Source organism: Rutilus rutilus, assembly GCF_951802725.1.
Source record: "Rutilus rutilus genome assembly, chromosome: 12".
Classification (NCBI taxonomy): domain Eukaryota; kingdom Metazoa; phylum Chordata; class Actinopteri; order Cypriniformes; family Leuciscidae; genus Rutilus; species Rutilus rutilus.
This window is the reverse complement of record NC_140217.1, coordinates 39662016-39734104: the sequence shown is the minus strand read 5'-3', so window position 1 is coordinate 39734104 and position 72089 is coordinate 39662016. Positions and strand designations below refer to the sequence as shown.

Sequence of the window (72089 nt, the reverse complement as noted above, 5' to 3'; positions counted from 1 at the left end):
AGGATTTTACGATGTGAAAGGATGGACCGATAGATATGGCTACAATTTTGCGCTACTGTAGGAAAATCTGACAAGGTAGAACAGATCGACGACAGCACAGTCGACCTTTGGACCCGGAAACAGTATTCTCGGAGAGTGGTTACGTCACGACGTTCCACAGACAGGAGTCGCTTAGCAACACCATCAAACAAACAAACAGTTAAATACGGTTTGCGCGCGTTATCGACATAACGTTACAAACAATAGGAAACATGGAAAGCATGTTATATTACACTCAAAAATTTGCCAGCGCTGCTATGTTACTCTCTGAGGGAAACGCCAGCTGCAGCCTGACAGACGCGCCTGCGCAGGACACGACGGGTAACACTAATACAAATCAAAATATCACATATTTCAATTATTATTTATTTTAATCATTATCAATCATATGCTGTGCCGAATTTCGACCATAGACCGTAAAAGCCAGATTCCTGCCAGATTCTGACTAGATATGAGCCGCCATAGATAACGTTACCTCGTAATGTTCTTCGCCGGGGTAACGTTAGTTTCCACACGTGTAACTTAATTCCCATAGTAATTCCTGTCAGAAACTCTGGATGACGTGTTTTTTTTTTTTTTTTTTTTTTAACGTCATTTAAGCCTTACAACAAACATCTACAAAATAACAACAGAAAGACAAGTTACCATTTAATGATTAATTACAGACAATTACAGACGTTACACAATCTTACATTTATTCTCACATTTGACAAAACAATGATCTACAAAGCTAATTTACAAGCTAATCTACTTTATTTTACAGTATCCTTGATACATATGTTACATGTACTTAACTTACCATAGTAATAACTGTAAATTATGCATAATTACATGCAAGTAACCCTCAACCAACCCCCCCTAACCCTATACTAAGTACATGTAGTTAATTAATATTACTCAGTACTTAAATATATAATTTTCAATATAATTATATAATCGAGTTTTGCTCAAAAACATGTGATGCAGCATCCAGGCCAGTAGTGGGCAGCATGGAGTCTGCCATATAGGCCCGTAGGTTACAGTCCAGCTTTGGTTTGATTCTGTCTCGACCATAGATATCATATAATAAAGGCTAGATGTCTCGTGCGCTGCTGGCCAATGGAGGTCGACGTCCGCACGTGGATGGCCATCTTGCCACAGACAGCTCGCTCACTCGTTTAATGGTTTAGATTAGATTAGATTCAACTTTATTGTCATTACACAAGTACAGGTACAAGGCAACGAAATGCAGTATTAATGGTGCATGTACTTTTAAATAACCATAACTTGTTCAATTTTCAAACGGTTTGGTTTGTTATAAACGTCATAGATGTAGTTATGACACTGCATACATATGAATAATTATAACATACATGTTCAAGCATTAGGAATTATAGCCACGTTAATAACGTTTGTAAGAAACCAAACCGTTTGTAAATCCGTCAAGATTGCAGCAAGATAAGAGGATTTGTGTGCGTGCTGATCACTCACCTTACATTAAGCCTACCTGTGACAAGATGGCCGAATGGTGATGCCGGAAGTGACTGCGCCATAAGACATCTAGCGTTTATATATCTATGGTCTCGACCTTCCGCCCAAAAGGACTGAATACACACCACATTAACACACGGCTTGCTGGAATACTCCATTGTTATCGGTCAGTTCCACTAAGTAGCCATGTAACAGTGCATTAACGTCCATTCAGCCAGTGTTTTCATAAATAACCCATACATTATTAGGGCCCCAAAGCCAAGCAGAAAGAATGTAGGCCTACATTATATGACATATAGTGAATGTACATTATATGACCTTGAAAGGTTAATAAAAAATACAAACATATTACATAGAGATACATCTCATACATCATTTCACGAAAGAGAAAACGGGTTGGAATCAAGGACAAAGAGATGGAGAAAGTAGCCTATTGCTTTGAGTAGAGACATTTGTAACCAACGAAGGGATATAACTCTAATATAATTATCTCAACGTGATCATATTCTCTGATGATTTCTCCTGTGTTTTCAGGCTCGTCTCTGATCATCCCTCTGGTTCTTCCGGTTCTGATCTCCGCTGGACTCTTGTTACGGTTTCTCTATAAGAAGTGTCAGTCTCGAGGTAAAACTCCTTAAATACTTTAGATGGAGAAACTCTCCATTTATTTCATTGGTCTATTATTTTAATACTATAATAGTATTGTCCCTTGCGTAGATATACTAAAATGTTTGCTGAAATGTGAGGGGTGTACTCACTTTTGTGAGAATGTTCGTTGACAACCTTTTTTTCCCTGACTAAGACGATGAGAGACGACACCCACGTCATTAAACGATAACTGTGACTATATCAACAGATGCATTATCGTTGACGAAGAAAAAAGACGAGACTGAAATGTGTTTATTTTTTTTTTAAACTTGACCAAAACCACTTGTTTGTGTCAAATAAAGGAAACGACAACACATCGACTGTTTTTACGAGCGTTCAGGCATACGGTTGCCAGATTTCAATAATTTAACCCCCCAGTCAGAGCTTTTCTGTTAAAAGAACACGTTTTCTACATGGTCTTTTAGTAGGCTATCTGGCAACCATGCGCGCGCGCTCTCTACACTGCTGAAGAAGCGCGAGCGATCTTCATTTGAGATTTTCTACTTAAATTAAAGTGTCATTCTGTCGGTCTGTGTTCTGTCACGAGCCGTGCTGTTTGTACGACTAAATCTGCGATCAAAATGCAGGCTGATATCCAGCAGTGTTTTTAATGTTGATCATATTATACGAGCAAGAATGCAATGTTTCCCGAATATCCACACGATTTCAAATGTGACATTGATTTAAAACAGTATTGTCAGTAGGCTTATTGCTCTATTTTGCAACGAAAGCCATAGCAGAACTGCTGCACACAGCGGTGATTCGTGAACGAATCTGTGGCTTTGAACGAATCGTGAGATTCAATGACCCGTTCATAAATATAGCAACTTGCTTCGTTACTGAATGAATGAATGACTCCATAAAAGTATCACTTCGTTTTTACCATCATTGCATATTTATTGAACATTGTTTAATTTAAGGCATTATTTATTTTGTACTTATAAAGGTAAAAAATGAACTGGAAGAATAGGGGGCAAATATTGTCCCTTAATGGAAAAGGTGTGACTGCAGTCTAAGTGGAAGAGAGGGGGTACCAGGGGGCAAGGGGCGTAGATTTGGTTTGAACATTGTTCAAAAAATTGTAGTTCAAAATAATTGTTCTGCATATTTTTCATGTGATCATGGTGATCTCATGGTATCTCCCCCCCAACCCCCCCACAAATTACGCCCCTGCCAGGGGGTACAGCACTCTAAAAAACACTGAACCGTTGAACTAAGGAAAAGGGGTATGTAGAAGTGCTGCTGCTGAAGAGTGCAATGTCAATACAGCCTGTTACCTTCATTTAAATTTCTTATAAGCTTAATTGAATTGGCCTAGAGAGAAAAAATTATAATGACATTTTTTTGTCTAAAGACTACATATAAATAGCTACCAAAATTAATGTCGGTAACTGCAGTTTGACTAAAAGTTGACAAAAAATGCAATGACTTTTCGCCGACTAAAACTAGACTAAAACTATGAAAGACAAAATGACTAAAATGTGACTAAGACCAATAAGCATTTTCGTCTGAAGATGAAGACTAAGACTAAATCAAAAATGGCTGCCAAAATTAACACTGATATACATGTTTTAATCAGGCCATATAACTAGCCTGGTAATACCAAACTCTGCTACTTCGCTTTGCTTCGTAGACAGAGTCTGGAAGGGCATAATTGAAAAGCGTTTTCTCTCTCGTGGGTGGGGGGTGTGGGGGGGGGGGGGGGGGGGGGTTGCGCTTGTGTGAAGTTTAAAATCATTGGTTACCCGTAAGCCAATCATACCGATATTAATATTGCTGTTATGGCCGATACCGATATTTACCAATGTCGATATCTCTGTATAGAAAACACATTTTTATGATAATCAAATAAAGAGCTCAGGGAACTACACTGTGACCAAAATGGTCGCATATGCGACCTTTTGAAATGCCATTGCGACCCTAATTTTTAATGGGTCGCAAATGTATCAGTTTTAGGCAATATGCTATGATTTACTATGAGCATTTATTAAAACAGAAATGTGTATTTTAAGAATACGTTTTATAACGTGCTCTGAGCATTCAACACATCAAGTTGGCTTCAGCCCCGCGACCGTTACTTAGATTAAAACGTACCATTGTATCAGTGCTGCGCTCTCTCTCTCTCTCTCTCTCTCTCTCTCTCTCTCTCTCTCTCTCTCTCTCTCTCTCTCACAAACACGGACGCGCGCACACACAGAAAGAGAAGATAATTGTAAAATGAAAATTGACGGTCTATAGTTTAAATTTTGTTCTTGCTTGTTTTTTTTTCTGTCAAAATGTCAGAAAGCATTTTGTATTATCCATCCGTGTTTTTAAAATTCGTTAAATGACGGACGTTTTACTTTTAACACAGCCCTCGTTATATGTCGGATTCGTCTAACTTATACTTGATATTATTTTTAGAATAAGTGATTCGTTATGCTATTATTGGACTCCTGTCTATTCATTGTCAACTGTTTTCTATAAATATGTTTGTATTGGCTAACATTTATGCAGCTAATGCGTGTCCTGTTTAAAATGTGCAATATTCAAATGCAAAGACAGCACGTCACAAATAGAAGCCCTTTTCCCTGTGCTATTTAGTATCATATTTGGATATTGGAATAATAAATTAAGTAGCCTATCTTAATTGTACACAATGTTCCCGTTTTTTTTTTTTTTTTACTGTTTTTTAGGGGTTTCTTAATTTTAGACAAGTTGACCAGCACACATTATATGCAATGCAATATAATGCATGTGTGTCCTATGTGTGACATATTTTGCACACAGGTAAAGGTGCCCAATATCAGTCATTTCTAAAGTAAAAAAAAATATTGTTTTCAATAATTGTATTGCTGACAATAATGTTTTCTATACAGAGATATCGATATCGGTATCGGCCATAACAGCAATATTAATATCGGTTATTATTGGTATCGGCCACAATTTTCACATCGGTGCATCACTACTTAAGAGTTCAGTCTGCCCATCTGTGCCAACTATAGCATGTTGAAATCCATTTTGCACTTTATTGTGTACTGTATTTTCTATTGCACTAAATCTATCCCAACCAATGTTAAAGAAAACAAAAACAAGAAGGCATGTGGTTTAAAAGATGGCAAGTAAAATAAAAAGCACATCTGTATGCAATACAGTTTCATTACTGTTCATTATTATCCAGAGCGGCTTACTATCAATAATTTGTGCGACCAAATCATGTTTTGCGCCAGTAAATGAAAAAGTTAGTAGCGCAAGTGCCACCAGTGGAAAAGGTTAGTGTAGTTCCCTGGAGCTATTTTCCAAAACAATTTTTTTTTTTTTTACTTTAGAAATGACTGATATTGGGCACCGTTACCTGTGTGCAAAATATGTCATCAGATTTTCAGAAGAAAAAAATAATATTTATATACAAATACATTTTTATAAAGGATACAAGTGTGTCCTGAATTCACACAATGAATAAGGATGAAAAGGCAATGAGTATAGGCAATGGGACGACGACACACATGCATTATCAGGGCTCGAAATTAACTTTTTTACTTGGTAGCACTGGTGCTCCCAACTTCAAAAAGTTAGGAGCACCAGCAAAAATTTAGGAGCACCCACCAAAAATTAAGGAGCACCACAACTACAAATTATATATTAATAAATTTTATTTCATCCTGTGGCCAAGATTTGAAATTTGGTCTTCTGGCTCTATATCATCTCACCCCGATGATATTGGCACATAATTTGTCATTTGACATAAATTTTGTGAAGGCAAGCTCTTCTTTGGCGATGGTGTATGCGGTGTTATATTCATAGACAGTATGGTTATATTTGACGTATCCTGCCGATTAAAAGCCTTAATAATTGAACCTGATTTGTTTGCCACACACCTGTCCCTGCATTTTTTGCTTGGCACTTGGCACTCTATTGCTATTAATATGCTGTATTAATCTTTGTTAATCTTAGTTAATAAAAATACAGCTGTTCATTGTTCATTAATGTTACTTCACAGTGCATTAACTATGTAAAAAAAAAAAAAAAAAATGCAATAATGTATAGGCTATTTGTAGCCCAAAATGTTGAAATTAACATTAACAATGGTTAACAAATTACCAAAGTGGAGTTTTTTTAATAGTACAACTGTGTTAACTAGAATTTAATAAGTGGAACATTATTGTAAAGTGGTACCGATTTGTTATACACCGATTCAGACGTCTCACATTAAAGTGAATCGGTTCAAATGAGTCATTAGTTCGCGAATCGGAGTGTCATTAGTGGAAGTGTAGCATACGGCAAGCGTTGTGTGATTATCCCGGTAGTTTATTTTTTAGCACAATTCACACTCCACGGTAATTTAGGAGAAAAAAAAAATCTCCGAATGCTCCACGTGAAACTTCGGTCTTCCGCCCTTTTTCAATCGTGTCAAATGATTTTGATTAATATGCGCGAGGGAGAGAGAGCAAGACAGCGCTCGTGTTGTTTGAAGACGTGAGAGTGCGCGCGCGCGGCCGGGGCTTTCTCTCGTCAAGCGCAGCAGTCACTCACGCACCGATCAAAGGCTTTGGCGGCCGCCAAAAAAAATCAATGCAGGAAAAACCCCGGGATTGGTTATATAACGTTGGATAGAATGACGGTCCGGCCATCGCGTATCAGCGCACATAAGGTACACACTGTGAAGTAATTTGCAAACGTTTTTTAGAGAAATGAAAACAGGTCGCACCACAACCATTATTTGCACTCGCACAAATGCTCCCAAATATATTTTTAGGTCGCACAGATTAAATTTCAGGAGCATATGCGACCAAAATGGTCGCAATTTCGAGCCTTGATTATATTGAATTGCATATAATGTGTGCTGGTCAACTTGTCTAAAATTAAGAAACCCCTTGAAAACAGTAAAAAAAAACCCAAAAAAACATAGGAACATTGTGTACAATTAAAGCAGACCTTGGTAACTTTTTTAACTTAATAAAACTGTCTAGAAATCATTTGGATGGTTAAACAACCTGTTCTGGTGATATTGGTGACTTTCCCAGCTCCCCCCAGCGTTCCCAGGCGGAAAACCAACCTTGCAACTTGGGGACTACCGTCCCGGCAAAATAGAAATTGGAAGTCTCGTGAGAAGCGAGAACGAGCGCAAAACACGAATTGCTTTACGGCAATTCGACATAAACACCCACGCATGTATGATGTATTACTAGATTACCCACCTCGGTAGACATAGCTCCACACGATACAGTTGGCTTGCTCCGATCAAAACAAACACACATGAGCAGCGGTAGAGAGGGGGAGGAGGCCGCCGCAAGGGAGTTTCTTACGACCGTGTTGTGAAATATACGCCCCACAGCTGTAGGGGGAGCTTGTGGGGAAAACATGCGACAACAAAAGGGAAAATCAGCGAAGAAGTGACTAGAGCTCGCTAGAGTTGCCGAGTTCTGCTTTAAGATAGGCTACTTAATTTATTATTCCAATATCCAAATATGATACTAAATAGCACAGGGAAAAGGGCTTCTATTTGTGACGTGCTGTCTTTGCGTTTGAACATTGCACATTTTAAACAGGACACGCATTAGCTGCATAAATGTTAGCCAATACAAACATATTTGTAGAAAACAGTTGACAATGAATAGACAGGAGTCCAATTAATAGCATAACGAATCACTTATTCTAAAAATAATATCAAGTAGTAGGCCAAAGTTAGACAAATCCGACATATGATGAGGGCTGTTAACAGTAGGCCTAAAACGTCCGTCATTTAACGAATTTTAAAAACACGGATGGATAATACAAAATGCTTTCTGACATTTTGACAGAAAAAAAACAAACTATGACCGTGTAACACATGAAGGCTACGTTTCTCACACTGATAATGAATAAATAAACACCAGTTTCTCCAGACTCGCACTTATCGGTAATCCACAAATCACACGTGCTGTCACTTTTGAGAAAAATCTAATTTGAACGGGTATCAAATATCAAGCAATGTATTCAAATATCTACTAGGCAAAAAACGATCAGTCAATATAAGTCGCACTGGACTATAAGTCGCATTTATTTAGAAATGTATTTCACAAAAAAAAACAATGCAACGGACGGGACAGTTCTCCGTTACGGATGTAAATATAGTAGAAAATATTTAATCACGACACGGAGGCGCCGGCGCGTGAACTAGAGTTCGTCTCATTAATGAACCGAAACTCAGTGATAAGGTAGCCTACTTGCCTCACAGACCTGAGACATATATAGAAAGCTTGAAATGTCTACTTTTAAACAGAACAATTCAAAACGAACGAAAACAGACTGTTCTCTGCTTATGTCATCCGTATGAAATGTGCATTTCTCTCAGGTGCGTTCACTACTGCAAAGATTGCGAGTCAGCATCGTCAACTTCATCTTCAACTTCACACGTCAAATACACAAGAATGACTATCGGCCTGTTCACATCGGCCATATTTTGACATCGGAACGATACCGATGTGTAAAAAAATGACCATATCGGCCGATATTATATCGGCGGCTGATATATCATGCACCACTAGACGTGTGTTATGCGCCGGCTCAGCTGCATCGTTCTTCCACTGTAAACACATGTATGATGCGAAAACAAAACCATCGAGCGAAATACCAGAGTGAACATGGCTGTGAACGACTTGCAGATTATGTGAAGTAAATCTACGCATCCACGGTACAATCTTAGCGTCTACGTCACGGCTCTCAGCCCGCCCTCTGTTCGTTGATTGGCCGGCTGTTTTGAGGCCGGAGGAAAACTGGGAGATAGGTCGCTATCTCAGACTGAGTACGGAAGCGAACTGAAATTGAGCGGAAGTACGAAGTCTGACGTAGTCAGGCTAATATATAACTAGGGAATCACCAAACCGTAAGAATGATTCAGATTTAATTTAATGTAAGTGGCGGTTGATAATAATGTAAAGCCTAGGCCTACCTAATGTACTGACGGTAACTGCACTGTTGAGGCTCGCGCCGCCTCTCAAGGAGAAGTCCAAACAAATAAGTGCAGCACACAAAGAAACTCCTGCGCTAAAAATTTAAATGTGGAGTGTTTTTATTTATAACATGTTACATAGTACATACGCAGTTAAGCAACATCACACGACTAAGAGTGCTGTTTTCCTGAATACCATCACGATTGAAAATGTGACTGACTTTATAACAGTTCAGTTCAATAAACAAATAGTTAAAAATTAAGTCACTTACATTTTAGATGCAATTAGACTGTTTTTGTTCTGTTTCAGCAGAAGGTCACCTGTCGCCACCTACTGGTGGGTTAGTTTTAAAGTATCATTTTTCTAAAAAAAAATTCAACCAATCTCATAATCTCTTTTAATACAGTTATAATTTGTCAGTGTAAATGATTTAATTTGATTGGTAACAGCCATATAGTGTCCTATTATTCTAATTGAATTTATTGATCAGATTTAAGAGTATGAAATGAAAGATGAAGCATACATTTAATAAAATTACGGGGAAAATGCCCTTTATAAAGGTAGAAAATGTATTCTGATAAGAGTGTTTTCCAACAGTGATGTAATGAAACATTGACAATTTAAGTTTGAAGCGAGTAAAGCCTCCGCTTAGGCTATTAAGGAAAGAAGAACTTTTATTTTAAATACATTTTAATTTTAAAGCAGCCTACTTCAGTGTGATATGGCACCATACCATCATGCTTAACACAGAGAGTTAGAATAATTGTAATGTGATGATCAGGTGCAGATATCTAAATCAGAGTATATCATAGGTTTGAGCGGTTGGCGTGTGGATGATTAATGTTTGACAGCGGATTCGGGTGATGTTAGAGCTGATCTGCACATCTCTAGCGCATGAGTCTCGTTAAAGATCAGGTTCAAGTCAATAAACAGACTTCCTTTGTTCAATTTGCACGCTGAACATGGGTTGGAGCTCTTAATTTTGAACTTTCAAAGTGCTCTAGATTAATTAATTTATCTTTAACACGTACAAAAATTGATTTAGAGGTACCACGGTCCACCAATGCAAGTACTGTGCAGAAGACAATATATGACAGCCTTCCAAAATTAGAAATCTAACTATCTTACTATTAAAATACGATCAGTAAATGATGGCCATTTTGCCACCTCCGCCTTGTCTTGAGCCAGGATAACTCTGCATGGCCTAACTTTCACTTTAAAGTGAACTACTCCTTTAAGGCCTTTTATTAGGAGAACATTATTTAAGACATTTCAAGATTACTTCAGGACCCGCCGGGCCACCTGTCATCATAACATCGTAATATAGCCTACATCATATACATAATTCACCTGTTGGATTGCTAAAAGTACCCAATTTTTCATATCAACATGCAATTTTTTGACTATTTGATCAAATAAAAAATAAGAAAATAACAGATGCATAGGTGAAAAATATTGTGAGAAAATGGATTTGAAGTGATTGAATGAGCTTCCTCGGTTCACCTGTGCTTCAGCTTTCCTCAGTCGTGGAGCTCCTCCTGTTGGAGAGGGGGATTTTGTTGCTGCTGAAATCACAGATTTTTTTTTTATCAATATTTGTTTACCATTGAGCTAGTTTCAGCCAATTTTAGCGCTCCATGTAAGTGACGTCACCGATTAACAGCACATACGTTTATGTTAAATAAATTAGCTCTCTTCCAAGCAAAAACCTTTACTATTAAACTATTAAAAACATCTCATCTAAAAATGTCATTGTTTGTTCATGTTACTTCACAGTGCATTAGGCTAATGTTAACAAATACAACTTTTGATTTGAATAATGTAGGCTTCTAGTAATTGGTGAAATTAACATTAATACAGATTAATAAATGCTGTAGAAGTGCAGTTAAATGTTAACTAATGTAGTTAACTAGAGTTTAATAAATGGAACCTTCTTGTAAAGTGTTAGCGATGTGTTATGCAGCGATTCATACGTCTTGTGAGTTCAGTGCTGGACAGATCAGTTGTTTTAACCATTCATTAAATGGTGAATCGGTTCAGTAGAGTCATTAGTTGGCGAATCGGACGTGTCATTAGCGGAAGTGTACTCGTTGTGTGATTATCCCGGCAGTTTAGGACATGATCGCACAAGATTTGTGTCAACACAGAAAACATTGAATCACTGGATAGGTTTTTTTGTTTATTGAAATTATTTTGTCATTTTGCCTCCAAGTCCCCCCGATTTCCCGCGAGCTTCTCCTCCTGTCCATACGGTAATCTCTCTACTGTGCGACAGAGAGTCGCGTGGTTATGACGCAATCGTTAGCCTATTTTTACAAAAACGGCTTCTACGAGGCCATAACGTAAGATACAAGGTAATGGAGCCTTTTATACATTTTCGTGTTTCTTTAGAAATAAATAATGGACAAATGGAGTCTTTAAATGCCTCAGATGTAAAGTTATTCGCTGTCAAAGTGACGCCAAAATGAATGGGAGTCAATGGGATGCTAACAGCAGGTGATGTTCCGCTAATCAATGGCGGCGCCCGGGGAAGCTTCAGTGTTTTCCGAAACACTGCCCCCCTGAGTAATGCCCATCTGCAATATGTTGTGCAGTTAACTGGCTGCAACAACAGCCGAAAGAGGAACCCCGAACTGGTATTTTATTCTATACCAAAAGAAAAGAGAATCATTTATTTAAAAGACTTGAAGTCTCATGTTGGTTTGTGGTTAATTATATTTCCATTATACTCTCAATGCCCAAAATTATACAGACAGATATCGACAGATAATGTTTTTTCTTCATTTTATTTGTTGGATCTGTTTAAATGTTAAAGCACTTTATCATGGTAAGTAAGTTAGTAAGATTTGGGGTTGTTTTGAACATAACTGTCTGTCTGTTAGTTAATTAAATACCAACCTAAATCTAATAAATAGTTTTCTGAAGTTCATAAAGATATTGTCTTCGTCACATGCGCTTTAGATGTTATTTTGCGTAAGTTAACGTTAGCTTTGCAGACGATGCATAATCTCAGCCTTGAAATGCATATTAAAGAACTAGTTCTCCCAAAAATTATAATTATGCCGTCATTTACTCACCTTCATGTGCAAATCCTTAAGTTTACTTTCCGTGGAAGACAGGGACATTTTTGAATATGTAATGGAGACTCTTCTTGTCGATGAGTGAAGTGAATGAGTAACGTTAGTTAGCCTACTGGGTAGCCTGACGTCGTCATACTCAGATTCTAGTCAGAATGTGAGTCTGATACTTCTCCATTGAGATTTGATTATGGGGTGTGTCTCAACCGAAGCAGGAAAAAAAAAAAACTCTGCACTCAATTGGATAGACCTACAACCAATCAGAGCAACGGAGTAAATGACGCATGTTCTTCATTCATATTTTCAACCAACAAAATGTCGCGGCTCTCTGTTCCTCTTTTAAAATGAATGCGCTGTCGATATCTTCTATAACAGACGCGATGGCGGAATCTACACATGATGTTTCATAAACAAAGTTCGGGAGGAGCACGTACAAATAATCAATCCAATATCAACTTGTCATCAAACAATACCATGTCTAACGTTACCCAATCTATCAGCATGAGGAAGCATATTCACTCTGTCAACTTACCTAACACTCCTTGACAGTTTTTCAGCATCCCTCCACCACCCCGAATCCTCACTCTTGTCTTGTTCTCTCACAACCAGGAATACGGGGGAGTATGGCTACCGAGCCCACAGCCCTCTCCTCGGACAGCACGTCATATACGCATTTATTCTATCGACTTATTTGTGTGAAATCTTATATACGCATTTATTCTATCTGACTTATTTGTAAATGTGTGAAATCTCAATTCTCCAGCAGCAGTCGTCTTTGTTGTAAACTAATTCAAATCAAGCGCTCTTTGGTGACGTGGATGATTACGTTACCGTTGCTCATCTGTCCATCATCGTATAAAGCCCGCCCTGACAATTTGATTGGTCCGAACAATTTTTGTTCGGGCATAATAGCTCCTCAACGGAGCGAGTCCAGACCGAACTTCCCAACCAAAAAATGTTGTGGGCGGGGTTCGGGCTGGCACCCAGGCTACCTACTGGGGGCTGTCACGCAAAAAATAATAATAATAAAAGACAAAAACATCACAAAAGTATCATAAAAGTGATCTAATACGACTCGTCCGTTATATTAACATCGTTATTTATTCATATGATAGGTTTATGTGACGAACAAACTGCAATTTAAGTCGTTATATTATAATCACTGATGAGCTTTACCTCTTGATAGCTTTTAATCGCAGCTGAATCGTGAGTGAATCATTCAAAAAGATTTGACTCAAAAGATTCATTCATTTCGATATTTGTGTGTATTAAACCTTCTCTATAATTGAACATCTGTTCTTTCGGACAGATGTGGCAGTCTTGTATGATGTTTGGCTGATGTCTCTGGCTGTGCTGATGCTGGTGTCTCTCTGGACTCTGCCAGTGCTGCTGTTCGGATTAGATAGATTCATTCATGCCAGCCGAACAGCTGCAGATTCATAGATTCATTCATGACATCGCCCCGACTCTCATGAACGCGTGCCATGAAGCTCTATGACCTAAGTATTTCTCACAGCATATTGATATGCATCGGTACTCTTTACCAATTGGGGCAAGTCTGGGGCAGATAATAATGGACAGAGGAAAACTGGGGGTAACAAATAAGGATCGGAGCCTAAAACTGAAACTTTCTCTCTGCATCTCTGTCTCTCTCTCTCCTTCAAATGGGCAGTTTGGGCGGCCATACCGGGCGAGTCGGTCGTAAATATGGCGGCGTTCTATTTGTAGTAACGTAGGTGGCTTCTATGAATTGCATTCACAGATAGCCTAATTCATGAAGGACACATGCTAAGCTATTTTAGAATGAGATATCTTAGAAGTGCAATGTTTCTGCTTATCTTTTGGAACTTTGTTTCACAATGGTTGCATGCTGACGCCTACAAATTCAGCTAGGCAGCTCAATAGGTTTTTAACAAAGATATAGAGTGGAATGATTGCCAAATGATGCCCATTTTAATTTTGTTGAAATGTGAATATGATGGATTCACCTCGATTTTGCTAAAGATGTTGGGTTTTGCGTCCTTTTGTTCAACTTTTAACCATTTAAGGCAAAACGTTCCATGTAATTCAGCTAAACAAGGGACTCCTACTGAAAGATGAATCTAAAGAGTAGGGCTGGGTATCGATTCAGATGTTACAATTCGATTCGATTTCGATTCGCAAGCTCTCGATTCGATTTTCGATTTCGATTCTCGATTAGATTTTTCGATTCTAAATTAGATTTCGATTCGACTCAATGAATATTTAATACAAATCCTATATTTATTAAATAAAGAAAAAGAAAAGAAAAGTGAACATAAGTTTTCAAGTGTTTAATTAATACAAATAAATTAAGAGCTACAAACCTGTATATTAAACTCTTTTTATTTTAAGTACAATTGGGTACATTAAAACAGAACCCAACTCTATATTTCAAATGCATACAATGAATAGACAGGATTTTGATGCAAATTGAAAAATTGATGCTGAAAATTGGACAAGTCAGAACAGTCGCATGTCTTTATCAAACAGGTTAACAATCCTCACATAAACCCATATAAAAACATTGCATATAATTTTTATCTGTGCCCTTTCTGTCTAACATCTAGGCCATATACAGAAATTGAATAAAGTTATCAAACAGTCTGCGCTGCATTAATTATAAATTATATATAGGCCTAGACTAATCAAAGTTACAAAAGTTCTTTAGTCAAGAGCAGTGAGTGTTTTTGTCTGTTCCCTTTGTTCTTTGATTAACTTTAACGACAGAGATAATTAGTGGCTACTGTGTACTGTCCCTTTAAGACCAGCCGCTGTTCTCAGAGACGCAGATCTCACACGCGCCTCGTTCTCTCACGAGTCATAACTCTTCACGTTCATCATAAGACTGCTCTTATGTTATGAAAATACTCAACAAAAAGACATTTTGGCATAATTGTGTGTGTTATTGTTCGTTCAAGCGCGAAAGATAACTCTATTCTGTATGGCGTTATATATGTGCCTGAATCCTGAGCGAGTAATTGTAAGTTTTGAGCACAGAGAACTATATTTTGCAAGCACATTACATTATATTTTGAACAGAAATTAACAATCGCAAAAAAAAATGTGTTTGAGCAAAGGAAAAAACGATTCCGTGCTCAATAAATGTATTTGCTTGTTTGCTATTATCCATATTAACGTGCAATAATAACCCCTCTCACGCAGTTTACTCAGGTGCTCTCTCACAAACCTATTCTCTGCGCTCCTGTCAAGTCCCTCTCTCTCAACCTCTTAATTCTGTGCGCGCTCAACTCTTGACACACACGCTCGCTCAACTCTTGACACACACGCTCGCTCAACTCACTCAACTTGCAACAGCGTTACAAGTGTGCCACAAAATCAACCAATCGGAAAATTAAAGGTCAATTGTGATTGGCTGTTGGTCTCCAATCAAATCGCTAGTAGAACCAAAGCCCGTCCTGTAGAACTATCCATAGATATCCATATCCATATATAATCCTTTATTATATGATATCTGGAACTATCTACAGCATCCCGGAAGCTTATTAAAAAAAAAATCGAAAAAAATAACTGACTACAGCGAGACTAATGGATTAAAACACATTTTGGTAAGTATTTTTTTTTATTATTAACTTAAAAGTGCCTTGTTAGTTTTGTGTATTATAATGCTGTTGTGTTGTTTAACTTACAATATTATATCTCTATTGTGACTAAAGTTAGTTTGACTTATCCTTTTCAAGCATTCTACAGGCATGAAAACTCCTCACCTTTCGGCGAAATTCGCCGTTTTAAAACCAAAATGGGTCACTCTACGTGATTTGTGCAGATCCGATGAGAAAATATTTATGGGGGGTGGGGGTGGGGGTCGTATAGTTACCGTAAACTTTGCAGCTTTAAAAAACAATCATCATTCCTAATGCCGAAATCTGACAGCTAATCCGAGTCAGAGTAGGGCAGAATTGTTTTCAAAGTCTTTTACACCGCGAGTCTGACAACTGGACAAAACAAAGAACTGCACGTCGGAAAGCAAGCCTGAGGTAAGTTAGCTTACAATTTTAACGGTCCTGTCAGATACAGACAGCGATGATAGATGACAGAACAGATATCGCGAACGGGCGCGGGCGCCGTGATCACGAGCGCTGAGCGAGCAGGAACGAGTAGTGAGTTGTCGTCGAAAAAGATGGATAACGCAAAAAAGCTGACTCAAAAGAAACCCTCCTATATTTCCTTTTGTAACACTGATCTCACAGTATACTTTGAAACCCTTTCAAACATGAGATCACAAAACAAAAAGTTTTTGAAAATTTCTATAGCTGCCTTGATATTATAAACTTTTATTTTTGTATTTATTTGTATTATGTTAATTTTATACTTCAGTTGTTATTTTTATTCTCTGGTTTACACATTTTGAGCTGTATTTACAATGCCTTGTATTCATCTTGTTTTTTTTATTGCATTATGCTTGCAATGTCTGTACGTGAACTAAATAATAAAATAAAAAAATCATTAAAAAACAAATTAAATTATTATTTTAAAGATAAAAATGTCTCCTGACACTATTAAAGTCATACTAGTTTTGTACTTTCATTTAAAGTACATACAAACTATAATAATTGTACAGCAAATGTTTTTGCTGTATAAAGGCATACATATATATATTGATAAAACACTCACCATATAATTATAAAATGAATTAAAAACGGTTTAATAAACTTCTTTTAAGTGACATTAATCAATTAAGCAAAACAAACACCATTTTATCCAAAAAACATTTATTCAGTTGTCATTTGTACAATACATTTTTTTAAATGTCAATTGAATTTGTCATCAAAGGCTTGTGTTCTAAGTCAAAACTCATTCCTTCACTGATTCATACTATAGTAGCAGTCCATAGAACAGAAGCCATAAAACTCTCTCTCTGAATAGAACGCGGTGAAGACCCCCTTCTTTCCACTGCCACAATATCCAGTGGTGTTTTTGTAGAGGAATCCACAGGCATCACATCTGGTGAGCTTAAACTCCACCCTATATTCCTCCCTCACATCCGGATTGACTGACTTCCAGTCAATGATACCTACAAGATAAAAGATAAAATGAATTTTTAATACAAAAAAATGAATTTAATATATTAGCTTAACTTGTTCATGTGGCAATCAAAGATGATCAAATCTATAAGAATCATAAACATCAAACACAATTTAAAATAGGAAAATTCATATATAAAGCAAAACATGTTTTTCATAAGTTTCCAATCATGATATGTAACATCACCGTTCACGTTATTATCTATAACCTTAACAAGTTATCTGTAAGGTAACAGGCATGCATATCACAGCTGAGCTCATACTTACGTTCATGGCCAACCGCGCGAAGTCTGTGGCTTTGCAAATGACTGTATCTTGTGATATTCACAAGGTCTAAAAACACTGAGAGCACAGAACGGACATCGATATAAATTGCTGACTCTGATGTCTTCGATGCAAATGCAGTCATTAATTCGTCTCACTGTAACGTGTCTGTCAACAACAATTCAATAATTACCAAAGCTGAAAGATGTAAAGCAAAGAGAACAACAAATTATATCGCATATGAATTACCTCCGCCATCATCTTTCCGTCTAAAGGAAATTACGATTTTTTTTTAGCTAAAGGAAATGACGTATAACTATGGTTACTGCTGATTGGCCAACGCAGTTGGCAGGGGGAAACTCCTTTGACCAATGAGAAACTTCTTGCCACGCCCCTACCTCTTGCCACGCCCATTACTCCAAGCTGCAGCTACCCCTGTCTCGAGTGAGGCGAGGCGAGCTCATTATCAAAAGAACCAATCACAACCATTCAACGGCTCTGGACCCAATCAGGACTAGTCACGTGTGTTATGCTGTTGTTTGAATTTAAACAAGTACAAACTTTTTTAAACATCTTTGGAAAATGTATCTACGATGCATTTCAAATAATATGATGTTAAAATCCTTGTGGGAATTTCAGTAGTACAAACGTATCATGTAATGGACAATGTCTTTTAAGTAGCCTTTTACAAGTAGCCTGCAAACAAGTAAAAGTGAATAACATTAATTTTAGGTATGCTTATTGCAATGCTTAATAATAGTTGACAAATGTTTCTAATACATTATAAGTTGTTCAAAATATTAAAATGATGAATACATAAATATTTTGAATATATTGCAGTAGGCCTAAGTGTTAATAAGGTACATATATTTTAAACACACTAAAAGCTAATCATTTTGCTACGTTCATACACAAAGTACTCATGAAATGTACTTTAAGTAAGAGCAACATAAGTATGTTTTCTTTAAATACTCTAAAACTTCACTAAAAGTATGCTTGTTTTTAGCATATTTCTTAAAAGTGTGACTAAGCGTATATTGCCAATGTACTTCTAGTGCACTTGTTAGAAATATGTTAAAAGTATGCTTGTGTTTAGCATACCGGACCTCCCATAAGCATCAAGGGACCCCCATAAGGACCAAAAAAATGACCTTGGGGGTCTTTCAAGCACAAGCGTTTTGCGAATCCTGCATTGAACTCCGAGATTTGAGAAGCAGTCGTCAGTGAAATAAAGGGAACACAGCAAAAGTTTAGGATTATACTGCTGTGATACCGTGGTAAAGATGAAATTTAACCTCTGATTCTTCACATGCTCGTCCTTGGGCGGTGAAAAGAAACTGGCTTTACCTTCACATTGTAGAGCACAGCGCCGTCTTCTCCACATGATGCTGTCTAGTGTCCACTTCAACCCTACGCGCGCAATAAGTGGACGGGTAATATGCTAATGTTTCGTCTTGACGTCACAACGAAAGCGCTTAGGATTCGTTTTTAAAAACGATTCATTTAACTGAATCAGAGTCGACTCTTACTTTTGAAAGACGTGATTTTCTAGGTGTGATTTTCTTTCTTGAGAGAAATTAACATGTATCTACTGTACCTAATACGGATCCAATCTGAATCAAGATCGGAATAAAACCACAAGAATTTAATTGAAATTGTAAAATTTGTATCAAGCATATACCAACTATTGCAAAGAAACAAACTTTGTTGTAATATTTTCATGTTATCAATGTGAAGCTGCTTTGATACAATCTGTATTGTAAAAAGCGCTATATAAATAAAGGTGACTTGACTTGACTTGCACCATGCTGTCACTCAATAAAATAGTGTTTAGTTTGGCTACCAAATGTTCTGACAATCACAATAGCCTACACTTATTGTTTGTGAGTTTCTAGTTAATACCACTCTTATTCATGTCCGTTTCAGCCTGATGTTTCTGATGTTAGTTTTAATTTTTCCTTAGGCTACATGCAGTTTGAAGGAATGGATAGCAGCAGTGCTCAACCATTGACCAGCGCTGATGCGTTATCACAGGAGTCTCCACAAACATCTCAAACATCGACCAGCGCCGCTGCGTTATCACAGGAGTCTCCACAAACATCCGAAGAAGAGCCGACTCCAGCCACAGATGCGCTTGAGCCAGTGGTGGATTGCGCTCAACCATCGACCAGCGCTGATGCGTTATCACAGGAGTCTCCACAAACATCCGAAGAAGAGCCGACTCCAGCCACCAATGCGCTTGAGCCAGTGGTGGATTGCGCTCAACCATCGACCAGCGCTGATGCGTTATCACAGGAGTCTCCACAAACATCCAAAGAAGAGCTGACTCCAGCGTCCGATGCGCTTGAGCCAGTGGTGGATTGCGCTCAACCATCGACCAGCACTGATGCGTTATCACAGGAGTCTCCACAAACATCCGAAGAAGAGCCGACTCCAGCCACCGATGCGCTTGAGCCAGTGGTGGATTGCGCTCAACCATCGACAAGCGCTGATGCGTTATCACAGGAGTCTCCACAAACATCCGAAGAAGAGCCGACTCCAGCCACCGATGCGCTTGAGCCAACGGTGGATTGCGCTCAACCATCGACCAGCGCCGCTGTGTTATCTGAGATCAAGCCGACAGGTAACTGTCTGAGGACTTTAATACTAACCCTAACTCACATGTATGCAGAAATAACAGTGGGACACGATTACTGGGGGACTTCTCACTCAACTCAAACTTGGTAACAGTGTGAATGAACGTAAGAATGCAGATTTGTTATTTTAACTGAAATTAGGACTGGTGTTGAAATTAGGACATTGTCGGTCAGTGTTTCTGTGAAAAATACAACTAACAATAATACTGATAAGATAATAATACTACTACGAATTCTGCTACTAATAAGAATATAAACCGCACTCATGGTGCGTTCACACCAGACGCGAATAGCGCGCCAGGTGCGAGTGATTTCAATGTTAAGTCAATGCAAAGACGCATTACGCGCGTAAAAATTAAATTAGGCGAATTGAGCGTCTGGCGCGTTAAGCGCGTTACGCGCGAATGATTTTATTAGTGCTTTTTGTGCATTCACGCGTTTGACGGGAATTCGCGTCTGCCGCCCGAGTTGAAAAATCTGAACTTCTGCGTCAATTCGCGCCGCGTTAACCAATCAGGAGCCTGCTTGCTGCTGTCACCTGGTGAAGTGACAGTTTATAATGTTATTTTATGTTTGGCCTCAATAAATTATTTTGTAATATAAAATGCACAACAAAGCAAATCTTTCACATAAAAACTCGATTTCAATATATGAGAGATACTCATTAAGTTGGCTTGAGAAAGCCAACTTACTGAAATCCTATTTAAACTTATTAAGTTGGCTTGGGAAAGCCAACTTACTGAAATCCTATTTAAACTTATTATTAAGTTGGCTTGAGAAAGCCAACTTACTGAAATCCTATTTAAACTTATTAAGTTGGCTTGGGAAAGCCAACTTACTGAAATCCTATTTAAACTTATTAAGTTGGCTTGAGAAAGCCAACTTACTGAAATCCTATTTAAACTTATTATTAAGTTGGCTTGAGAGAGCCAACTTACTGAAATCCTATTTAAACTTATTATTATTCTTCTGACCCAAAAAATTTAGACACTAACTCGCCCTAGAGCTTTAACTCTACAAACTCCAAACTCGGGTCAGACCTTCAGACTGTTCTGACTCGAGTTGCTATATCTTTTCAGACTGATTTGACTTTCAGTTTTCTTAAAAAATAATATTAAATATCATAAAAATCCCATTGACTTTCATTGCAGAGTGCTCAAATTGAGCCAAGGCTACGGTGGCCCATTAGTGTACAAGCCAAAAACTCAAATCTAAACTCTCTGAAGTCCTAGACTCAATTAAACTACTATTCAATGTACTAATAAATCTATCTATCTATCTATCTATCTATCTATCTATCTATCTATCTATCTATCTATCTATCTATCTATCTATCTATCTTTATAACTAACTAACTTATCTATCTTTCTTTCTAACTAATCTATCTATCTTTCTAACTAACTTATCTATCTTTCTTTCTTACTAATCTATCTTTCTAACTAACTTATCTTTCTTTCTTTCTTACTAATCTATCTTTCTAACTAACTTATCTATCTTTCTTTCTTTCTAACTAATCTATCTATCTTTATAGCTAACTTATCTATCTTTATAACTAACTTATCTATCTTTCTTACTAATCTATCTATCTTTATAACTAACTTATCTTTCTTTCTTTCTTTCTTTCTAACTAATCTAACTAACTTATCTATCTTTCTTTCTAACTAATCTATCTATCTTTATAACTAACTTATCTATCTTTCTTTCTTACTAATCTATCTTTCTAACTAACTTATCTTTCTTTCTTTCTTACTAATCTATCTTTCTAACTAACTTATCTATCTTTCTTTCTTTCTAACTAATCTATCTATCTTTATAGCTAACTTATCTATCTTTATAACTAACTTATCTATCTTTCTTACTAATCTATCTATCTTTATAACTAACTTATCTTTCTTTCTTTCTTTCTTTCTTTCTAACTAATCTATCTATCTTTCTAACTAACTTATCTATCTTTCTTTCTTTCTTACTAATCTATCTATCTTTCTAACTAACTTATCTTTCTTTCTTTCTAACTAATCTATCTATCTGTCTAACTTATCTATCTTTTTTCTTTTTAACTAATCTATCTATCTTTCTAACTAACTTATCTATCTTTCTTTCTTTATAACTAATCTATCTATCTGTCTAACTTATCTATCTTTTTTCTTTTTAACTAATCTATCTATCTTTCTAACTAACTAACTTATCTTTCTTTCTTTCTTTCTTACTAATCTATCTATATTTCTAACTAATCGATCTCTTTCTTTCTAACTAATCAATCTATCTTTCTAACTAACTTATCTATCTTTCTTTCTTTCTTTTTAACTAATCTATCTATCTTTCTAACCAACTTATCTATCTATCTTTCTAACCAACTTATCTTTCTTTCTTTCTTTCTTTCTTTCTTTCTTTCTTTCTTTCTTTCTTTTTAACTAATCTATCTATCTTTCTAACTAACTTATCTATCATCTTTCTTTCTAACTAATCTATCTATCTTTTTAACTAAGTTGTCTGTCTATCTTTCTTTCATTTTAACTAATCTATCTATCTTTATAACTAACTAACTTATCTATCTTTCTTTCTTACTAATCTGTCAATCTTTCTAACTAACTTAACAATCTTTCTTTCTTTCTTTCTTTCTTTCTTTCTAACTAATATTTCTTTCTTTCTAACTAATCTATCTATCATTCTAACTAATCTTTTCTTTTTCCTAACTAATTCTTCTTTCTTTCTTTCTTTCTTTCTTTCTTTTTTTTCTTTCTTTCTTTCTTTCTTTTTTCTTTCTTTCTAACTAATCAATCTTTCTTTCTTTCTTTCTTTCTTTCTTTCTTTCTAACTAATTTTTCTTTCTTCCTTTCTAATGAATCTTACTTTATTTCTAACCTTTCTTTCTTTCTTTCTTACTAATCCATCTTTCTTTCTTTCTAACTAATCCATCTTTCTTACTAATATATCTTTCTTTCTTTAATTCTTACTAATCTATCTATCTTTCTTTCTAACAAATATATCTTTCTATCTAATCCATCTTTCTAACTAATATATCTTTCTTTCGTTCTTTCTTTCTTTCTTTCTTTCTTTCTTTCTAACTAATCCATCTTTCTTTCTTTCTTTCTTTCTTTCTATCTATCTTTTTTTCTAACTAATCTTTCTTTCTCTTTCTTTCTTTCTTTCTTTCTTTCTTTCTTTCTTTCTTTCTAACTAATCCATCTTTCTTTCTTTCTATCTATCTTTTTTTCTAACTAATCTTTCTTTCTCTTTCTTTCTTTCTTTCTTTCTTTCTTTCTTTCTAACAAATCTTTCTTTCTAACTAATTTTTCTTTCTTTCTTACTAATCCTACTTTCTTGCTTCCTTCCTTTCTAACTAATCTTTCTTTCTTTCTAACTAATTTTTCTTTCTTCCTTTCTAATGAATCTTACTTTATTTCTAACCTTTCTTTCTTTCTTTCTTTCTTTCTTTCTAACAATCCATCTTTCTTTCTTTCTTTCTTTCTTTCTTTCTTTCTTTCTTTCTTTCTTTCTTTCTTTCTAACTAATCAATCAATCTTTCTTTCTTTCTTTCTTTCTTTCTTTCTTTCTTTCTTTCTAACTAATCTATCTTTCTTTCTAACTAATCTTTCTTTCTTTCTAACTAATCTATCTTTCTAAATAATCTCTTTTTCTTTCTAGTCTTTCTTTCTACCTACTCTTTCCTTCTTATTTCTTTCTTTCTGTCTATCCTTTCTTTCTTTTTGTCTTTCTTTCTTTCTTTCTTTCTTTCTTCCTTTCAAACTAATCTTTTTCTTTCTTTCTTTCTTTCTAACAAATCTTTCTCTCACTTATCGTTCTTTCTAACTAATCATACTTTCTTTCTTTTCTGCCTTCGTCAGCGTACTCACCGTTAGGTCTACCAAACCTAGCTCCTGGAGCAAACTGTGAAACCCCTGAAACCCTCCGGAGGGTCTGGTGGACCCGAGTACAGCGACGATGTCCCTTACGCAGCTGTTTCTGCTCTCCAGAGCGTATACAAGCGGTGACTCTCGATTAATGCTAATGCTCGATAACCATCTAAAAAAGATGGCCACCAACGGGTTTCGAAACTTTCGAATCCTAATTTCGCCTCTGACGCGCGTAAATTTCTCTTCAAACTTTTGTTTTACACGCGTCAATTTTGCTCTTGACGCGCGAATGAACACAAAGTGGTCACGCGTATAACTAGACGCGGCAGGCGCGAATTTGACGCGCTATTCGCGTCCGGTGTGAACGCACAGTCAGGATTGATGAACTGCCGGGTTCATGAATATTAATCACTGCGTTTCGCTAAACTTAACATGCTGTCACTAAACTTAATGAGATAGTGTTTAGTTTGGTTACCAAATGTTTTAACAATCACAGTAGCCTACACTTATTGTTTGAGATGCCCAAGCCCCCCACCCCCCCCACCCCCCCAAATGGACATAAATACATACATTTAAAAGATAATGTCAGCATATCAGGACTGGTAATCTCTCTAGTGTTCTTGGAGATTGGCTGAGCTGGAACATGAACTTACATGCAAAACCTGCTAATTATTCATTTTTGTCAATGTCAGCCTGTGTCCTGATTTTATGTGTAATCCTCACACTGGTTGGTTCCTCGCCTGATCTACACAGGTGTGATTAGTCATAAGCAGTTCAGTCTCATGCTGTTGTGTTTTCCAGGATCCTTTGACTCTCTTTTTGAAGTGGGAAAGAAACTGTCATCGGGATCCCATGGCATTGTCTATGAAGGAATTCGAAGATCAGATGGCACACAAGTATGTAGCTCTTTCTGGATACAGCAAACTTTTTGCCTCTTGTTTCCTTCTGTCTTTTTTATTCAAAACATGTTTTAAAAAAGATTGTAGATTATCATGTAAACAACAAAAATGAGTCAGTTCACTTTGCAAATATTTTATTTAATTTTTTAGGTGATCATCAAATTTGTTAAGAAGTTCCAGTTGGATTTCCAGGTAAGTTGACACGATTTTGTTCTTTGTGAAGATTGATAATTCTGTATGTAGACAGCATAAGATGTGAAATAGACAATCAAAGAAGCATCAGTTGTAAAGTACATGTAAAGTTCATTGTTTTCTTATTGAAATTCCCTCACTTTTTAGTAAGGAGGTTTGAGGTTAGGAGTCAACTAACCTTTTGTCAATTTCTTCTTTCAGATTGGGGATTCCAAACCTTGTTTTCGAGAAGCAGCTTTAATGCGGATAATGGGTCATAGCGACCATGTCGTAAAGTTATATGATTGGTTTGACATGAAAGATCACGACATCTTAATTATGGAACATCCAGGTGTCAGCATAACCTTGTTTGATTTCTTCAAAACATACAAACTGACTGAAGCAGAAGCAAAAGACATCATGCAGAAACTCATCGCTGCATTACGGCACTGCAGTGAAAAGGGTGTTTATTATAAAGACATCAGACTGAGAGAAGTACTCATCAACCCATTCACCATGCAGATCAAGTTAGCTGGCTTTAACAGAGCACTGTCCATCAAAGAAACAAGTGAGCTTGCTTTCTGAGCACAAGTCACTGATTTATTATGCACAGGATATGGAAATAAGGGCGTTTTACTGAAAACTGAAAACTTACTGCTTACAGGAATAGGCGATAGTAAATCAATAGCAGAGAGGAGAATTCACGCTTTAATGGCAATAAACAAAGGATTATTCAGAGCGCTGAAGAGGATGATCGGAGGAAAAGGTCTTATGAAACTTATTCGGGAAAATAAACCGTTGTACAAAGGTGAGACCAAAAACAAGAACGAAATGGAAATAGCATTGCTTGAAAACATGTAAAGTGACAGTAAAATTACCTTGATGACAAATAAGCAAAGTGTAAAACACAGCGGATTGACAGTGAATGTTTAGCCATGAATAAATGTTCTTGGGCATCCAGAGAATGCCATAGTAACAGCAACATTACCTCACATAAACTACATTTCTCAAAATCAAACAGCACGACACAGCTTTCATCTGGGCAGTTTTATTGACTGCCTGGATCTACTTCAGAAACTTCGTGACAGAGAGTCAGGGATCACCTTACAGAACATTTTAGATCATGACTGGTTTAAAGAAACACCAGACATAGATGCAGTCGCATCCGAGCCGGAAGAAGGTGAGTCTCTAGTTATTATCTCTCTGATTCATGTCCCCTTCAGCCTGATGTTTCTGATGTTAGGCAACATGCAGAAAGTAAACATCATGCATGCAACTTTCCTCGAAGGAATGGATCGCAGCAGCTCAACAGATGATTCGTTCACAATAATTCCTTTGTTAATAATTCGTTACACAGAACTTTATTATATTAAATATTAATCAAAAATGATTCACACCTTCACAAAATCCAAACATTCAGTGTAAGTGTAAAAAAATGACATAACATAAGTTTATTTGATTCACAGCTTATGTGGTGTTTTGACCTTGACAACCCATCTGCATTTTACCGCAAACTTGCAACTAGTTATCTTTCTAAAGAAGGCGTAATCGCTTGTTTGCTAAGGGGCCAAAATTCTTGTTTTTCCTGGATCAAAACTGGTCTTCGGCCGACGGACTCTCGTTCTTTCTTGCCCTATTTCTTTTTTAGCTGTGATTTTACCACTGGATTTCATAGCTTTGTAAGATAAAAATCCTTCTTTGTTAGATCTAATAATTATTTTGGTATATAATCATATCAGTTTCAAAAATAGAATAAAAAAGTAGCATTAAAAAGTTTCTTTTAACTAATAGTCAAATTTTCTACAATATACAATTAGCAGTTAGCTAACAACAACTTGTTTTGCACTTTTTTTTTTCTAGTTTCGCCTCACTCCAGTCGAAGTTTCTTTCTTTCTTTCTAACTAATCCATTTTTCTTTTTCTAACTAATCCATCTTTCTTTCTTTCTAACTAATCTATCTTTCTAACTAACTTATCTTTCTTTCTTTCTTTCTTTCTTTCTAACTAATCCATCTTTCTTTTTCTTTCTTTCTAACTAATCTATCTATATTTCTAACTAACTTATCTATGTTTCTTTCTTTCTTTCTTTCTTTCTAACTAATCTATCTTTCTTTCTATCGATCTAACTAACCCATCTTCCTTCCTTCCTTCCTTTCTAACTAATCTTTTTCTTTCTTTCTTTCTTTCTTTCTTTCTTTCTTTCTTTCTTTCTTTCTTTCTTTCTAACCCATCTTTCTGTCTTTCTTTCTTTCTAACTAATCTATATATCTTTCTAATTAACTTTATCTATCTATCTATCTATCTTTTTAACTAATCTATCTATCTTTCTAACTAACTTATCTATCTTTCTTTCTTTATAACTAATCAATCTAGCTTTCTAACTAATAACTAACTTATCTATCTTTCTTTCTTACGAATCTATCTATCTTTCTAACTAACTTATCTATCTTTCTTTCATTATAACTAATCTATATTTCTAACTAACTTATCTATCTTTCTTTCTTACTGTGCGTTCACACCGGACGCGAAAATGCGTCAAAATTCGCGCCTGCCGCGTCTAGTTATACGCTTGACCACTTTGTGTGCATTCGCGTGTCAAGAGCGAAATTGACGCGCGTAAAATCAAAAGTTTGAATCGATATTTACGCGCGTCAGAGGCGAAAGTTTCGAAACCTGTTGGCGGCCATCTTTTTTTAGATGTTTATCGAGCATTAGCATTAGCATTAATCGAGAGAGTCACCGCTCGTATATGCTCTGGAGAGCAGAAACAGCAGCGTAGTGGACATCGTCGCTGTTCTCGGGTCCACCAAACCCTCCGGAGGGTTTCAGGGGTTTCACAATTTGCTCCAGGAGGTAGGTTTGATGGACCTAACGGTGAGGACGCTGACGAGAAAAGCGTAGGCCGAATAAGCCTCGGCCTCGAGTGGTGGTCGCTGCCTGACGAGCCCGCGCTGTACAGCCCGGTGCGAGGTTCACCCTCGCCCGCACCTAATCTGTGATTTATTTTTGTTTTGATAATAAATGGAGCTGCAGCCTTCAAAAATGAAACCTGTCCTGTGATTTTTTTTTTATACACTAAATTGTGTTTGTTGTCTTTACATTAGATTAATAATGTTTCATATAATCTAGAATAGATATGGAATAAATAGCATTCAATACAAAATGAGTATCTCTCATATATTGAAATCGAGTTTTATGTTTTTATTTGCTTTATTGTGCATTTTTAGTCATATTACAAAATAATTTATTGAGGCCAAACATAAAATAACATTATAAACTGTCACTTCACCACGTGACAGCAGCATGCAAGCAGGCTCCTGATTGGTTAACGCGGCGCGAATTGACGCAGAAGTTCAGATTTTTCAACTCGGGCGGCAGACGCGAATTCGCGTCAAACGCGTGAATGCACAAATAGCACTAATAAAATCATTCGCGCGTAACGCGCTTAACGCGCCAGACGCTCAATTCGCGTCATTCGCGCGAACTTGACGCGCGAATGAGGCGAATTCGCGTCTACCGCGCCGCGCTAAACGCCTCATTCGCGCCGCAGGAATTTTTTACGCGCGTAACGCGTCTTTGCATTGACTTAACATTGAAATGACTCGCGCCTGACGCGCTAAACGCGTCCGGTGTGAACGCACCATTACTAATCTATCTTTCTTTCTAACTAATCTTTCTTTATAACTAATCTATCTATCTCTCTTTCTAACTAATCTATCTTTCTTTCTAACTAATCTTTCTTTATAACTAATCCATCTAATACAACTAATCTTTAAACTTTAAACTACTTTAAGAACTACTTTAAACTTCTCCAAACTCTTTGGTCCGGCTTTCTCAAGCCAACTTAAAGTTTGTCTCAACAAACTTTTTTTTCTAGTTAAGTTGGCTTGAGAAAGCCAACTTACTGAAATCCTATTTAAACTTATTAAGTTGGCTTGGGAAAGCCAACTTACTGAAATCCTATTTAAACTTCTTCTTCTTCTTCTTCTTCTTCTTCTTCTTATTTTTCTGACCGCAAATTTTTGGACACTAACTCCTCCTAGACCGTTCAAGCTACATACTCCAAACTCGGGTCAGACCTTCATACTGTTCTGACTTAGTGTGCTATATCTTTTCAGACTGGTTTGAGTTATGGTTTTCTTAAAAATTAATATTAAAAATCATAAAAATCCCATAGACTTTCATTGACCAAAAGTCCATGTCTGTTTGAACTATGTTTAATGTAAACTGCTAGAAGCCATTGATACTCAATTAAGCTTTAAGCTATCTATGTTCTTTCTAACTAATAACTAATCTATCTATCTATCTATCTATCTATCTATCTATCTATCTATCTATCTATCTTCAAACCTTTATCTATCTATCTATCTATCTATCTATCTATCTATCTTCAAACCTTATCTATCTATCTATCTATCTATCTTCAAACCTTATCTATCTTCAAACCTTATCTATCTATCTATCTATCTTCAAACCTTATCTATCTATCTATCTATCTATCTATCTATCCTTTATAACTAACGAATCTTTCTTTCTTTCTAACTAATCCATCCATCCATCTTTCTTTCTTTCTTTTTTCTTCTTTCTTTCTAACTAATCAATCTTTCTTTCTTTCTAACTAATCTTTCTTTATTTCTTTCTAACTAATCTTTCTTTCTTTCTTTCTTTCTAACTAATCTTTCTTCTTTCTAATCTTTCTTTCTAACTTATCTTTCTATCTAATCTTTCTAACTAATCTTTCTAACTAATCTTTCTTTCTATCTAATCTTTCTAACTAATCTTTCTTTTTTCTTTCTTTCTAAGTAATCTTTCTTTTTTCTTTCTTTCTTTCTCGCCAATCTTTCTTCTTTCTTTCTAGCTAATCTTTCTTTTTTATTTTTCTTTCTTTCTAACTAATCTTTCTTTTCTTTCTTGCTTACTTTTCTTTCTTTCTTTCTTTCTTTCTAACTAATCTTTCTTTTTTCTTTCTTTCTTTCTTTTCTTTCTTTCTAACTAATCTTTCTTTTTTCTTTCTTCTTTCGTTCTAACTAATCTTTCTTTCTTTTTTCTTTTTTACTTTTCTTTCTTTCTTAGTAATCTATCTATCTTTCTAACTAATCTATCCATCTTTCTAACAAACTTATCTATCTGTCTTTCTTTTTAACTAATCTATCTTTCTAACTAACTTATCTTTCTTTCTTTCTTTCTTTCTTTCTTTTTAACTAATCTATCTATCTTTAACTAACCTATCTATCTTTCTTTATTTCTTACTAATCTATCTTTCTAACTAACTAACTTATCTATCTTTCTTTCTTGATAACTAATCTATCTTTCTAACTAACTTATCTATCTTTCTTTCTTTCTAACTAATCTATCTTTCTAACTATCTTATCTATCTTTCTTTCTTACTAATCTATCTATCTTTCTAACTATCTATCTTTCTTTCTTCCTTACTAATCTATCTTTCTAACTTAACAATCTTTCTTTCTCTCTTTCTTTCTAATCTATCTATCTGTCTAACTAACTTATCTATCTTTCTTCCTTACTAATCTATCTATCTTTCTTTATTTCTAACTAATCTATCTATCTTTCTAACTAATCTATCTCTCTTTCTTCAATCTTTCTTTCCCTCTTTCTTTCCATCTAACTAATCTATCTATCTTTCTAACTAACTTATCTATCTTTTTCTTTCTTTCTTTTTAACTAATCTATCTTTCTAACTAACGTATCTATCTATCTATCTTTCTTTCTTTCTTACTTATCTATCTTTCTAACTAACGTATCTATCTTTCTTTCTTTCTTTCTAACTATATAGCTTTCTAATGAACTTATCTATGTTTCTTTCTTTCTTTTTAACTAATCTATCTATCTTTCTAACTAACTTATTTATCGTTCTTTCTTACTCATCTATCTATCGTTCTTTCTAACTAACTTATCTTTCTTTCTTTCTAACTAAACTATCTTTCTAACTAACTTATCTCTTTCTTTCTTTTTTATTTTTAACTAATCTATCTATCTTTCTAACTAATTTATCTATCTTTCTTTCTTTTTAACTAATCTATCTATCTTTCTAACTAACTTATCTTTCTTTCTTTCTTTCTTTTTAACTAATCTATCTATGTTTCTAACTAACCTATCTATCTTTCTTTATTTCTTACTAATCTATCTTTCTAACTAACTTATCTTTCTTTCTTGATAACTAATCTATTTATCTTTCTAACTAACTTATCTATCTTTCTTTCTTTCTTTTTAACTAATCTAGTTATCTTTCTAACTATCTATCTTTCTTTCTTCCTTACTAATCTATATCTTTCTAACTTAACAATCTTTCTTTCTTTCTTTCTTTCTTTCTTTCTTTCTTTCTTTCTTTCTAACTAATCTATCAATCTCTCTAACTAACTTATCTGTCTTTCTTCCTTACTAATCTATCTATCTTTCTTTATTTCTAACTAATCTATCTATCTTTCTAACTAATCTATCTCTTTCTTTCTAACTAATCAATCTTTCTTTCTCTTTCTTTCCATCTAACTAATATTTCTTTCTTTTTAACTAATCAATCTTTCTTTCTTTCTTTCTTTCTAACTAATCTTTCTTTTTTCTAACTAATCTTTTTTTCTTTTTTCCTAACTAATCTTTCTTTCTAACTTATCTTTCTTTCTTTCTAACTAATTTTCTTTCTTTCTTTCTAACTAATCCTTTCTTCCTTTCTTTGTTTCTAACTAATCTTTCTTTCTTTCTTTCTTTCTAACAAATTTTTCTTTCTTTCAAACGAATCTTACTTTCTTTCTAACCTTTCTTTATTTTTTCTTTATTTTTAACTAATCAATCTTTCTTTCTGTCTTTCTTTCTTTTCTCTTTCTTTCTAACTATTTTTTCTTACTTCCTTTCTCTTAAATTTCTAACCTTTCTTTCTTTCTTTTTTCTTTCTTTCTTTCTAACTAATCAATCTTTCTTTCTTTCTTTCTTTCTAACTAGTTTTTCTTTCTTCCTTTCTATTACATTTCTAACCAATCTTTCTTTCTTTATTTCTTTCTAATTTTTCTTTCTTCCTTTCTCTTAAATTTCTAACCAATCTTTCTTTCTTTCTTTCTAACAAATTTTTCTTTCTTCCTTTCTAACTAATCTTTCTTTATTTCTAACTAATCAATCTTTCTTTCTTCCTTTCTCTTAAATTTCTAACCAATCTTTCTTTTTCATTCTTTCTTTCTTTTTTTCTTTCTAACAATTTTTTTTCTTCCTTTCTCTTAAATTTCTAACCAATCTTTCTTTCTTTCTTTCTTTCTTTCTTTCTTTCTTTCTTTCTTTCTTTCTTTCTTTCTATCAAATTTTTCTTTATTCCTTTCTATTAAATTTCTAACCTTTCTTTCTTTTCCTTTCTTTCTTTTTTCTTTCTTTCTAACTAATCAATCTTTCTTTCTGTCTTTCTTTCTTTCTTTCTTTCTTTCTAACAATTTTTTTTCTTCCTTTCTCTTAAATTTCTAACCAATCTTTCTTTCTTTCTTTCTTTTTTCTAACTAATTTTCCTTTCTTCCTTTCTCTTAAATTTCTAACCTTTCTCTTTCTTTCTTTCTTTCTTTCTTTCTTTCTTTCTTTCTAACTAATTTTTCTTCCTTTCAAACGAATCTTCCTTTCTTTCTAACTGATCTTTCTTTCTAACTAATCAATCTTTCTTTCTTTCTTTCTAACAAATTTTTCTTTCTTCCTTTCTCTTAAATTTCTAACCAACCAATCTTTCTTTCTTTCTTTCTTTCTTTCTTTCTTTCTTTCTTTCTTTCTTTCTTTCTAACTAATCTTTGTTTCTTTCTTTCATTCTTTCTTTCTGACTAATCTTTTTTCTTTCTTTCTAACCAATCTATCTTTCTTTCTAACTAAACCATCTTTCTTTCTTTCTAACCAATCTATCTTTCTTTCTTTCTAACTAATCTTCCACTTTCCTTCTAACTAATTTTTGTTTCTTTCTTTCTAACTAATCTTCCTTTCTTACATTATAACTAATCTTTCTTTCTAAGTAATCTATTTCTTTCTAACTAATCTTTCTTTCTTTCTAACTAACCTTTTTTCTTTATTTCTAACTAATCTTTCTTTCTAACTAATCTTTTTCTTTCTTTCTTTCTTTCTAACTATTCTTACTTTATAACTAATCTATCTATTAAACTTTAAACTACTTTAAACTTCTTCAAACTCTCTGGTTCGGCTTTCTCAAGCCAACTTAAAGTTTGTCGCAACAAACTTTTTTTTTCTAGTTTCTAGTTATTATTCTTTTTCTGTCCCAAAATGTTTCAACTGTAACTCCTAGAGATTTAACTCTACAAACTCCAAACTAAGGTCAGACCTTCAGACTATTTTGACTCGAGTTGCTATATCTTTTCAGACTGATTTGACTTTTAGTTTTCTTAAAAATTAATATTAAAAACCATAAAAATCCCATTGACTTTCATTGCAGAATGCTCAAATTGAGCCAAGACTACGGTGGCCCATTAGTGCACAAACACAAAAACTAAAATCTAAACTCCCTGACAAACTTCAAACTTTTTTTTCTTGTTGTTTAATAAAATTATATGCCTTTTATTTTTAGTTTATTAACCCTCTGGGGTCTAAGCTGTTTTTGGGGCCCTTGGGATGTTTTGACATGCCCTGACATTTGTGTTTTTTTTCAGTTATTTATAAACTTGATAATGGCAAAGGTGTAAATTCACTCTATATAGCACAAACAGGGCTACCATAATATGTGAGCAACAGGAATGTAGATGTTTGTATTTTTAAGAGAATATTGTTTTATGCGTGGTTATTGGAAAAAATAAAAATGAAAGTTGCTGAAATAAGACCACAAAACTCATACTAAATATGTGTCAATAAGACTTTTGACTAATGGATGTTGTCGCTTCGAGTTCTGGCTTCAAAATTATGTGAAAATAGTCTTGCTTTATCATTCACATAAAACAATACATTGATTTAAATTGTGTAAAACAGGTTTTGCTTGGAAAGCCAATATGCGAGGGGGGCGTAAAGGGGGAGTAGTTTACACCTGAGAATACAATGTCCCACCCACTCTGCATAATTAGCCATTCATTCAGGTGTGACACTGACTGAGCCACAATGCAAGGACAAAAGATATATTTAGAAGAAGACTTATATTGACCATTTAAGATTTTGCTTACATCTATCTTGTAAATTTGTTTTGCTGTTTTATTAAAAAGGTTACAATTACAACAATAATTACAATTTCAACAATATTTCAAGTGTACTCTTTCTTTGTAAAAAAATGATTATAGGCCTACATTTTATCATATGTATTCATTAGTTTGAATATAGCCAACATTGGAACAGCTAACATCTTAGTTGATGACTTTATTTTTGACAAAAATAGTTATATATATATATATATATATATATATATATATATATATATAACATATGAGCAGAAATTGCTAAACAAAAGCTTATTTGATGTGGCAGTATATTCTACAGTAAAAACTGTACCCAAATCTAGTCAACAAAATGTTGTCTTTCATATTTCGCCTGACTGTAACGTTGTTTTTATGAAATATTAGGGCATATAAATGTTAATTTGCAGTTTAATACGTTGCTTATACAAATAGCCTACATTTTATTGTGTTTGTGTTTGCTTGTGTTATACATCAATCGATCCTGTCAAGTTTGTATTATTTTTGTGTATACTCACAATAAAAACAAAGTGTTGTGCTTTTCGCCAAATAAAGAAAAATAAACATGATGCGAGTTCTGCCTCCTCTCTGTCAGTGTAGTCCATTCTGAAACGCGTCCGAAAATGAACCATAACTCAGCGAATACACAGTCAAACAGACATACAGACACACAGGCATGAAGCTTGAATTCTCTTCTTTTAAATGAAGTAATTTTTATTATAAAAAATATTCTCTGTTTATGTAATCTTTATGAAAAGAGAGAGATTTCAGTCGTTCTCATCTCAGCTAATTACGTTTTAATCTGCCCCGCCCACGGAGAGCGCACGCTATTCAAACGCAAATGAATGAGGCAATCCATGCAAACCTGTGAACGCCCCCATATCAGCTCGAGAAAACACATCAAGTTTATTCAGATCATGGTACTTGTTTACACTGTCTCGCAGCGCTGTGAGGAATAATAATAATGGAAAATGTAACTCAGAAGTGCTGGTATTTCGAGGAGCAACGGATGGAATACTGTAGTAAGTTTTTTTCATTCTCAAGTAAATCGCGTTTCTGTGTGTGAATGAATGAACGGCAGAGATGCGCTGTTTACCACAGCTCGCAAAAAGACGGTTTAAATTTGAATTGCGTTTCTGTTTGTGAATGAATGTTTCGCTTTTAGCAAACTATATTGCTATACTGAGTAAAAATCGACTGAAATATGTTGAAATAAAATGTATTTGTATAAGCAACGTATTAAACTGCAAATTAACATTTATATTCCTTATAATAAAAACGAAAGACCTATGTTACAGACATATGAAAGACAACATTTCGTTGACTAGTTTTGGATAGATTACAAATTTTTACTGTAAAATATCTGCCACCTCAAATAAGCTTTTGTTTGCCAATTTTTGCTAATATGTTAAATATAGTATGTTTTGTCAATGTAGGCTATAATCAAAGTAATGAATCCTTAACTTTGAAATATGTATGATAAAATGTATACTTTAGTTTTTACAAAGAAAGATTACACTTGAATTGTTGTTGTAAATGTAAACTTTTTAATAAAAAAATATATTTACAAGGTAGATGTAAACCAATTTTAAAAGGTAAATATAAGCCTTTTCTTTAAATAATTTTTATTGTGTTTTATTATTGACAAATTTGGGGAGAGGATACATATTCCAAAACTGAAAATACAGTATGAGAATTAACTGCACAATTACTAGACATGTTTTCCTTGGATATTATACAATTTGCAAGCACAATTTGTGAAAAAAAAAAAAAAAAAAATTGAGATGCTTCCAACTGTGAACCAATTTGGTAGAATATATATATATTGCTCTTGCATTCTTTCTTGTGGCTATAGGTGACACACCTGAATGAATGGCTCATTAAGTATGCGGGCCCCATTGTCTCCTCAGGTGTGAATCACTAAATATGCATGATGGTGTTGGATTGTTGACGCCCCTTGCGCATATTGCCTTTACAAACAAAAAGTGTTTTACAAGATTTAAATCAATGTATTGTGTTATGTGAATGATTAGGCAGGATGATTTTCACATCATTTTGAAGAAAAAACTCTAGGCAACGACATCCATTAGTCAAAAGTCTTATTGGCACATATTTAGTATGTGTTTTGTGGCCTTATTTCAGAAACTTTAGTTTTTTGTTTTTTCAAAAACTATGCATAAACATTATTCTCTCAAAAATACAAACATGTACATGCAAGTTGTTCACATATTATGGTAGCCCTGTTTGTGCTAAATAGAGTGAATTTACACCTTTTCCATTAATATGTTTATAAGCAACTGAAAAAAGCACAAATGTCAGGGCATGTCAGAACATCTCAAGGACCCCAAAAACCCCTCAGACCCCAGAGGGTTAACTGACAGAGAGAAGGCAGAACTCGCATCATCTTTATTTTTCTTTATTTGGCAAAAAGCACAACACTTTGTTTTTATTGTGAGTAGACACAAAAATAATACACATTTAACAGAATCGATTGATGTATGAAACTTGTTTGTAATATCAAAGTCAACAGAGCAAAATTAATCTCTTTTGAACTGATAAAAAAAAAAAGCGAGCTGGTATCGCCGGCGATACCGCCGACCCCAGGGGGTTAACAGCAACAACAACAACACATACTTCTCTGCATATCTTCAGACGAAATAAAGATATCTGACGAAACAAGGAAGATATTTTACAAACCAACTGCCAGGGACGTAGAGATAGTTCCTCAGAGCCAGGCGCTGGGGCTCAAAAGTACAAATCCATCACTATAATTAATTTATATAATTCAAATTCAAAATATAAATGCACAATATCAGTTTCTGAAGACAAGAGTTCTGGTGCAAGCATACCGATGCGTTTCTTGTTGAATTTAAATGAAAACAAGCTGCTTTGCGTTTCATATTAGCTAGCTACCGTCTGTGTCTGTCTCATTGAGCTTGCTTGAAAAGCTTGCGTGCCAACGTCATTCATTTCATTGGATCACTTGCTGGTGACGATGCAGCCTGTGGGCAGGCTTAAGAGTCCACACGTGGGGTAGAAGCCGCTGATTGGCTGAGGAGCTTTCGCTCAAAGCTTTCCTCGGCTGCTTAGTGGATGAACGGCTAGAATGAAAATCACTCACTACTCACTATAGGCCTGGGTCAAAATGGACGGGCTTGGACCTAAAATGGGCGGGCCCAGTGGTAGCGCCGTGGCTGCCCATAAGCATCAAGGGACCCCCATAAGGACCAAAAAAATTACCTTGGGGGTCTTTCAAGCACAAGCGTTTTGCGAATCCTGCATTGAACTCCGAGATTTGTGAAATAAAGGGAACACAGCAAAAGTTTAGGATTATACTGCTGTGATACCGTGGTAAAGATGAACTTTAACCTCTGATTCTTCACATGCTTGTCCTTGGGCGGTGAAAAGAAACTGGCTTTACCTTCACATTGTAGAGCACAGTGCTGTCTTCTCCACATGATGCTGTCCAGTGTCCACTTCAAGTTCTCCCTGGTGTCTCTGCGCGCACAATAAGTGGACGGGTAATATGCTAATGTTTCGTCTTGACGTCACAACGAAAGCGCTTAGGATTCGTTTTTAAAAACGATTCATTTAACTGAATCAGAGTCGACTCTTACTTTTGAAAGACGTGATTTTCTAGGTGTGATTTTCTTTCTTGAGAGAAATTAACATGTATCTACTGTACCTAATACGGATCCAATCTGAATCAAGATCGGAATAAAACCACAAGAATTTAATTGAAATTGTAAAATTTGTATCAAGCATATACCAACTATTGCAAAGAAACAAACTTTGTTGTAATATTTTCATGTTATCAATGTGAAGCTGCTTTGATACAATCTGTATTGTAAAAAGCACTATATAAATAAAGGTGACTTGACTTGACTTGCACCATGCTGTCACCAAACTCAATAAAATAGTGTTTAGTTTGGCTACCAAATGTTCTGGTAGCCAAACTAACCCCCCCACCCCCCCAAATGGACATAAATACAGAAATTTTAAAGATAATGTCAGCATATCAGGACTGGTAATCTCTCTAGTGTTCTTGGAGATTGGCTGAGCAGGAACATGAACTTACATGCGAAACCTGCTTATTATTCATTTGTGTCAATGTCAGCCTGTGTCCTGATTTTATGTGTAATCCTCACACTGGTTGGTTCCTCGCCTGATCTGCACAGGTGTGATTAGTCATAAGCAGTTCAGTCTCATGCTGTTGTGTGTTTTCCAGGATCCGTTAAATCTCTTTTTGAATTCGGAAAGAAACTGTCATCGGGATCCCATGGCATTGTCTATGAAGGAATTCGAAAATCAGATGGCACACAAGTATGTAGCTCTTTCTGGATACAGCAAACTTTTTGCCTCTTGTTTCCTTCTGTCTTTTTTATTCAAAACATGTTTTAAAAAAGATTGTGGATTATCATGTAAACAACAAAAATGAGTCAGTTCACTTACGTTTGCAAATATTTGCTTTATTTTTTTAGGTGATCATCAAATTTGTTGACAAGACCCAGTTGGATTTCCAGGTAAGTTGACACGATTTTGTTCTTCGTGAAAATTACTATTAAGAATTATTTATTAAATTCTTATTCAGTAATTGATAATTCTGTATGTAGACAGCATAAGATGTTAAATAGACAATCAAAGAAGCATCAGTTGTAAAGTACATGAAGTTCAATGTTTTCTTCTTAAAATTCCCTCACTTTTTAGTAAGGAGGTTTGAGGTTAGGAGTCAACTAACCTTTTGTCAATCTCTTCTTTCAGATTGGGGATTCCAAAGCTTGGTGTCGAGAGGGAATTCTAATGCGGCTAATGGCTCATAGCGACCATGTCGTAAAGTTATATGATTGGTTTGACACGGAATATCACGAGGTCTTAATTATGGAACATCCAGGTGTCAGCATAACCTTGTTTGATCTCATCAAAGTATACAGAGGTAGTCTGACTGAAGCAGAAGCAAAAGACATCATGCAGAAACTCATCGCTGCATTACGGCAGTGCAGTGAAAAGGGTGTTTATTATAAAGACATCAGACTGAGAGAAGTACTCATCAACCCATTCACCATGCAGATCAAGTTAACTGGCTTTAACAGAGCACTGTCCATCAAAGAAAGACGTGAGCTTGCTTTCTGAGCACAAGTCACTGATTTTGTTATGCACAGGATATGGAAATAAGGGCGTTTTACTGAAAACTGAAAACTTACTGCTTACAGGAAGAGGCTGTAAATCAATAGTAGAGAGGGCAATTCACTCTTTCATGGAAACAAATGAAGGCTTATACAGAGTGCTGAAGGGGATGGTCGGAGGAAAAGGTCTTGTGAAACTTCGTAGGAAAAATAAACCGTTGTGCAAAGGTGAGACCAAAAACAAAAACGAAATGGAAATAGCATTGCTTGAAAACATGTAAAGCTCTTACACAAGTGACAGTAAAATTACCTTGATGACAAAAAAGCAAAGTGTGAAACACAGCAGATTGACAGTGAATGTTTAGCCATGAATAAATGTTCTTGGGCATCCAGAGAATGCCATAGTAACAGCAACATTACCTCACATAAGGACTAATCAGCTCTCTTCTGAAAACTTTTACAGAATGCCTGGATCTACTTCGGAAACTTCGTGACAGAGAGTCAGAGATCAACTTATTTAACATTTTAGATCATGACTGGTTTAAAGAAACACCAGACACAGATGAAATCGCGTCCGAGTCGACAGACGGTGAGTCTCTAGATATTACCTCTCTGATTCATGTCCCCTTCAGCCTGATGTTTCTGATGTTAGGCAACATGCAGAAAGTAAACATCATGTATGCAACTTTCCCCGAAGGAATGGATCGCAGCAGCAGGGACGTGTTCGAATATGGGTATATCCCAGAAGGAATGGATCGCAGCAGCTCAATAGATGCATCTTGCGCAGTAACATTAATACAAATCAATACTCACCTGTATGAAATAACAGTGGGACACATGGGGGTGTGCGATATCACAATATTCGATCGTGAACGATTAAAATGTCTCCACGATCTGCTTTTGAAGAAATGTTGTAGTATTGTGTTACTGCACACATTCTATCAGCTGCGGTTCTGTTACATTCACATCACATGCTCTATATACACTCATGGGACACAGCCATTCACAAAAGCTGCCGGTTAAACGTTTCATTCGCAAAGCCTGTCAAACAGTGCCTGGATACTGGACTAAGATATCTTTCTAGTCTTATTGTGCTAATACTGTCAAATACACACAAGCTTCACATAAACACAGTTGGTTATGTCTAAAGTGAAAGCAAATATTTGAGAGAAAATCGAGTGCGTGTCATATGCATGTATATTAGACGCGTACCGGTCTTAAAGTGACAGTAGCCCAATACTAAACATGCTGCCGCTTGTCCTTAAAGGGCCCCTATAATGCTACTTTAAAGGACACAGTTTTAGGTAATAGTGGCCCACAGCTGATTAGCAGAATATTTCAGTAAGAATAATAACGTGAGTTAGCCAGTTAACAGGAGACCTACACAATATAAAACTCAAAACAAAGTATTTTGAACACCGGTAGAAAATATATACATCAACAGGATTAGTCCTACTTACAGGTTGCCCTGGTGAAAAAAAAGAAAAGAAGCTAAGTATACTTGCAACCAGACTAATGATCAGTATACTCAAGTGTGTTAATGATTAGTTAACTTGAAGTGTGCTTTTTTTAAAACAACTAATTTTGTACTAAGTATATTTTAGTAGTAATTCAATTGTAGTAAAGCATAACTTTAAGTTTATTCAGTGTACTTTTGTTTACTAAATTGGAACAACTATATTAGTATACTTAGTATACTTTAGGTATATGCCTATGTAGGGACTAATTACATGCTTGATTAGTGATATTAAAGTGTACTTTATATGTGTTACAACAAGTACATTACAAATTCATTATGAGTGTCTTCGAAACATACAAGAAATATACCCAGGTGAAAAAGAAATATATTTAAAGGTGTGGTTGATTTTGATTTTACTATTTTTCTTTAGTTAGTGTGTAATGTTGCTGTTTGTGCATAAACAAAATCTATTATTTTTGGGGTATTTTGAGCTAAAACTTCACATGCACACTCTGGGGATAATCTGGTCTGATTATAATTTAACCAACAGTAATTCTGGATTGCGTCCACCAACAAGTAAATAGGAAATAAGCGAATCAGAACACTGCGCGCCAAACCAGCAGCGTGAACCACTAGTGTTTCTGTCTCACTCTGGATCTGCCACTGCATCACATTTCTCTCTGCGTGGCGTGGAGTGTCCGTTTTTATGTCGGCTCTCATGTTAACTGGTTAGAGCTTGTGTTAGAGCACAATGCTTGCGTGACACACACACTTCTCGAGCCGCGCCGAAACCGCGTGCTAGAAATAGAACCTCAACCGACGCCTATTTTTCACGCGACACGCAAGAGTGTTGGAAGTTTTCAGACAAAATAGAAGGCGCAAATACATATTAATAAATTACATTTTGATGCTTGAAAGTCTCTCGGTTTTGACAAATGCATATATAATTGTAATTAAAAAAATAGGCCTAATTATCGATTTTCAAATATTGCCCCTGTCAATAGGCCTACAGAACGAAACATTCTGTAGCCTATTTTGCCGTCAATACTGCCGACGTTGTCTTTGCTGTATCAGGCTATATATATTATGTTTAACATCCAAATGTAGATGGTCTGTCGGCGCACAGAGCCACGCAGTCGCAGACAGCACGTGAAGTTCGTGAATTCCCTTTTCTTTCTTATCTATTTGTGTTTGAACAGACATGTGCACGAAAAAATAAGCCAGTGTCCGTCTCAACGAGTTTCCCCGTAAACGCAGTCAAAATAAAACGGATGCGTGTCATTACCGGTATTAGATACGTGCATTCGTCTTAAAGGGACAGCACCCAATATACCTGCAGCTGTTTGTGTCACCAAAGTTAATCAAACAACAAAAGAGAAAGAGAAAAATCACGTTTTGTCAAAAGATAAACTGTATTAATACTTAATACAGTTAATTTACCTGAAAAACATAAAGCACTGCTTTATTTCTCGTGTATTTGTGTTTTATTGTATTTATATTTGTATTTTGTTTATTAGTTTCTATGCAGATGCACTAGGCCTACCCTACACAATTACCCCAATCATCCTAGAATTATTAATTCTTTACAAAAAGAGCTATTCAAATCATCAGGTGAAATTGTTTTCAGGAAGTAGCAGTAAAGCAAGAAGAAGAAGTGCAAGATAGTTTTTCTAAATTTCATTTGACTCTATGTGCCTATAGGGGTGGGTTGGGGATGGTGGCAATGTAGTATCTGGATATTTGCCGTGGGATGAGGGCTTCGATTACCTCTCTCTTTTTTGACCATACATGTGTTTGCACCCCTGTACTATACTAAGTGTGTATTAAATCTGCAAAGATTTGTATGTATAATGCTGGGTACACACCAAAAGATAATCGGGGCTGATTTTGGGCCGATTTCCCCCCTTCTGACAATCGTAGTTGTGTCCCGATTATCTTGATGGTTCTATAGATTATTTTATCAGATTTTCCCTTGGTGTGAGGTGTGTTAAGAGCATCTGAACCTGATCGGAAGAACGTTGGAACCGCCCTGATCTCGAATCGTAAATATTCAGCATGTTTAATATTTACGATCAGAAATCATGATGTGTAGGGGGAATCCCGAGAACAAACGCGCGCACGCTCTGGAGATTATCACGTGAAACGAAACAATATCCAATCAGAAAGCGAGATGATGGAAGACGGAAGCATAACAAATGCAGTCATGGCGCAGCACAAAGTGAAATTGATGTGGACAGCAGAGATGGAGGATCAGCTTGTTGATTTGTGGCAACAGCACGAATGTTTATACAGCGTGTTCTGTGAAAATCATTCCAAACACTATCATCGCAATTTCTTCCTGCATATCGTCCGCCATGCTTATTCTGAGGTCTCGCAAGATTTATTGAGATTTCCTGTGTTCACAGACGAGACTCTGGTTTAACATCTGTTCGTCTGTGATGTCTTTGTCACATCATGGCACACCACACATTATAGGAGCAAAACGCTTAAATCTAGGATTTTTTGTCCTCATGTTTGTGGTCTATCACATTTTGTAAAAAATCTTTTGGTGTACCCAGCATTACATGTATTATTTTGAAACCACATCAAGTATATTAAGTGTATTTCAAGATATTTGAATATATTTTAAGCTATTTGCACTATATTTAGTTAAACTGTGCTAAAATGGAACCACTTCAAGTACATTTAGTGAATTTAAGTGTATTTCTTTACAGTTCATTACAAATATACTTTCATATGTCTTAAACTAGTTATAATATATTTGAAGCTTAATTGTAATTTTCCTCAAGAACACTTAAATAGCATTTCAGCTCATTAAAAAATGTATTATCTTTACACTAATAGTTTATTATAAAGTTTTATTCAGTATTCAAAATGATATATTAAAAGTGCAAAAATAAATCCAAATGTTAAGACACACAGACTTTGAAATCAAGAAAACTTTAATATAGTATCTTGTTTAAGTTGCAAAATAAATCAGGAGAACATTAAAAAAGCATATATAATCTCTTGAACAAAATACTTAACAAAGATCAGTGAAATGCTATGGCAGAGCTATATTTATACTTTTTGCAGAACATTTCAGTTATACCTGTATTACTGAAAAGTACACTGAATATTACATCACTAAATAAATTAGCATCACAATGCAATTTTCTGAAAAAAAACAAACAAAAAAACAAAGTTACGGAAAAACAATGTGCAGAAGTGAATAATGCATTATGTACAAACTCAGGCCTACAAACGGCTGAACCAAAGAAACAGAGGAGTTAGAGTGTCACATCTCCATCTTCAAGTGGACGATCACTTCTCTGAGTTCGACTCATTTTCCACAACTGAGGACTTGTGGCTCAGACTAGGGGTGTAAATCGGACAGTTCATCACGATACGATACAATATCGATTCTCTCAGCCAGCGATACGATATATGTTTAGGGTTCAGTCAGTCTTGTCAGGCGTCTATTTCAGATGAGGAGATTAACGTTATAAAGACACACCGGCAGACAGTATGGTTGGTGAGTAAACGAAAATGTGCGCTTTGGCGGAAGTATGTTACGTGAGAATGTGGAGAGTGTCAAAATAAAGGTGTATATCGATATTTTAAGTGTGGAATCGATGCATCGTATCGTTAGTAGGGATGCTCGATTATGGAAAAAATCATAATCACGATTATTTTGGTCAGTATTGAAATCACGATTATGTAACACGATTATTTCACATGACTTTGGGAACGTGTTGCATTTATTAAAGCTGTAGTCTACGATGTTGAAAATCGGTCGAGAAAGCCTGAGACGGTTGGGAAGTTTTAAAAAACTCATCCCGCCCCTCCACACACACACCCCTCCCTTCTGTGCTACCTGATCCCTCCCACCGGGAAACGACCTGAACAACGTCACTCAGTCAAGCTGTGATCACCGGTAGTAAACATCGGAACAGCGCATCTTGTTCAAATTCCGATCGGCTCAAACAGAAACCCGCTTTTTTTTATCTCTGCTCTTTCCTCTACAGACTTTCTCTTTCTTCCAACCTGTCGGTTTGTTTTTTCTCCATTGCTGAGCTGATGCTACTTTGCTAGCTACCATAGGCTGTCAGCTGCTTGCCCGCGAAATTTCATGTCGCAGGAGGGGGGCGGGGTGGAGACGCGAGCGCCAGGTGGAGTTTCAAGTGGAGCGGGGGATTGGATGAGAGCAGTTGACCAATGTAAGCTGTCCGGCCGGACAGCTTACATTGGTCAACTTCTCTGCAGCTGTACACCCAATAGAGTGAATGGATTTTTTTCATTCTTTTTTCTCTTCATATTGTTAGGATTGTACTGTAGAACCATAACCAGCATCTAAACGAGGTTATTAATAATGAACAATCTTTGAAATCGTAGACCATAGCTTTAAAAAGACACGGTAACACTTTACAATAAGGTTAATTAGTTAACATTAGTTAATGTATTAACTAACAATGAGGAATACATTTGTTACAGTATTTATTAATATTTTTTAATGTTAGTTAATAAAAATACAGCTGTTCATTGTTTGTTCATGTTAGTTCACAGTGCATTAACTAATGTTAACAAATACAACCTTTCATTTTAATAACGTATTAGTAAATGGTGAAATTAATATTAACTAAGATTAATAAATGCTGTAGAAGTATTGTTCATTATTAGTTAATGTTAACTATGGTAGTTAACTAATGCTAATTAATGAACCTTATTGTAAAGTGTTACCAAAGACACCTTTCAACAATTCTTAAAAAAATCTAAATTTTAACATTGATTGTACTTTTTGAACTATTAAAATAAATAATATAACAGATAATACTTCAATGAGTATTTTAATAATTCCTGCAGGTCTACCACTTATAATGCGGGAAATTCCCCCACAAACATTGATTCACTTTAGCATGTAGATTGTATGAGTAGCCTAAATGAATCCACACAGATTATAAAATCAAATCAATAATTTTAAAACTTTCTCCAAGACGCAATTTCACAAACCGTGTGAATGTTCAGCGGTGCTGCGTCTTCCTCTCTGTCTCTCGAAATGGGTTGGACAAGGCAAGCGTCGAAACTACACTTTCGCGTTTAGGAGTCGGGACATGACGGAATTGTCACAATTGTCACAATTGGGCCAGCATTGCATTGTAACTAAAGTTTATCATTTTCACTTCTTTTTAAGTCTTATCAGTTTAAACATTCAAGCTGAGAGAGTGTATGGCATCGGGAGGGGCGGATGTGCTCGTGCGCGCGTCATTCAGAACACATGAAAAAAATAGAGCGTTCTTTCAAAACAGAACATGGCAAAATAATAGGTTTTACTCGATTGTACTATTTTGGTGATTGTTGGGAGCCAAGATCGAAATCGAAATTCAATTAATTGCGCAGCCCTAATCGTTAGACGTTATATCGATGCATATCGATGTATCGTTACACCCCTAGCTCAGACACTGTAGTGTTTGAAGTGTTCAACTTCACAATGCAATGCAAGTGAACGCGGCGCATCGGAGCCTCCATGTCACGGTTATTGTCTCCTATATTTGCTTTTTATTTATTAAATACATGCAATTGGTTGATGAAACATTTATTAAAATTAAGATACAATTTGTACATAACGAAATTCGCTTTAAAGAAAGGCTTTCTGCAAAGCAAAACTTAATGAAGTGGTAAAAATAATGTCTGATGATTTACAAAGCAAAACTTCATTACGTGGTAAAAACCATGTCTCCCGATTGCAAATGTTCATTGCTAATGTTTATTATTGCAAATGTTTTTCATTTGTTTAATAAATCTCATAATGATGTCACATCACTATATCATAGCTTTTATTTCTATCTATCTATTTTATTTTCTATATCAAATGATCGGTCGGTCAAGGGGTAGGCCTACTTGGCAAAGAAAAGAATCAAATACAGTTGGAAACGACGTAGACCATTAATAACACAGACGGTTAACAATTGTTTTTAATTAGTATTTAAACATTCTCTATGATAAAAAATGTTTGTAAAAAAATATTTTAATAACACGGTTTTGGCGGTTATAGAGTTGTAATGACGGTGTTCAACTATAACCGTCGGTCTCACGGTTATATACTAACCGTCACACCCCTATTGTATACCAGGACTAGGACAAGTGACTTGCAGCTTTACCAAAAAAAAACAATTGATTTTAACATGAATGACCCAAAGGCAGCACACATTAGACACCTGAAATGGACACGTTGCTAACATTTTCCTAACTGTCAATCACATTTCAATAGGCCTCAAAAATCTCTATACCAGAGGTGATATGAGATTAAACCAGACTTACTACTCTCTTCTTGACTCGTCTCTGCACTCAGACTTCAGTTTTTCCTTCTATAGCAGTGGGGCTGAAAAACAGCAAATGTGAAAAAAGAGAAATTGTATATACACATATAAGGCAGGCAAGTTATGACAAATGATTTGTTTTCTTTTTAAGAATGACAGCACGCTGAGTACAATGTACTTGGTGGGTGATATAATCTAAACCCTTCAGACTCAGCAGTTTCAGATGTATACTCTCTTATAAGCATCCCTTTTAACAATGTAATCTGGAAAGTAATCAAAAAGGCAATAAGGTTGTCAAGCTTGAACAGATATAAACACCAATCAGCACACACTATATTTAACAATATAACAATATAATGACATTCCAAATGTCACACGCCATGCAAACCTGAAGAAGCTGGGTAAAATTAAAAATTAAAAAAATAAATTAAAAAAAATAATAATAATTATATTAAAATCTGTCATTATTTGCTCTAATGTTGTTCCAGACCTGTATTCATTTCTTTCTTGTGCTGAACACAAAATAAGATGTTTTGAGTAATGTGGCGATCCAAACAGTTGCTGGTCTTCTGGGAAAAACTATACTATGGAAGTCACCGGTGACCAGCAACTGTTTGGTTACCCACATTCTTCAACATAACTTTTATTTTCAATAATCACTGCCAACTTTGTTTGCTTGTGTTATTGCTCTTGTTTTCTGACCTGATATTAAGGATGAAAACACATCAAAATAACATTAAGCGCGTGACTACTTGTATCGTGTGGCAGAGCAGTGTAGCGAAAGGATAATCATATTATCCTTACTTGTAGTAACATACAAAAATAGAAAAAGGGAAAACCGCGCTCAGACGGGAACCGGTTCTCACCGTTCTTTTAAAGCAGTTGCTCATTGAGTCGAACGACACGCAGCACTACTGTTTCGGTGACGGTGTTTCATTTACTGTTAGTTACTAGGTTACCAATACCACGTCGTCCGCTCAAACAGCCTGATGGAAACGCACCTAATTCACATTTTTTGTTTGAAAAAGATTTGCTTCACGTTTGGATGGAAACCCAGCTACTGAAAATGTTTTTTTTTTTTTTTATAATTTACATGAAGTCTATAACCGATGCTTCTAGGCTTTGGCTGTGTAATTCAGTTATATCTCATACTATCTACATACCCAATTTAACAAATCAATTCTTACTAGAGAATTTCATGAAGAATAAAGTCTTGTCAACTTACCTTTCTTGCCAAACGTCTCTCCCATCTTTTTTCTTTGACACTATAATCAGAGACACTATCATCATCTCCCTGTTTCACCTAAGGACACAGCGTTTGGATGCCACTCTTTACAGCAGCCAAACAAGAACGGCCTTCCCTCCCTTGTGTGTGTTTTTCTGAAAGCAAAGAATATTGATTAGAAACATCTTTTTTATTAGCACAGGTTACAGCTGAATGATTAACGTAAAACTGTCCTGCAGGTTTAGCATTGAAGTTCACGTGACTAGAAGAGGCACAGAGCTGATGCTGGGCTGCACAAAAGCCACAGTAATCGAGTCCCTAGCGGTGGGCCATATGGCAAAAATATCATATCACCATTTTTATCTAGAAAATCATGATTCACGATTTAATCACAATTCTATTTTGCATGTTGGTTTTATTATTTTGCCAGTGACTGAGCACAACAGCCAAACTAATGTCCCTATTTTAAAAACAGAGTCTTAAAAGGTAACAACTTATAAAATAAAAAAAGAATGGCAGACATTTGGCCCAAAGTAGCAAAGATAGTAACTTTTGTCGTTCTTTTTTTTTTGTTATTAAAAAATATAAACAAAGATTTCAGATCACTGATGACTGGTGATGTTTTACTAAACACTGGAAATGTCTTGCTTGCAGGAATTGAAAACACAAAGGATTTGAACTGCGAAAACAGCGCTCTAGACAAGGCCTTGGTAAGATTGATTACAAGACCGAAGTGGAAATAACATTGCTTGGAAAACATATAAAGCTGTGACACATAAAGTGACAGTAAAATGATAAGTGTCAAACCTTGATGACGAATGAGCAAAGTGTAAAACACAGGGGACTGATAATGAATGTTAGCAGTGATTAAATGTTCATTTGACACAACAAATGCTTTGTATGTCATGGTAACATTCACCTTACGTATAGCCTACTACAGAAAGGTCAAAGGTTATTAATCCGCTCTCTTCACAGAAATATTCACAGAACATCGGCTTGATGCAAAAGACTACTTGACTTCAGAGAACCTGTTAGATCATCCCTGAGAATGAAGAAGAAAGAAGCCAAAAAAGTAAGAAAAATAAATGTTTTTTTTGTTTTTTTATCAATTCAGGCCTTTAAATCAAAAAGACATTATTTGAGATAAAACAGACTCAGACCTGCCAACCTGTACGTATTTTGAGCTCAAAGTACGCTGGTATGATTTGTCATTCTAAACTACGCAAAAACCTGGTGCACGCACTGTACTCGAATCAGTTAGACCGATCATAGCGCTGGTTCATTCCCCAAATAGCAAGCCAGGATGATTGACAAATGCGTAAGGCTCATGACTGAAAAGAGACAGCAATACAGAATCCGGCTCGATCCCCCTTCCACCCCCGCCGTCGGGTGGATTTCTGAAGCGAGGACAGGACAGTAGTCTCGGTGCTTCTGACTCCTTATGGTAAACAGGCTGGGGGAGAATTGTTGAAATATAGAATTGAGTTTACTTAATCCTCTGCGTGATCGCATGGATTGACTCTAAATTACGCTCTGTCATTCATAGTCACTTTGAACAATATAATCTAAATAAACTTGAAATTGCTATGGCTTTATGACAGTGCTCTGACTTGTGGATGACCGACAACTGTGAGTCTGGAGAAACAAGCATTTATTTGTTCATTCTCAGTGTTGAGAAATGTAGCATGAATGTGTAATGTCATTGTGTTAAAAATAACTAAAGTACCTAATTTCTTTACATATTCATTTAGTATGAAAACTAGCGTGGGTCACAGAGAGTGATGAAGCAGACAGGGTGAATATATAGTAACTGAAGTTTATTATGAACAGAAGCACGGAAACCAGCAGATGTAAATGATGAGTTGAACACAATGAAGATAGTTGAATGGAACTTAGCTGATGAATAACAGTATTGTCCTTCACAGGTAGAGAACGGAACAAGGCTGATGGCAGACGTGGATGAGAGTCACTGACGATGATAGCAGGTTCGTGGATCGGACGACGAGGATGACAGGTAAGTATGACAGGTAAGTGGAACAGGTAAGTCAATGGAAAGACGAGATCAGACAATGAAGAGTGGTGCAAGTGAGTGTATATAGTGAACAGGTGACGAGGTACTTAGTAATCAGGGGAGAGTGAACAAGTGGGTGGAGTCTGTAGATCTGGTGGAGCCGTGACAGCGTGTTAATTACTTATGGATTTAAAAGTGCCATTGTCTCAGTGCTGTGCAAGCTCTCTCTCTCACAAACGCGCACACAGAAAGAGAAGACGGGCAACTGGAAGTCTAAATTTTGTTCTTGCTTGTGTTTTTTTTCTGTCAAAATATTAGAAAGCATTTTGTATTATCCATCATCCATCATTATCCATTTTAAAAAATCGTTAAAATACTGTTAACAGAATCCCTCATTATATAGGCCTACTAGATATTCTTTTTAGAATAAGTGATTAGTTTTGCTACTATTGGTCCTGTCTATTCATTGTCGACAGTTTTCTATAAATATGCAACCCTCAACAAACCACCTGTCTGGTCTTAATTTTCACCGTTTCCGCGTAGCCACGCGAACTGGAATTATCCCTACAATGTTTTATCTGTAGAGAGGTAAAGGGAAGAAGGCCTTCTCAGGGGAGAGACTAGTGACACTTCAGGACTGCGCTGTCGTCACCTCCAGGCGCAGGTCCTTCATCAGATCTGGATTGTGGTAAACCTCGGGATAAACAGAGAGACTAAAATTAGCGTAGATGCCATTCTTCTTATGATGTAACGAGTACATCAGGATTTGTGGAAAGTGTTCCCGGTTCCGGCTGACCTGATCTATGCAGCCTAACATTGAACTATAGAAGTCTGTAATGTGTTATGTGTATGCTAGCTCAAAGAGATGTGTTTTTAGTCTAGCTTTGAACTGACAGAGTGTGTCTGCTTCCCGGACAATGTTAGGAAGACTGTTCCAGAGTTTTGGTGCTAAATAAGAAAAGGATCTACCGCCAGCAGTCGATTTTGGTATTCTAGGTATTATCAACTGGCCGGAAGGTAAATTGGCCTAGGCAATACCAGCTTTTAGAAAGAAATGATATCTGCGAGGATTTCCAGTCTCAGGATTTAGACCGTACCATAGTACTGAGACTGCTCTCATTAGAGTTACAAATGATTTGCTCTAATCATCCGATCGTGGTTGTATCTCTCTATTAGTGTTACTCGATCTTAGTGCTGCATTTCATACTATTGACCACAACATTCTTTTAAATAGACTCGAAAATTATGTTGGCATTAGTGGAATCACATTAGCATGGTTTAAATCATACTTATCTGACCGTTATCAGTTTGTAGCAGTAAATAAAGAGATGTCTTATCGATTGCAAGTTCAGTATGGCGTACCACAAGGCTCAGTACTAGGACCGCTGCTGTTCACTCTGTACATGCTACCCTTGGGAGATATCATTAGGAAGCATGGAATTAGCTTTCACTGTTATGCTGACGATACTCGGCTCTATATTTCTTCACGCCCTGACGAAACTTACCAATTCCCTACAAACCAAGCCTTAAAAAAAGACTTGTCTGGCCTTAACATTTTGATACAGAATTATATCACTTCGGGGTAGATAAGCGAACCGAATTTTCCCGACAATGCTTTATCTGTAGAGTGGTGAAGGGATCCTCCATAAGGAGAAACTAGTTGGCATTTTAGCAACCCGCTATGACATCAGGTCCAGGCGCAGGTCCTTCATCAGATCTGGATATGGCCTGGATCCGGCAGGCTGCGGGAAAACCTCGAGATAAACAAAGACACTAAAATTAGCGTAGATGCCATTCTTCTTATGATGTAACGAGTACATCAGGATTTGTGGAAAGTGTTCCCGGTTCCGGCTGACCTGATCTATGCAGCCTAACATTGAACTATAGAAGTCTGTAATGTGTTATGTGTATGCTAGCTCAAAGAGATGTGTTTTTAGTCTAGCTTTGAACTGACAGAGTGTGTCTGCTTCCCGGACAATGTTAGGAAGACTGTTCCAGAGTTTTGGTGCTAAATAGGAAAAGGATCTACCGCCAGCAGTCGATTTTAGTATTCTAGGTATTATCAACTGGCCGGAAGGTAAATTGGCCTAGGCAATACCAGCTTTAGAAAGAAATGATATCTGCGAGGATTTCCACTCTCTGGATTTAGACCGTACCATAGTACTGAGACTGCTCTCATTAGAGTTACAAATGATTTGCTCTTATCATCCGATCGTGGTTGTATCTCTCTATTAGTGTTACTCGATCTTAGTGCTGCATTTCATACTATTGACCACAACATTCTTTTAAATAGACTCGAAAATTATGTTGGCATTAGTGGAATCGCATTAGCATGGTTTAAATCATACTTATCTGACCGTTATCAGTTTGTAGCAGTAAATGAAGAGATGTCTTATCGATTGCAAGTTCAGTATGGCGTACCACAAGGCTCAGTACTAGAACCGCTGCTGTTCACTCTGTACATGCTACCCTTGGGAGATATCATTAGGAAGCATGGCATTAGCTTTCACTGTTATGCTGACGATACTCGGCTCTATATTTCTTCACGCCCTGACGAAACTTACCAGTTCACAAAATTAACGGAATGTATAGCCGATATAAAAAATTGGATGACTAGTAATTTCCTACTACTTAATTCTGAAAAAAATGAGATTCTAATTATTGGACAAAAAACTTCCTCAAGTAATAATCCAGAATACTGTATAACACTTGATGGCTGCTCTGTCAAGTCTTCGTCGTCGGTTAGGAACCTGGGTGTGCTCTTTGATGCCAGTCTTTCATTTGAAAGTCACATGTCTAGTATCTGTAAAATCTATAAAAAAAAAAAAAGGCCCTTAAGAGAGCAGCCAGAAAAATGGAGTGCAAACTGGAAGAAAACAAAACTAGAGGTATTTCGCATTTCATGGAAAGAGAGCTCGACTGCATACAGAGAGGCCTTAAAAGCTGCTAGATCTGCTTATATTTCAACCCTATTAGAAGAAAATAAACAAAAGCCTAGGTATTTATTTGAAACAGTGGCTAAACTAAAAATGAAAAGTAAAGCTTCAAGCCTAGAAGTTTCCAAGCAGCACAGCAGTAATGACTTTATGAACTTCTTCACTTATAAGATTGATAATATCAGGGACAAAATTATAACTATGCGACCGTCTACTACAGTATCGCATCAGGCAGAGCATTGTAGTGTCCCTAAGGAAAAATTCGATTCATTCATTGCTACAGGAGAGGAAGAATTCGTCAAACTCGTTAAGCCATCTAAATCGACAACATGTATGTTAGACCCTATACCGACTAAGCTACTGAAAGAGATGCTTCCAGAGGTCATAGATCCTCTTCTCAATATCATTAATTCATCTTTGTCATTAGGATACGTACCAAAAACGTATTTAGCTGGCTATGATTAAACCGTTTGTTAAAAAACGCAATTTGATCGTACAGAATTAGTCAATTACAGGCCGATCTCGAATCTTCCTTTTCTGTCAAAGATACTAGACAAGGCGGTATCCTCACAACTATGTTCCTTTTCAGTCCAGTCAAGTCAAGTCATCTTCATTTATATAGCGCTTTTAACAATGTAGATTGTTCCAAAGCGGCTTTACAGAGATACAAGGATAGTTTAAAGTAACAGAGATTGTTTTGGCTTTATAGCAGTTCTTGAATAAAGTTATTTTCCAGCTAAAGTTAATTTGATTGATTCACTTCGGTCGCAACGATCATTAGTTATTAACTTGGGGGGGCGCTAACACGACACCGTTTTAACAGGTAACTCTACACAGACTTTAAACGCGAAACCTGTGAGAACGCTGATGGCGTGCACATGCGTATTACGTGTTCAGTCTATTGGTATGCGCGTTTGAATATATGTGCGCAGGTTTGTAATTCCCTACAAACCAAGCCTTAAAAAACTAATTGTCTGGCCTTAACATTGTGATACAGAATTATATCACTTCAGGGTAGATAAGCGAACCGAATTTTCCCGACAACGCTTTATCTGTAGACTGGTAAAGGGATCCTCCATAAGGAGAAACTAGTTGCCACTTTAGCACCCCGCTATGACATCGGGTCCAGGCGCAGGTCCTTCATCAGATCTGGATACGGCCTGGATCCGGCAGGCTGCGGGAAAACCTCGAGATAAACAAAGACACTAAAATTAGCGTAGATGCCATTCTTCTTATGATGTAACGAGTACATCAGGATTTGTGAAAAGTGTTCCCGGTTCCGGCTGACCTGATCTATGCAGCCTAACATTGAACTATAGAAGTCTGTAATGTGTTATGTGTATGCTAGCTCAAAGAGATGTGTTTTTAGTCTAGCTTTGAACTGACAGAGTGTGTCTGCTTCCCGGACAATGTTAGGAAGACTGTTCCAGAGTTTTGGTGCTAAATAAGAAAAGGATCTACCGCCAGCAGTCGATTTTGGTATTCTAGGTATTATCAACTGGCCGGAAGGTAAATTGGCCTAGGCAATACCAGCTTTTAGAAAGAAATGATATCTGCGAGGATTTCCAGTCTCAGGATTTAGACCGTACCATAGTACTGAGACTGCTCTCATTAGAGTTACAAATGATTTGCTCTAATCATCCGATCGTGGTTGTATCTCTCTATTAGTGTTACTCGATCTTAGTGCTGCATTTCATACTATTGACCACAACATTCTTTTAAATAGACTCGAAAATTATGTTGGCATTAGTGGAATCACATTAGCATGGTTTAAATCATACTTATCTGACCGTTATCAGTTTGTAGCAGTAAATAAAGAGATGTCTTATCGATTGCAAGTTCAGTATGGCGTACCACAAGGCTCAGTACTAGGACCGCTGCTGTTCACTCTGTACATTCTACCCTTGGGAGATATCATTAGGAAGCATGGAATTAGCTTTCACTGTTATGCTGACGATACTCGGCTCTATATTTCTTCACGCCCTGACGAAACTTACCAATTCCCTACAAACCAAGCCTTAAAAAAAGACTTGTCTGGCCTTAACATTTTGACTTTATGACTAAAATTAGCGTAGATGCCATTCTTCTTATGATGTAACGAGTACATCAGGATTTGTGGAAAGTGTACAAACCGGGAACCGGGAACACTTTCCACAAATCCTGATGTACTCGTTACATCATAAGAAGAATGGCATCTACGCTAATTTTAGTGTCTTTGTTTATCTCGAGGTTTTCCCGCAGCCTGCCGGATCCAGGCCATATCCAGATCTGATGAAGGACCTGCGCCTGGACCTGATGTCATAGCGGGGTGCTAAAGTGCCAACTAGTTTCTCCTTATGGAGGATCCCTTCACCACTCTACAGATAAAGTATTGTCGGGAAACTATCCTTATATCTCTGTAAAGCCGCTTTGGAACAATCTACATTGTTAAAAGCGCTATATAAATGAAGATGACTTGACTTGACTGGACTGAAAAGGAACATAGTTGTGAGGATACCGCCTTGTCTAGTATCTTTGACAGAAAAGGAAGATTCGAGATCGGCCTGTAATTGACTAATTCTGTACGATCAAATTGCGTTTTTTAACAAACGGTTTAATCATAGCCAGCTAAATAAGATTTTGGTACGTATCCTAATGACAAAGATGAATTAATGATATTGAGAAGAGGATCTATGACCTCTGGAAGCATCTCTTTCAGTAGCTTAGTCGGTATAGGGTCTAACATACATGTTGTCGATTTAGATGATTTAACGAGTTTGACGAATTCTTCCTCTCCTGTAGCAAATGAATGAATCAAATTTTTCCTTAGGGACACTACAATGCTCTGCCTGATGCGATACTGTAGTAGACGGTCGCATAGTTATAATTTTGTCCCTGATATTATCAATCTTATAAGTGAAGAAGTTCATAAAGTCATTACTGCTGTGCTGCTTGGAAACTTCTGGGCTTGAAGCTTTATTTTTCGTTTTTAGTTTAGCCACTGTTTCAAATAAATACCTAGGCTTTTGTTTATTTTCTTCTAATAGGGTTGAAAAATAAGCAGATCTAGCAGCTTTTAAGGCCTCTCTGTATGCAGTCGAGCTCTCTTTCAATGAAATGCGAAATACCTCTAGGTTTGTTTTCTTTCAGTTTGCGCTCCATTTTTCTGGCTGCTCTCTTAAGGGCCTTGTTTTTTTTGAATTTTTTTTTTTTGATTTTACAGATACTAGACATGTGACTTTCAAATGAAAGACTGGTATCAAAGAGCACACCCAGGTTCCTAACCGACGACGAAGACTTGACAGAGCAGACATCAAGTGTTATACAGTATTCAGGATTACTACTTGAGGAAGTTTTTTGTCCAATAATTAGAATTTCTTTTTTTTCAGAATTAAGTAGTAGGAAATTACTAGTCATCCAATTTTTTATATCAGCTATACATTTCGTTAATTTTGTGACTTTTCGTCAGGGCGTGAAGAAATATAGAGCAGAGTATCGTCAGCATAACAGTGAAAGCTAATTCCATGCTTCCTAATGATATCTCCCAAGGGTAGCATGTACAGAGTGAACAGCAGCGGTCCTAGTACTGAGCCTCGTGGTACGCCATACTGAACTTGCAATCGATAAGACATCTCTTCATTTACTGCTACAAACTGATAACGGTCAGATAAGTATGATTTAAACCATGCTAATGCGATTCCACTAATGCCAACATAATTTTCGAGTCTATTTAAAAGAATGTTGTGGTCAATAGTATGAAATGCAGCACTAAGATCGAGTAACACTAATAGAGAGATACAACCACGATCGGATGATAAGAGCAAATCATTTGTAACTCTAATGAGAGCAGTCTCAGTACTATGGTACGGTCTAAATCCTGAGACTGGAAATCCTCGCAGATATCATTTCTTTCTAAAAGCTGGTATTGCCTAGGCCAATTTACCTTCCAGCCAGTTGATAATACCTAGAATACCAAAATCGACTGCTGGCGGTAGATCCTTTTCCTATTTAGCACCAAAACTCTGGAACAGTCTTCCTAACATTGTCCGGGAAGTAGACACAATCTGTCAGTTCAAAGCTAGACTTAAAAACACATCTCTTTGAGCTAGCATACACATAACACATTACAGACTTCTATAGTTCAATGTTAGGCTGCATAGATCAGGTCAGCCGGAACCGGGAACACTTTCCACAAATCCTGATGTACTCGTTACATCATAAGAAGAATGGCATCTACGCTAATTTTAGTGTCTTTGTTTATCTCGAGGTTTTCCCGCAGCCTGCCGGATCCAGGCCATATCCAGATCTGATGAAGGACCTGCGCCTGGACCTGATGTCATAGCGGGGTGCTAAAGTGCCAACTAGTTTCTCCTTATGGAGGATCCCTTATGGAGGTTCCCGGAACCGGGAACACTTTCCACAAATCCTGATGTACTCGTTACATCATAAGAAGAATGGCATCTACGCTAATTTTAGTGTCTTTGTTTATCTCGAGGTTTTCCCGCAGCCTGCCGGATCCAGGCCATATCCAGATCTGATGAAGGACCTGCGCCTGGACCTGATGTCATAGCGGGGTGCTAAAGTGCCAACATTCTTTTAAATAGACTCGAAAATTATGTTGGCATTAGTGGAATCACATTAGCATGGTTTAAATCATACTTATCTGACCGTTATCAGTTTGTAGCAGTAAATAAAGAGATGTCTTATCGATTGCAAGTTCAGTATGGCGTACCACAAGGCTCAGTACTAGGACCGCTGCTGTTCACTCTGTACATGCTACCCTTGGGAGATATCATTAGGAAGCATGGAATTAGCTTTCACTGTTATGCTGACGATACTCGGCTCTATATTTCTTCACGCCCTGACGAAACTTTCCAATTCCCTACAAACCAAGCCTTAAAAAAAGACTTGTCTGGCCTTAACATTTTGATACAGAATTATATCACTTCGGGGTAGATAAGCGAACCGAATTGTCCCGACAATGCTTTATCTGTAGAGTGGTGAAGGGATCCTCCATAAGGAGAAACTAGTTGGCACTTTAGCACCCCGCTATGACATCAGGTCCAGGCGCAGGTCCTTCATCAGATCTGGATATGGCCTGGATCCGGCAGGCTGCGGGAAAACCTCGAGATAAACAAAGACACTAAAATTAGCGTAGATGCCATTCTTCTTATGATGTAACGAGTACATCAGGATTTGTGGAAAGTGTTCCCGGTTCCGGCTGACCTGATCTATGCAGCCTAACATTGAACTATAGAAGTCTGTAATGTGTTATGTGTATGCTAGCTCAAAGAGATGTGTTTTTAAGTCTAGCTTTGAACTGACAGAGTGTGTCTACTTCCCGGACAATGTTAGCAAGACTGTTCCAGAGTTTTGGTGCTAAATAGGAAAAGGATCTACCGCCAGCAGTCGATTTTGGTATTCTAGGTATTATCAACTGGCCGGAAGGTAAATTGGCCTAGGCAATACCATTTTTTAGAAAGAAATGATATTTGCGAGGATTTCCAGTCTCAGGATTTAGACTGTACCATAGTACTGAGACTGCTCTCATTAGAGTTACAAATGATTTGCTCTTATCATCCGATCGTGGTTGTATCTCTCTATTAGTGTTACTCGATCTTAGTGCTGCATTTCATACTATTGACCACAACATTCTTTTAAATAGACTCGAAAATTATGTTGGCATTAGTGGAATCACATTAGCATGGTTTAAATCATACTTATCTGACCGTTATCAGTTTGTAGCAGTAAATGAAGAGATGTCTTATCGATTGCAAGTTCAGTATGGCGTACCACAAGGCTCAGTACTAGGACCGCTGCTGTTCACTCTGTACATGCTACCCTTGGGAGATATCATTAGGAAGCATGGAATTAGCTTTCACTGTTATGCTGACGATACTCGGCTCTATATTTCTTCACGCCCTGACGAAACTTACCAAGTCACAAAATTAACGGAATGTATAGCTGATATAAAAAATTGGATGACTAGTAATTTCCTACTACTTAATTCTGAAAAAAACTAAATTCTAATTATTGGACAAAAAACTTCCTCAAGTAGTAATCCTGAATACTGTATAACACTTGATGTCTGCTCTGTCAAGTCTTCGTCGTCGGTCAGGAACCTGGGTGTGCTCTTTGATACCAGTCTTTCATTTGAAAGTCACATGTCTAGTATCTGTAAAATCAAAAAAAATAATAATAATAAAAAAAAAGGCCCTTAAGAGAGCAGCCAGAAAAATGGAGCGCAAACTGAAAGAAAACAAACCTAGAGGTATTTCGCATTTCATTGAAAGAGAGCTCGACTGCATACAGAGAGGCCTTAAAAGCTGCTAGATCTGCTTATTTTTCAACCCTATTAGAAGAAAATAAACAAAAGCCTAGGTATTTATTTGAAACAGTGGCTAAACTAAAAACGAAAAATAAAGCTTCAAGCCCAGAAGTTTCCAAGCAGCACAGCAGTAATGACTTTATGACCTTCTTCACTTATAAGATTGATAATATCAGGGACAAAATTATAACTATGCGACCGTCTACTACAGTATCGCATCAGGCAGAGCATTGTAGTGTCCCTAAGGAAAAATTTGATTCATTCATTTGCTACAGGAGAGGAAGAATTCGTCAAACTCGTTAAATCATCTAAATCGACAACATGTATGTTAGACCCTATACCGACTAAGCTACTGAAAGAGATGCTTCCAGAGGTCATAGATCCTCTTCTCAATATCATTAATTCATCTTTGTCATTAGGATACGTACCAAAATCTTATTTAGCTGGCTATGATTAAACCGTTTGTTAAAAAACGCAATTTGATCGTACAGAATTAGTCAATTACAAGCCGATCTCGAATCTTCCTTTTCTGTCAAAGATACTAGACAAGGCGGTATCCTCACAACTATGTTCCTTTTCAGTCCAGTCAAGTCAAGTCATCTTCATTTATATAGCGCTTTTAACAATGTAGATTGTTCCAAAGCGGCTTTACAGAGATACAAGGATAGTTTAAAGTAACAGAGATTGTTTTGGCTTTATAGCAGTTCTTGAATAGAGTTATTTTCCAGCTAAAGTTAATTTGATTGATTCACTTCGGTCGCAACGATCATTAGTTATTAACTTGGGGGGCCGCTAACACAACATCGTTTTAACAGGTAACTCTACACAGACTTTAAACGCGAAACCTGTGAGAACGCTGATGGCGTGCACATGCGTATTACGTGTTCAGTCTATTGGTATGCGCGTTTGAATATATGTGCGCAGGTTTGTAATTCCCTACAAACCAAGCCTTAAAAAACTACTTGTCTGGCCTTAACATTGTGATACAGAATTATATCACTTCGGGGTAGATAAGCGAATCGAATTTTCCCGACAACGGTTTATCTGTAGACTGGTAAAGGGATCCTCCATAAGGAGAAACTAGTTGCCACTTTAGCACCCCGCTATGACATCGGGTCCAGGTGCAGGTCCTTCATCAGATCTGGATACGGCCTGGATCCGGCAGGCTGCGGGAAAACCTCGAGATAAACAAAGACACTAAAATTAGCGTAGATGCCATTCTTCTTATGATGTAACGAGTACATCAGGATTTGTGGAAAGTGTTCCCGGTTCCGGCTGACCTGATCTATGCAGCCTAACATTGAACTATAGAAGTCTGTAATGTGTTATGTGTATGCTAGCTCAAAGAGATGTGTTTTTAGTCTAGCTTTGAACTGACAGAGTGTGTCTGCTTCCCGGACAATGTTAGGAAGACTGTTCCAGAGTTTTGGTGCTAAATAGGAAAAGGATCTACCGCCAGCAGTCGATTTTGGTATTCTAGGTATTATCAACTGGCCGGAAGGTAAATTGGCCTAGGCAATACCAGCTTTTAGAAAGAAATGATATCTGCGAGGATTTCCAGTCTCAGGATTTAGACCGTACCATAGTACTGAGACTGCTCTCATTAGAGTTACAAATGATTTGCTCTTATCATCCGATCGTGGTTGTATCTCTCTATTAGTGTTACTCGATCTTAGTGCTGCATTTCATACTATTGACCACAACATTCTTTTAAATAGACTCGAAAATTATGTTGGCATTAGTGGAATTACATTAGCATGGTTTAAATCATACTTATCTGACCGTTATCATTTTGTAGCAGTAAATGAAGAGATGTCTTATCGATTGCAAGTTCAGTATGGCGTACCACAAGGCTCAGTACTAGGACCGCTGCTGTTCACTCTGTACAAGCTACCCTTGGGAGATATCATTAGGAAGCATGGAATTAGCTTTCACTGTTATGGTGACGATACTCGGCTCTATATTTCTTCACGCCCTGACGAAACTTACCAATTCACAAAATTAACGGAATGTATAGCTGATGTAAAAAATTGGATGACTAGTAATTTCCTACTACTTAATTCTGAAAAAAACGAGATTATAATTATTGGACAAAAAACTTCCTCAAGTAGTAATCCTGAATACTGTATAACACTTGATGTCTGCTCTGTCAAGTCTTCGTCGTCGGTTAGGAACCTGGGTGTGCTCTTTGATACCAGTCTTTCATTTGAAAGTCACATGTCTAGTATCTGTAAAATAAATAAAAAAATAATAATAAAAAAAGGCCCTTAAGAGAGCAGCCAGAAAAATGGAGCGCAAACTGGAAGAAAACAAACCTAGAGGTATTTCGCATTTCATGGAAAGAGAGCTCGACTGCATACAGAGAGGCCTTAAAAGCTGCTAGATATGCTTATTTTTCAACCCTATTAGAAGAAAATAAACAAAAGCCTAGGTATTTATTTGAAACAGTGGCTAAACTAAAAACGAAAAATAAAGCTTCAAGCCCAGAAGTTTCCAAGCAGTACAGCAGTAATGACTTTATGAATTTCTTCACTTATAAGATTGATAATATCAGGGATAAAATTATAACTATGCGACCGTCTACTACAGTATCGCATCAGGCAGAGCATTGTAGTGTCCCTAAGGAAAAATTTGATTCATTCATTTGCTACAGGAGAGGAAGAATTCATCAAACTCGTTAAATCATCTAAATCGACAACATGTATGTTAGACCCTATACCGACTAAGCTACTGAAAGAGATGCTTCCAGAGGTCATAGATCCTCTTCTCAATATCATTAATTCATCTTTGTCATTAGGATACGTACCAAAAACTTATTTAGCTGGCTATGATTAAACCGTTTGTTAAAAAACGCAATTTGATCGTACAGAATTAGTCATTTACAGGCTGATCTCGAATCTTACTTTTCTGTCAAAGATACTAGACAAGGCGGTATCCTCACAACTATGTTCCTTTTCAGTCCAGTCAAGTCAAGTCATCTTCATTTATATAGCGCTTTTAACAATGTAGATTGTTCCAAAGCGGCTTTACAGAGATATAAGGATAGTTTAAAGTAGCAGAGATTGTTTTGGCTTTATAGCAGTTCTTGAATAAAGTTATTTTCCAGCTAAAGTTAATTTGATTGATTCACTTCGGTCGCAACGATCATTAGTTATTAACTTGGGGGCCGCTAACACGACACCGTTTTAACAGGAAACTCTACACAGAAACCTGTGAGAACGCTGATGGCGTGCACATGCGTATTACGTGTTCAGTCTATTGGTATTTGCGTTTGAATATATGTGCGCAGGTTTGTAATTCCCTACAAACCAAGCCTTAAAAAACTACTTGTCTGGCCTTAACATTTTGATACAGAATTATATCACTTCGGGGTAGATAAGCGAACCGAATTTTCCCGACAGCGCTTTATCTGTAGAGTGGTAAAGGGATCCTCCATAAGGAGAAACTAGTTGGCACTTTAGCACCCCGCTATGACATCGGGTCCAGGCGCAGGTCCTTCATCAGATCTGGATACGGCCTGGATCCGGCAGGCTACGGGAAAACCTCAAGATAAAGAAAGACACTAAAATTAGCGTAGATGCCATTCTTTTTATGATGTAATGAGTACATCAGGATTTGTGGAAAGTGTTCCCGGTTCCGGCTGACCTGATCTATGCAGCCTAACAGGGTTGTGTTTGGAGCTCCGTCGGGTTGTGTTTGGAGCTCCGTCGAATTAATTCAGAAACCTTGATTTTCTTCTTTACACTCTTTTACAAACGAACATTTTCATCTTTATAGCGTGTGAACATATCTGGAATACTATTCTCTTTAAAAAACAATTGGATTGCTTTGATATCGCTACTTATATCCAATTTTCAGAACTTCCGATACTAGCCTTAGCCCCCTAGCATTTCACGCGTGGTCGCGCCTATCGATCGTCTTATTTACACCCGTATCACTGAAAGCTATAATTCGCCATTATAGCACATCTGCTATAATGGCGAATATAACGGATGTGTGTCTAACGTTACCTTTGAGTGCAGGTGAGGACACCTTTGAGCTGCATTCGGTGCAGTTAGAGCTTGAGTCCGTCGAGAAGCAGATCCGCGACCTACTAGAGAGACAGGCCGAGCTGCGAGATCGGCGATCCGCGCTTGAAACATCACGCGCCGATGCTCACAAGTCAGTGGTTAGTAACCTTTTGACTCCGACCTCGTCTACTCCGTGTGTTTCTCTGCACAGGACCCGAGCAGCCAGGACGCGATCATCCCTGGTTTCGTTCACTCCGGAACCGACACAACACCATGGACCCTGGGTGATTCCACAGCGGAAGACGCGAGCCAGGACCAGAGCAAGGACCTCTCCGCCAGGCACGTGCACAGGTAGGGCTCAACCTGTGCAGAGCACATGCCCTTTTTGCCCTTACACTCCGAAGTGCCCTTTTTTGGGTGGGTTTTTTTTTTTTTTTTTTTATCAATGCTATTGGTTACCATTTACGTCTGTCTGTCTGTTTTACAAATATTTAGCCAATGAAAGTTCTTAAAATGAACTTGTGTAAATCGTATTCGATCCTCAAGCTGTCAGTATGCTGATAACTCCGCCCCCTCTATATTCACTGAATCCTGAAGTTCCACAGCAGCCGCACAGTAGACAGCAGCTGAACGAAGTTTTACGAAGGGTAAATAAATATCTTGTTGTTTGAATAAGTAGGCTACTACTAAACTCTATGTCTATAAAGGCTAGTATTTTATTTATTTGATGTCTGACTCACTGAGACATGTGGGACGTCGCCTGAGACTGAGAGGTACGGCTAGCATTTGCCATCTAGTCATAGCCAATACACTTAAATAGACACTTAAATAGCCTGTGCATACAGTAGCATTTCATCTTTTATAAAATGCGATTTTGGCCAAATTTATTTTACAGCAGGAAAAACTGAGCGCCCATATAGGTACAACAAACTAGTTTGTAACCTGTTGATGAAAATGTAATGTGATACCGCCGGCGCCGTTTTAATGACGGACAAAAAATGCACATTTGCACACATTCGCTGGTCAAAAACTATATACTGATTATAAGTAATACAACAACATATCATTTGTTTTTACCATCGGAAAAATAACAGGTGCGCCCCCGCGCTGTTTCGTACTGGAACTTACACAAAGCTACGAGTGATCCTCGTCACCTAGGTAACATATATTTCTAAGACGTAAGACATTTCTTCTTTGATTTATGATTGCTGATACACTTAATTTATTAACATGTAGACTAATCGTGTTATGGTTAATTCAAGGCTGTTAATATGCACGTATTATCTAGCTAATTTTTTAATCTATAGCCTATTCTATACTCTCCGCTCGTCCTCACATGGTTTTACTACAGTAATATTGTAGTAGTGACTTAAAAAAAAACATTACAGAAGATCACTGTGAAATCTTTATATTGTATCATGCACAATGTAATTCATGATTTAATTCATTCCAAGGCTTCATTTATTTGATCCAAAATACAGCAAAAACAGTAATATTGTGAAATATTTTTACAATTTAAAATAACTGTTTTCTATTTTAATATATTTTAAAATGTAATTTATTTCTGTGATCAAAGCTGCATTTTCAGCATCATTACTCCAGTTCAGTACTCTTCAGTGTCACGTGATCCTTCAGAAATGCTTTTCACTGCAACTGTAGGCCTACTTTTCACACAATTTTTTATTTTATTTTTTTATTGCTGGCATATTTTAGATAAAGTGTAGTGAATAAGAGACCTTCAAGAGACCAACATCCCTGGCTCACAGAAGGTTGCTGTTAGGTTTAAAGAAGCCCTTAAAACATGTTTATCTATATTATCTATATTATTATTATTATGGTTGTTATTAATCGTGAATAAATCTAAAGCTTTTGAGACTATTATTTTGTGTTATTGAAAATGGGAGGTGGGGCGCCCTTTTTTTTGTTTCAGCACATGCCCCTCAAAAGGTCTGTGCACGGCCCTGCTCTCCGCCCCTCCCGGCCTACGAGATATCCACCCGGAACCGCTTCTCCCCTCTACGTGAGACGGAACGCGACTAGGACATGAAAGGTTCAGTAGATTATTTGCTCTAAATGAATGGTTAATGTCATGGTGTAATGAACAGAGACTGCTCTTTGTAATTAATTGGAATCTGTTCTGGGAGCGACTTAGGCTCTTCCGTGCTGATGGCCTGCACCCCAGCAGAATCGGAGCGGCTCTTCTGTCAGACAACATCTCCAAAGCGTTGCACACCATATGACTAGTAAGTCAAAGTCCAAATCACACTCTTTGCTGTCCAAACTTAATTGATATAAGTACCAATGTAGAACATTATATTGAAACTGTGTCTATTCCTCGTTTAGTGAGGTCAAACCTTAAATCTACTGTAGGATCTAGGAAAAATCTAATTGTGATTAAACCAGAAAATCTCAGTATTAGTGAACAAAAACAATTTATAAAGCTAGGTCTTCTTAACATTAGATCGCTCGCTCCTAAGGCGGTTATTGTAAATGAAATGGTCACAGATAATAGTTTTGATGTACTTTGCCTTACTGAAACCTGGCTTAAACCAAATGATTATTTCGGTCTTAATGAGTCTACTCCTCCTGGATACTGTTATAAGCATGAGCCCCGTCTGATTGGTCGTGGCGGCGGTGTTGCAACAATCTATAGAAATATTCTTAATGTTACTCAGAAAACAGGTCACAGGTTTAATTCGTTTGAAGTACTTGTGCTAAATGTTACTCTCTTAGATGTAAGAAAGAAATCCCTAATATCTCTAGCCTTGGCTACTGTATATAGACCTCCAGGGCCCTATACTGATTTCCTAAAAGAGTTTGCAGACTTTCTCTCAGATCTATTGGTCAATGTCGATAAGGCATTAATTGTTGGAGATTTTAACATACACGTAGATAACACAAATGATGCGTTAGGGGCTGCGTTTATAGATCTATTAACCCTCTGGGGTCTGCGCTGTTTTCTGGGCCCTGGAGGTGTTCTGACATGCTCTGACATTTGTGGTTATTTCTGTTACTTGTGACATTTTCATGGCTAAAGTCTAATTACACTGTATTCAGCACAAACTCTGCTACAATAATCTATCAGCAGCATGTGTGTAAAAGTTTGTAGTTTTGAGATAATGACATTTATGCGTGGTTTGTGAAAATACAAAAAAAAATTCTCACTGAAATAAGGTCATGAAACCCATACTGATTATTTCTTCACAAGACTTTTGAAAATTGTATGACGTAGCCTAGAATATTTGCTCTAAAACTATGTGAAAATCACCCTGACTGCTCATTCAGATAAGACAATATATTGATTTAAAAATTTTACGTGTTTTGTGTGACAAAGCTTTATGCGGGAGCTCATTAATATGTAAGCTTTTCACACCTGAGAAAGACAAAGACACTCCCTAACGGCCCTATTAGGAGCTATCAGGCCCTGTCATTCTCAGCAACCTTACACAAAGAATGAGGAGATTTAAAAAAGAATGGCTTTTAGATTGTTTGGATTTATTTACAACACAACATAATCCAAAAATACACAACAAATGACAAAAAAGCACTCATTGAAAACAATGATCCAAAGACAGAGACCTTTGTGCCATTCCTAAAAACATTGTACATACCTTTCATTTCCAAGGTGTTTGATTTTCACTTTACCATGTTCATGTACAGAGACTCATGTGAATGTTGAAGTCAGCAGGACTCAGTGGCGTCTGGGCCCTGAAAGAACTGGTTTGTTGTGCCTTGTAGGCATAGGCTATGCGCAGTGCTGCATAAAGTAAAATAATAATAACAATAACCTATAGCAGCCTGTAAATCTTCCAAAAGATTTCAGTAACAACTAAGCTAGAGAAAAATATATTGATTATCATGTTACTTCAAATGTTTCCATTCGTTATGATGATATGAAATGAGATAATAGTAAAAACATGAAGCCGTTTGGTGCGTTTTGCTTGTCAAACGCGATCGCGATCCAAAATATGAAACAATTCAAACGCGATCGCGCTCAAATATAAAACATTATGGTTACCATATACATATCTACGTTTGAGCAGATATCCACAAACACAGTAACAGTAAACACGGGTCTAAATATTATAATATTCACCATATATCTAGCAACAGTTCAACTGCAATGTGAAATTTATGCAACAATAACAAACTAATATGTAAGAATTTCTTACCTTACATCTTTCTTGTCTTCAAATCGCGTTCTTCTTCTTCTGAGGTAAATCAATGTAAGCTCACGGCACGTCTTTCAAACTCGACGAAAAGCAGAGACTTGTGAAGTGTTTTGGTGTTTTGTTTTTGAGGTAATGAGCGCGTTCGCGTTCCATGTGGAGATTTGCATGTCAATCTCTTTTGCGCGTGTGGGCGTGGTCGAATTAAAAATAATTAGGAAGCGTTTGAGAAGCTTGACATCTTGTTGGTTTTATACAAATTACTTAAACAGAGAATATTTGTTTTCAGTTTGAATCCGATCATTTAAAAGTACACACTTAAATGTTATATGGCTCATAAATGTGTGACAAGTATTCGCTGAGTTTTGTTTCAGTTTATAGACGTGCTCAAGAAAAAAAAGTTCACCGCGACGGAGAGGCAGAACGCACACCCTGTTTATTTTCTTTATTTTACAGAAGCACAATGTTTTGATTTGATTGTAAGTGGACACATACAAAAGTAGAAATATCACAGATTCTTTTTTTATATTTCGTTTTTCTGTATGACCATAAATGACGGAGTAGTTTAAGTTTATAGTTCTACAATGTGAAGAAAATCCAGCAAAACGCACCGGCGAGAGAGAAACTCATAATATAGAGCGTAAATGGAAACAAACTAATTTAGAGGTCTTTAGAATCGCGTGGAAAGACGGTATGTCACATTATAAAAAGGCCCTAAAAGCTACCAGGGCTGAGCATCTCCGCAAACTAATAGAAAATAACCAAAATAAGGTTTTTATTTAACACCGTGGCTAGACTAACAAATAAACAGACATCACCTGAGCAAAATATTCCGTTACAGTGTAGTAGTAATGATTTTATGAATTTCTTCACTGTGAAAATAGAAAGCATCAGAAACACAATTGTAAATGTACAATCTTTAATGGTGTCTTATGATTCAGCCTCAATTATCGCCCCTCAAGAACAACTACACCGCTTTACAACTATAGGACAGGAAGAGCTAAATAAACTTATCATTGCATCTAAACCAACAACATGTTTATTAGATCCAATACCCACTAAACTACTGAAAGAAGTGTTACCTGTAGTGGAAGAGCCTCTTCTCAATATTATTAACTCGTCTTTATCTTTAGGTCATGTTCCAAGAATACTCAAGATGGCAGTTATAAAACCTCTTATTAAGAAACCACAATTAGATCATAATAACCTAGCAAATTACAGACCCATTTCAAATCTTCCATTTATGTCTAAAATACTAGAAAAAGTGGTGTCCGCTCAATTGTGCTCTTTCTTGCAAGAAAATGATATCTATGAAAAATTTCAGTCAGGATTCAGACCGCATCATAGCCCAGAAACTGCGCTCGTTAAAATTACAAATGATTTACTTCTAGCTTCTGACCAAGGCTGTATCTCAATACTAGTTTTACTCGATCTTAGTGCTGCGTTCGACACTATAGATCACAAAATACTCTTAGATCGACTATACACTGGTGTTCATGGACAGGCATTAAGCTGGTTTAGATCGTACTTATCTGACCGCTACCATTTTGTCTGTTTAAATGGGGAAAAATCGAAGATAACGTCAGTAAACTATGGAGTGCCACAAGGATCTGTGTTAGGCCCTCTGCTATTCTCAATATATATGCTGCCACTTGGTAATATTATAAGAAAACATGGAATTAATTTCCACTGTTATGCTGATGACACTTAATTATATATTTCATCACGACCAGATGAAAACAATAAATTATCTAAATTGACAGAGTGTGTTAAAGATATAAAATACTGGATGACGTGTCATTTTCTGCTATTAAATTCAGATAAAACGGAGGTATTACTTATTGGTCAAAAAAACTGCCCACAAAACCTCTTACAATACAACTTTAATTTAGAAGGATGTCCTGTTACTTTATCCACTACAGTAAAAGACCTGGGTGTTATACTAGATCGCAACTTGTCTTTCGAAAATCATATTTCATATGTTACAAGAACAGCCTTTTTCCACCTTAGAAACATTGCTAAGCTACGTAACATGCTATCTGTTTCTGATGCAGAAAAGTTAGTTCATGCATTCATGACCTCGAGACTAGATTACTGTAATGCTTTATTAGCTGGTTGTCCTGCATCCTCAATAAACAAGCTACAGTCCAAAATGCAGCTGCTAGAGTTCTTACTAGGTCAAGAAAATATGATCATATAACACCAATTCTATCATCTCTACACTGGTTACCTATAAAGTTCCATATCAATTACAAAGTATTACTAATGACCTATAAAGCCCTAAATGGTTTAGCTCCTGGGTATTTAACAGAACTTCTAGCCCTACAATCCATCACGCTCTTTAAGATCACTAAATTCAAGGCTTCTGGTCATTCCTAGGATATCTAAGTCCACTAAAGGAGGGAGGGCGTTTTCACATTTAGCTCCTAAACTCTGGAATGGCCTTCCTGATATTGTTCGAGGCTCAGACTCGCTGTCCCAGTTTAAAACTAGATTAAAGACGCATCTCTTTAGCCAAGCATTCACATAATACTTACCTTTTATACTACAGTTGAATCAGATTGAATGCATTAATGTTATGAACAGCAGCTACGCTAATTATTTCCCATCTTCTTTTCTGATACAGATCATCAGCTCTAGTTTGTATCCAGCCTCCCATGGAAACTACAGATGCCCCAACACCCGTGCAGAGACGACTCAACGCATGTGAAGAGACGACTCGACGCCTGTGAAGAGACGACTCGACGCTGGCGATATGTTTATGCCCTAAATTAATACATGATTAACTAACTGTATTTTTCTATGTACATTTCTGAAATGCACTTTCTGTAAAGCTGCTTTGAAACAATATGTATTGTGAAAAGCGCTATACAAATAAATTTGAATTGAATTGAATTGAATTAACATTGAACTATAGAAGTCTGTAATGTGTTATGTGTATGCTAGCTCAAAGAGATGTGTTTTTAAGTCTAGCTTTGAACTGACAGAGCTGTTCCAGAGTTTTGGTGCTAAATAGGAAAAGGATCTACCACCAGCAGTCGATTTTGGTATTCTAGGTATTATCAACTGGCCGGAAGGTAAATTGGCCTAGGCAATACCAGCTTTTAGAAAGAAATGATATCTGCGAGGATTTCCAGTCTCAGGATTTAGACTGTACCATAGTACTGAGACTGCTCTCATTAGAGTTACAAATGATTTGCTCTTATCATCCGATCGTGGTCGTATCTCTCTATTAGTGTTACTCGATCTTAGTGCTGCATTTCATACTATTGACCACAACATTCTTTTAAATAGACTCGAAAATTATGTTGGCATTAGTGGAATCACATTAGCATGGTTTAAATCATACTTATCTGACCGTTATCAGTTTGTAGCAGTAAATGAAGAGATGTCTTATCGATTGCAAGTTCAGTATGGCGTACCACAAGGCTCAGTACTAGAACCGCTGCTGTTCACTCTGTACATGCTACCCTTGGGAGATATCATTAGGAAGCATGGAATTAGCTTTCACTGTTATGCTGACGATACTCGGCTCTATATTTCTTCACGCCCTGACGAAACTTACCAATTCACAAAATTAACGGAATGTATAGCTGATATAAAAAATTGGATGACTAGTAATTTCCTACTACTTAATTCTGAAAAAACTGAGATTCTGATTATTGGACAAAAAACGTCCTCAAGTAATAATCCAGAATACTGTCTAACACTTGATGGCTGCTCTGTCAAGTCTTCGTCGTCGGTTAGGAACCTGGGTGTGCTCTTTGATACCAGTCTTTCATTTGAAAGTCACATGTCTAGTATCTGTAAAATCTGTAAAAAAAAGGCCCTTAAGAGAGCAGCCAGAAAAATGGAGCGCAAACTGGAAGAAAACAAACCTAGAGGTATTTCGCATTTCATGGAAAGAGAGCTCGACTGCATACAGAGAGGCCTTAAAAGCTGCTAGATATGCTTATTTTTCAACCCTATTAGAAGAAAATAAACAAAAGCCTAGGTATTTATTTGAAACAGTGGCTAAACTAAAACCGAAAAATAAAGCTTCAAGCCCAGAAGTTTCCAAGCAGCACAGCAGTAATGACTTTATGACCTTCTTCACTTATAAGATTGATAATATCAGGGACAAAATTATAACTATGCGACCGTCTACTACAGTATCGCATCAGGCAGAGCATTGTAGTGTCCCTAAGGAAAAATTTGATTCATTCATTTGCTACAGGAGAGGAAGAATTCATCAAACTCGTTAAATCATCTAAATCGACAACATGTATGTTAGACCCTATACCGACTAAGCTACTGAAAGAGATGCTTCCAGAGGTCATAGATCCTCTTCTCAATATCATTAATTCATCTTTGTCATTAGGATACGTACCAAAATCTTA

At 36.6% G+C, this 72089-nt stretch overlaps 1 protein-coding gene across 1 annotated transcript; it reads left to right on the top strand.

The window, feature by feature from the left end:
* The first annotated feature begins 38360 nt into the window (after positions 1-38360).
* LOC311301574 (uncharacterized protein) lies at positions 38361-70723 on the top strand. The gene is made up of 10 exons (XM_084426822.1): positions 38361-38497; positions 38656-38697; positions 38936-39287; positions 39385-39525; positions 39761-39886; positions 48932-48987; positions 49253-49349; positions 63753-63892; positions 65472-65784; positions 70337-70723. The coding sequence occupies exons 3-7, from the start codon at positions 38975-38977 to the stop codon at positions 49292-49294; spliced, it is 678 nt and encodes a 225-aa protein (XP_084282948.1). The 5' UTR covers positions 38361-38497; positions 38656-38697; positions 38936-38974; the 3' UTR covers positions 49295-49349; positions 63753-63892; positions 65472-65784; positions 70337-70723.
* Positions 70724-72089: the final 1366 nt, after the last annotated feature.

What these genes read in the sequence shown, in the direction of transcription:
- LOC311301574 (XM_084426822.1), top strand. Translation starts at nt 38,975, where the DNA reads ATGCGGCTAATGGCTCATAGCGACCATGTCGTAAAGTTATATGATTGG. An exon ending in ACTGTCCATCAAAGAAAGAC is followed by an intron (nt 39,288 to 39,384) that starts GTGAGCTTGCTT and finishes TACTGCTTACAG; the next exon opens with GAAGAGGCTGTAAATCAATA. An exon ending in AAATAAACCGTTGTGCAAAG is followed by an intron (nt 39,526 to 39,760) that starts GTGAGACCAAAA and finishes AAACTTTTACAG; the next exon opens with AATGCCTGGATCTACTTCGG.